The sequence below is a fragment of the Microcebus murinus genome, chromosome 4 (genome assembly GCF_040939455.1).
Source record: "Microcebus murinus isolate Inina chromosome 4, M.murinus_Inina_mat1.0, whole genome shotgun sequence".
Classification (NCBI taxonomy): domain Eukaryota; kingdom Metazoa; phylum Chordata; class Mammalia; order Primates; family Cheirogaleidae; genus Microcebus; species Microcebus murinus.
Genome location: NC_134107.1, coordinates 45,133,623 through 45,201,561, shown reverse-complemented (window position 1 = coordinate 45,201,561; position 67,939 = coordinate 45,133,623). Strand labels below are relative to the sequence as shown.

General features: G+C 39.1%; 1 protein-coding gene and 1 non-coding gene across 4 annotated transcripts; both read left to right on the top strand.

Moving 5' to 3' along the window:
- The first annotated feature begins 29,328 nt into the window (after positions 1-29,328).
- On the top strand, positions 29,329-29,435 carry LOC142870744 (U6 spliceosomal RNA). The gene has a single exon (XR_012919089.1). It is a non-coding gene; the product is annotated as a U6 spliceosomal RNA (small nuclear RNA).
- Positions 29,436-35,143: 5,708 nt separating this feature from the next.
- NUCB2 (nucleobindin 2) lies at positions 35,144-66,582 on the top strand. Of its 3 annotated transcripts, XM_012780668.3 has the most exons (15): positions 35,186-35,285; positions 38,612-38,734; positions 41,270-41,423; positions 50,514-50,657; positions 51,233-51,340; positions 54,293-54,419; positions 55,569-55,672; positions 57,257-57,442; positions 57,681-57,771; positions 58,330-58,388; positions 58,482-58,574; positions 62,471-62,560; positions 65,505-65,675; positions 65,949-66,027; positions 66,436-66,582. In XM_012780668.3, the coding sequence occupies exons 3-15, from the start codon at positions 41,418-41,420 to the stop codon at positions 66,441-66,443; spliced, it is 1,266 nt and encodes a 421-aa protein (XP_012636122.1). In that variant the 5' UTR covers positions 35,186-35,285; positions 38,612-38,734; positions 41,270-41,417; the 3' UTR covers positions 66,444-66,582. The 3 variants fall into 3 exon arrangements, with proteins under 3 accessions (XP_012636120.1, XP_012636121.1, XP_012636122.1); XM_012780667.3 differs by lacking the exon at positions 38,612-38,734 and having other exon boundaries at positions 35,150-35,285; XM_012780666.3 differs by lacking the exons at positions 38,612-38,734; positions 41,270-41,423 and having other exon boundaries at positions 35,144-35,285.
- Positions 66,583-67,939: the final 1,357 nt, after the last annotated feature.

Sequence of the window (67,939 nt, the reverse complement as noted above, 5' to 3'; positions counted from 1 at the left end):
GATAACTTTATTGATTCAAGCAGAGTTTCCCTTCTTTTCAAAATGTGCTCTTTAATGAATGGAAACCACTTTTAGATGAGCTTAGTTCATGATCTTTTGTTAGGAAGGAAAAGATAATTATTTCCCTCTATGCTGTGGATATGCTATTATTACTACTCAGCAGGCACTTGGTCCTTCTATATAATTATTGTCAGAAAGCATGCCTTGAGATCAACTCTTGGTACATTCAACTATTGTTTTTGGTAACTGTTCTCCAACATTTAATTGGTTTATTGCCAAAAAATTTATATAGCACATAAACTATGCAGTTATCTGACAAGTAAATTTCTTAACTAATTTATTAAAGTAGTCTCTTAACTACTGGGGCCTGGAATGATCTTGACTATACTTGTGTGGAAGAACTTTGGGGACTGAGACATTACCTGTCCATATATTTAAGTGGGTGCAGATCTACTTTCTGAAGAAATTGTTGACTTTAGACCCATTTCCAGATCACAGTAGGATGACTTTCTTTTTGAACTATCATAATGTTAGACTCCTCACTGCTCTGAAAGAATTTCAGTCCTGCCTCCAGCTCCACTGATTGTCAAAGCAACTCCTAATAGGTAGCAAAAATCATTTCCATTCTAGTTTCTTACCAGAGATATAACTTCAAACTCTTTCTGTACTTTATTCATCAAAAGCTCAGGTCAAAGATATAGTATTCACTGAGGATTACTTGAAGGATAAATAATCCATCTATTTCTCTAGACATTGTATTTTATTTATTTATTTTGCTTGTTTGGTTTTTTATAACAGGACTTTGTCACCCAGGCTAGAGTGTAGTGGCATCATCATAGGTCACTGCAACTTCAAACTCCTGAGCTGAAGGGATCCTTCTGCCTCAGCCTCCTTAGTAACCTGGACTACAGGTATATGCCATCATGCCTGGCTAAATTTTTAAAATGTATTTCTTTATTTTTATTTTTCATATAGATGGAGTCTTGCTATGTTTTTCAGGCTGGTCTTTAACTCCTCACCTCACGTGATCCTCCTACCTTGGCCTCCCAAATTGCTGGGATTACAGGTGTGACCCACCACACCTGGCCTCTCTAGACATTTTAAATGTTGCCCCTGATTCGTACCTGCTAGAATAAGCTGTGTAGCTGGATTGCCTCTGGTCCCTTGTAGAATTATTTTTGCTGAGTTGCATTTTGGCTTTATGCACTGAAGTTAAATATAAGAGATAGCCCTAGAAATCTTACTGCTATAGTCATTGTAGGGATATTGTTGAGGACTTTGACCCCCATGTCATAGAGTGACTCATAATTACAGAAAATTTCTCTCAGAGCTTATTACCAGGAAGCTGTATTCCTCTTAAGAACTATTTTATTTTTATTATAGGGACACTGAATTTCATCATTGTTCAGACTTCCCTATTGCTTTGTTGCTGGAAGCTTAGAATCAAATTTACAGCCCAAATCTAACTATTGTCTAGGACTGTATAATATATACTTTTATATGTCCTCATAATAGCTGGTTTTAGCTTATTTTCTTTCTCCTGTTTGTCTTTACTTCTCCCCTCCACACCAATTACTTAACCCATAAATTCCCTTCCTGTTATATTTCTATAAATTGCTTTTAAGCCTTTGAAAATATATAAGCCATATGTTTGAGCATGTATTTGCATATATGTGTTTATGTATAAAGTAATACTCAAGTATTTAGAATAACAAAAGATATTGAACTGCATGTTTCCTTAAATAGTTATTGAATATTTTTCATAAAATAAAGCTTTGCTTAGGAATTCATGTTTCTTCCCTTATACTCTACTGCTTCTAACATTTGTCCTCCAATTCATGCTGCAAACCCCTCCTGCCACTGCTTTTTCTTAAACTATTCCCTACTCCTTCTACTCCTCATCACCGAATCTTCCTCCAAGGGCCTCAGCACTTGCTGCTCTGGCAGCCTGAATGTTCTTTCCTGACAAGCTCCTTCTCATCAGCTCCTTCTTGACGGCTTCTCAGGGAAGCTTCTAACCCCATCTTCTCTAAAGCTGACTCATGTCCCCTACCTAGCCCACTTCATTGTTTTCTCTCTCAACACCATGTTTCTTTTCTTCATGGCACCACCTTCTGTCATTATTTTATTAATTCATTTGCTAGGTATCTGTCTTCCCTACTAGAGGGTGAATTCTATGAGGGCAAGTGCCATGTTGTTTGCTTCATCAAGGTCTTTTTTTTTTTTTTTTTTTTTGAGACAGAATCTCACTTTGTTGCCTGGGCTAGAGTGCCTTGGCATCAGCCTAGCTCACAGCAACCTCAAACTCCTGGGCTCAAGCGATCCTTCTGCCTCAGCCTCCCGAGTAGATGGGACAACAGGCATGTGCCACCATGCCCAGCTAATTTTTTCCATATATTTTTAGTTGTCCAATTAATTTCTTTCTATTTATAGTAGAGACGGGGTCTCGCTCTTGCACAAACTGGTCTCGAACTCCTGACCTTGAGTGATCCTCCCGACTTGGCATCCCAGAGTGCTAGGATTACAGGCGTGAGCCACTGTGCCCAGCTCATCCAGGTCTTAAGATGCATTCTAGCTGGGATTAAGGCACCTGGCCTTATCACAAACTTTCTTATCTTCCATTTGTTCTCCTAAAAACCCGTCTTTCCTTAAGAAACCTGTTTATCCTTCCCCATAAGAGTCATTTCTCTCTCTTCCCTTTCCCCTGCTGAGTTAGGTGTTTAAGCCCCAAGTTCTAGCCACCCTTTTGTGTTACTCATCACTGAGCTTTCCCACATGTATGCACATTGCATGTGTAAATAAACTCTTTTTCTTTTATTGTCTTTCATCAGTTTCATTTGCCAACCTCCAGTAACTGAAGAATAGAGGATTAAAAAAAGTTTTTCCTCCCCTATAAGTGCAATGATGACAGAATGGCAAGAAGGGGAGGTAGAAAGGGAGCTTACATTTATTGAGAACCTCTTAGATTAGGCACACAAGAACCAGTGAATGGATGTCATGGGATGGTGTATTTCAGCTCACCCCCATCTTTTTTTTTTTTTGAACAATGAGAGAGAGCCAAAACTAGAATGTGTTTCCTTGAGAGGGTCATTCATGCAACAAAATGTGTTGAGCATGTTTCATGCCAGGTATCCTAAGAACTAGGGATGGAGCATGAATAAGACATGGTCTCTGTTCTCATGGTATTGACAATTTAGTGGAGGCTGAGAGGAATCCATCTCAAAAACTGTTCTATCAGACCTAGAATCAGAGCTTCTAGCCCTGACAGAAGCCAGACTCAGGGGTGGAAAAAGGAAGTGAGTGAACATTTGTAGAGGGCTTACAGTTTGTCAGACACCATACTAAGCACCATGCACAGCATCTGTGTTCCCTTATAACCCTCAGATCTTTGAGGAACATTGTAGTACTCTTGGGTTCCCCAGGGCCTGAGTGTTGCTACATACAGAAGACGTTCAGTACTCCAATTGCTTACTGATTTAATTCAAGTGACTCAATAGTATTGAGAAGCTAGTAGCATTCCTATGCTTATAGCATAGGTAGTAAAATAAAAATTGATAATAAAAGATAAAAATAAGCCACATTATCTGCCAGAAGCTACTTACTGCAATTGTCGTCAGAGCTGGATTTACATGGAGAACTTCCTAGCCTCTAGTCCTGGACTTAGATTCCAAAGCCACACCTCTCCCTCCAAATACATGACATGACTGTAATTGTTACGTAGTCAGTCATTGTAGGAATGCTGGGATATCATAGCTACCACTATGTCATCTGTAATAAGAACCTTGATGAATGCTTTAGAAACTATTTTAAATATGCCACAAGTTTTGTTTTCCTGCCATGTCATTAATGGATTTTTAAAGCAGCATTTTACTCTAGATCCAGGAGGGGGAGCCAGGTCCTTGTCGATTAAAGGCAAACAACCCTCCTCCTCATCCAAAACATTAAAAAAAGAACAAACAAAACCCGGAGATGGGTTGGCAATAGATTACTTTATCAAAGAAAACGCCTTCTAATTTCCAAAGTATTGTTTCCACCTTCCTTTAGAGTCCCTGAGCAGCTCTTTCCTCTCTGAGATTTGGGCATAAATATGAAGTTGAAACAGGGCACAACAGAAAACTTTCACATTTTGAATCCTTTTGATGGCACAGAATGTCAGTGCTCTATTATTTATCCATTTGACAAGCATTTATTGCTACCTACCCTGCCTACTGGGCTGGGGTGGGAGGGGACCCAGCCAGAGTAGGAAAGGGCCAGACTGGGACAGGACAGCTAGGAAGAGAGAGCAGCCATCTCCAGGGAGGGAGAGACCTTTGAATAGTATCTTGAAGGGCAGCTAACATTCCCTCCATCACGGCTGAAGCGCCATTACAGACTGTGGGAATCGTGTGCAAATAACAGATGCAATGTATTTGTAGAATTATCAGTAGTACAGGAGTGTAATTGAGAGCAGGTAAGATAATTCTGGAAAAATAATCTGATGAAGTGGGGTTTATTTCAAGAATGCTAACATTATAACAGTAATAACTAGTAGTTGTGTGAAATCAATAAATATCCAGTATTTAACAAACACTTATAGCACTTGCTATATCCCAGATGCTATTATAAGCATGTTACAAGTGTTAACTAATTGAATCCTTACACAATCTGATTACTATGCCCATTTTCCAAATGAGGAAAAGTGAATTTTGCCTCTCACACAACTTGAGAGGTGTAGAGCCAGGATTGGAGTTCTGCCAGTCCAGCTCTAGGGTCTCTGCTACTGATCTAAATATTTGACCTGCATTCTCTTTAATTCTCACAACTCTGAAGTCAGTACTATCATTATAACCATTTTATATATGAGGAAAAAAACACAGATAAAGTAATTTGCCTAAGGTCACATAAATAGCAAGTGATGGAAAAAGGTTAAAATCCAAGCAGTCTGACAGAAGAGCCCATGTTTTTGTTGTTGGTTTATTTGCTTGTTTTCTGTTTTTATTTAATTTTATTTATTTATTTATTTATTTGAGACAGAGTCTCGCTTGTTGCCCAGGCTATAGTGAGTGCCGTGGCGTCAGCCTAGCTCACAGCAACCTCAAACTCCTGGGCTCAAATAATCCTTCTGCCTCAGCCTCCCGAGTAGCTGGGACTACAGGCACTCGCCACCATGCCCGGCTAATTTTATATATATATATTAGTTGGCCAATTAATTTCTTTCTATTTATAGTAGAGATGGGGAGACCCGGGGAGACGGGGTCTCGCTCTTGCTCAGGATGGTTTTGAACTCCTGACCTCCAGCAATCCGCCCGCCTCAGCCTCCCAGAGTGCTAGGATTACAGGCGTGAGCCACCGCGCCCAGCCTATTTATTTTTTTGAGATAGACTCTCACTCTGTCGCCCCAGCTAGAGTGCAGTGGTATCATCATAGCTCAGTGCAGCCTCAAACTCATGGGTTTAAGTGATCCTCCTGCCTCAGCCTCCTAAGTAGCTGGAACTACAGGCTCATGTGCCAAGCCTGGCTAATTTTTCTGGGTTATTTTAGCGATATGGTCTCGCTCTTAGTGATGCTGGTCTCGAACTCCTGGTTTTGAGTGCTCCTCCCACCTCAGTCTCCTAAAGTGCTAGGATTACAGGCATGAGCCACCGAGCCAGGCTTATTTTTAATTTTTGATAATACATTCAAAATGGTTCAAAATTCAAAAGGTCTAAGAGACTACAATGAATAGTCTCTTTCCCTCTCTGTTACCAGATACCTAGTTCTCTCCCTGAAAACTAATGTTATTGGTTTCTTATCTACCCTTCTATACACAAAAGCATATATACGTTATTTTCCCCTCCTATCACACAAACTTGTCATATACTACACACTTGTTCTGCATTTACTTTTAAATGATATATCTTCTGAATGGCTGCATACAATATTTTGCATATGAATATACCATATTTTGTTTTAACCAGTTCCTTACTATTAAGGTGTTTTCCAATCCTTTGCCATTATAAACAATGAATAGAGACTCTAGTCTAGCGTATATGTTATTTATCACATGTGTGAGCCTATCTGCAGGATAAATTCCTAGAACACATTTGCTGATCACAGATATCTAAATCTATAATTATAATAAAAGTTGTCAAATGGCTCTCATAGAGGCAGTACAGATATAGCCTCCTATGATATAAGAGAGGATCTGTTTCCCCATTCCTTCTCCATCAGTGTGTTAAGTAAAAAATTCTTATCCCGGCGCATGTGTGATTTCCCTTTATAATGAGTAAGATTGAACATCATTCCATGTGTTTAAAAATCATTTACATTTCTTTGTGAGGACCATTTGATCACAATCTTTGATCATTTTCCTACTGGGTTGTTGAGATGTATGTGTGTGAATAAGGAAATAGCTGGTTCCCTGGTTTGATCCCAGGTTTTAGCACCAAAAAAAAAAAAAAAAAAAAAAAAAGAGCTGGGCACAGTGGCACACATCTATAGTCCCAGCTACTCAGGAAGATCCTTGAGGCTAGGAGTTCAAGACTATAGTGTGATATGATCATGGCGGTGAATAGCCAGCCACTGCCCTCTTGCGTGGGCATCATAGCGAGACCCTATCTCTAAAAAAAAGTAATAAATATATGAATAAGGAGTCCAGCTCCTGGTCAAAAACCTATTTGTGACTTTTCAGGCACAACTGTAAGCAATTACAAAGGCTCTACCAGACAGGCTGCCCCGGGGCACATTGCCCCCACCAGGCGTGATGCACAGCCAGTGCAATGCATTGCAGTCTCTGAAGGGAGCTTCAGTCAAGGACTCCCCTAGCTGGCCATGGTCTTAGTTTATCTGCATTGCTAGATCAGGAGCCTTCATCAGAGGTGTCTTTCTTCAGGGGCCTCTGTGGGGCCTTCCTTATTGGTGGAGATGGGAGAGGGGGAAACCTTAAAGACACTTTCTCCACTGACTTACTCAGTACTTTTCTACTCCTAGCCCTCCCTCCCAGGGTCTAAAAAACTACAGGAGCCATTTGTTCAGGGTTCCCTTGGCAGTAAGGCAACCAGACCCCCACATGTCTGTGCTGATCTTCCTGACCCTGCATGTTCCATGCGAGATTCCATGGGGGAAAACGGAAAAGGAAGAAGGTGGCGCTTTCTCCGGCTTTAGCCTCCTGCTTATACTGACATGGTAAGTGATTAAAGTCTTGACTGGTACTTTCATTTTTGGCTTGTTACTTTTTAATTGGCTACTCAGATACCTGGTAGCTCAGCTCTGTCCAGCTCAGATGAGCCTGTGTGTGTGTGTGTGTGTGTGTAAGTCCCCCAGGACACTGCACTTTATACTGTTAAACCAGGTTTGCCGAGGTTTTTCTCAGTTTTAAAAGTGAAAGTTTGGCCGGGCGCTGTGGCTCACGCCTGTAATCCTAGCTCTTGGGAGGCCGAGGCGGGCGGATTGCTCAAGGTCAGGAGTTCAAAACCAGCCTGAGCAAGAGCGAGACCCCGTCTCTACTATAAATAGAAAGAAATTAATTGGCCAACTGATCTATATATAAAAAATTAGCCGGGCATGGTGGCGCATGCCTGTAGTCCCAGCTACTCGGGAGGCTGAGGCAGGAGGATCGCTTGAGCCCAGGAGTTTGAGGTTGCTGTGAGCTAGGCTGACGCCACGGCGCTCACTCTAGCCTGGGCAACAAAGTGAGACCCTGTCTCAAAAAAAAAAAAAAAAAAAAAAAGGCCGGGCGCGGTGGCTCACGCCTGTAATCCTAGCACTCTGGGAAGCTGAGGCGGGCGGATTGCTCAAGGTCAGGAGTTCAAAACCAGCCTGAGCGAGACCCTGTCTCTACCATAAAAATAGAAAGAAATTAATTGGCCAACTAATATATATATATATATATATAAATCAGCCGGGCATGGTGGCTTGTGCCTGTAGTCCCAGCTACTCGGGAGGCTGAGGCAGGAGGATTGCTTGAGCCCAGGAGTTTGAGGTTGCTGTGAGCTAGGTTGATGCCACGGCACTCACTCAAGCCTAGGCAAGAAAGCGAGACTCTGTCTCAAAAAAAAAAAAAAAAAAGATGTTGTGAGCAGTATTTACCACTTAGTCTTACATAGAAAAGTATGTTCTATCACTTTGGTCTATGTTATCACTTTCTGTACCTTAAAATATGCAATTGCATTGCTGAGCTCAGCCAAGGATTATTAGGCTCTGCAAGAGAGTATAATAGAAGAACATGTATTATACACAGTTTGAATTCTAGCTACTTTGGTTAATTAAAAAAAAATTTTTTTTTTTGAGACAGAGTCTCACTTCATTGCCCAGGCTAGAGTGAGTGCCGTGGCGTCAGCCTAGCTCACAGCAACCTCAAACTCCTGGGCTCAAGTGATTCTCCTGCCTCAGCCTCCCGAGTAGCTGGGGCAACAGGCATGGTGGCCACCATGCCCGGCTAATTTTTTCTGTATATTTTTATACAGAAAATTTCTTTCTATTTTTAGTAGAGACGGGGTCTTGCTCTTGCTCAGGCTGGTCTCAAACTCCTGATCTCAAACGATCCGCCCGCCTCAGCCCCCCAGAGTGCTAGGATTATAGGCGTGCGCCACCGCACCTGGCCTTTAACCATTTTTAAGTGTATAGTTTAGTGACATTATCTGTACATTCAGATTGCTGTGTACCCAATCTCTAAAAGTCTTTCTTCCTGTGTAGCTGTCGCGGGGAAAAAAAAAAATAAATAAAAGTCTTTCATCTTACAAAATGGAAACTCTCTATCCTTTAAACAACAACCCCCATTCCCACCTCCTCCCAGGCCATGACAAACCACCATCCTATTCTATTATTATAACATCACTACTCTAGGTACCTTATACCAGTGGAACCATACAGTATCTATCTTTTTGTGACTAGCTTATTTCACTTAGCATGTTCTCAAGGTTTATCATGTAGCATGTGTTAGAATTTCTTTTTTAAGTCTGAATAATATACCATTGTACATATATGCTACATTTAGTTTATCCATTTACAGGAACACTTGGTTTGCTCCCACCATTTGGTGATTGTGAATAATGCTGCTGTGCTCTGGGAAATAAATATATTTTCCCAATCTAGCTTTGTACCAATACTTCTTAATGGCTTCAGAGGTGTTATTTTGTTTCTCCAACTTTTAGGACAAATAATTTTAAATGGTGAGCAGAAGGACTAAAAGGAAGAAGTGAACAAATTAGAAGTAACTTAGAGGAGGCACTTGGACTGCTGCCTGATAGATTTGTAACACAAAAAAATGGTAAATATTATTGGTCATTACTCAAATGCTTATCAGGGGAGATACAGCATGGGCTCTGGAGGCCAACTAAGGTTTGAAACCTGGCTTTGGTGTTTACTAGCTATGTGACCTTGGGTGAGTGGCCTAGATTCTCTGTGTCTCACTTGCCTCATCTATAAAATAGGGATAATAAAAATACCTACTTCATAGAACTCCTGTGATAATTAAATGAGATAGTATGAGTAGAGTATGCTGAATGGCATCTGGCACATACATAGTAAATGCTTAAAAAATGGTAGTTATTATTCCAGATGAAGGCACTTTCACCTATATTTTCTAATACAAAGGCCCACAAGGCATTTTTTTTCATTGTTTCAACTGAGAAATTTCAAACATAGAGAAAAGTAGAGAGGATAGTGTATTGAATCCCTGTGTACTCATCACTCAGCTTCAGCAAATATCAATACATAGTCTTGTTTCCACTGTATGCCCTCCCACATTCCCCCTAAACTTGGATTATTTCAAGCAAATTTTGGCCATCATATCATTTTATTTAGCGCTTATATCTAAAAATTAAAACTCTTTAAGAGTTTATTAACCCATTGTAATAGGAAGATTAACTGAGGCTCATTGAAGTTACATTCCCAAAGTGACCTAGTTGGTCGGTTTATTAACCAAAATTCAAATACAAGACAATCTGTCTTCCTTTACATGGCCATTTACTGAGTAATATAAATATCCATGGTCTGAAGGTTAGGCAGCAAAACTCTAAATTGTAAGAAAAAATCTTAGCATTTTAAATTTTAAAAAGAAGTCAGAATAGAATAAAAGCGTAGTCATTCAACACTGAGCAGTAATAGGCCCACAGATTAAGTTCCTTTGAATTTATTTATTTTTTCTGGCTGAAAGGATTTATCTTGATCTTTGAAGACATGAAGCATGAAGTATGAAAGCAGGGCACCAGGCACCAATTGTTCAGATTTTGTGCACGGTGAATAACTGAGAAAAATAGTCTCCCCCTCCTCCCCCACTAGCTTCCAGCACTGAAACAAATGCCTTAGTACTTGTTTGTGGTTTGTCACACTTTCAAAAGGAAATACTATATTCCTAGCAAAGTGATTATTTAAAGGAAGAGTATGCAGGCAGAAACTACACATGGGAAATTAAATTAAATTGCCAGGCACCATGAGAGCTTTCAACTAATATTAATCGATGATGATGAAATGATAGTAATCATAATGATAAGGTTGACACATGACATGTGAACCATATGCAGGGGCAGGAAAACAAGTCAATCACATGTCTATAAATATTAAATAATACCTTGCAAAGCAGGTTTGGAGCTTGCCTTCAGGAAAGGCCAAAGAGGTGGTGCGTATATTGCAGGACCTAAAGCCATAGGCTTTGGAGCTAGTTCAATTCTAACCTTCTACTACCAAATGTGTAACATTAAATAAATTACTTATCATCTCTGAGCCTCAGTTTTCTCATTTGTAAAATGAGGATAATAGTACCTATTGCATAGTGTTGTTGTGAGAATTAAATAAGGTCATGTGACTGGTCTATTGTGGGTTTTTTGTTTGTTTGTTTTGTTTTATTTTTTAAGACAGGATCTTGCCCTGTTGCCCAGGCTAGAATCCAGTGGCCTCATCATAGCTCACTGCAACCTCAAACTCCTGGGCTCAAGTGATCCTCTTGCCTCAGCCTCCTGAGCAGCTGAGACTACAGTTATGCAACACTAGACCTGGCTAATTTTTCTATTTTTTGTAGAGCTTTGGGGTCTCGATTGTGCTCAGGCTTGGTCTATTATTATAACATATTATTTCGGTGTTACTGCGAGATGCCCCACAACCTTGAGAAAATAAGAGGGATAAGATTGCTTTTCAGAAGTAGATAAAGGAGACTAAAGAGTTGCCAGGCTGGTAATGCTCTAACACCAGAGGTTGCATTAAAGTATCTAGAGAAATACTGGGTCATTTAGGAGTGGCATAAACATTCCATTTTACTTGGTAACCTGAGGAGGATCTAGCCTCCGGGGTAAGTCAATAGAGAGAAATGAGAGCATCCAGTCTTCAAGTATGTAAACTTATGACAGTGATGTCTCTCTGTTGATAGCTAGATTAGCATTTGGCATTTAGCTTCTGTGCATTGTGGGTAGCCCAAACCTGTCTCTCAGGCCCTGGTCACTCACACTTTCAAAGGAAAGGGTAGATCAAGCCAGACTTACTGTAGGCAGTGTTATGGGCAAAATTGTGTCCCCAGTCCCCCTGCCAACACCCCAAATTCCTATATTGAAGTCGCAACCCACAGTACCAGAAAATGTGACTGTATTTGGAGATAGAGCCTTTAAAAAGGTGATTAAGTTAAAATGAGGCTGTTTGGGGGCCCTAATCTAATCTGACTGGTATCCTTATAAGAAGAGGAGATTAGAACACACACAGAGACACCAGAACATACACACAGAGAAAGGGCCATGTGAGGACACAGCAAGAAGACAGCCATCTACAATGCAAGGAGAAAGGCCTCAGAAGAAACCAAACCTGCTGACACATTGATCTTGGGCTTCCAGTCTCCAGAATTATGGGCAAATAAATTTGTTGTGTAGGTCACTCTGTGGAATTTTGTGATGGCAACCCTAGAAGACTAATATAGGTAGTGTCCACAAAAATCGCCTAGGGTGGGTATAGGTGTAAATTAAAATTTAGATTAGATTAAAATATAGATTCATGAGGTGGCTCACTCCCATAATCCCAGCACCTTGGGAGGCCCAGCTGGGTGGATTGTTAGAGGCCAGGAGTTTGAGGCCAGCCTGAGCAACATAGTAAGACTCTGTTTCTACAGAGAAAATGAAAAAATTAGCCAGGCATGGTGGCGTGAGCCTATAGTCCCAGTTACTCAGAACACCGAGGCAGGAGGATCCCTTGAGCCCAGGATTTTGAGGCTGCAGTGAGCTATGATTGTACCACTGCACTGTAGCCTGAGTGACAGAGCCTGACCTTGTCTCTTAACAAAAAAAAAAAAAGGAAAAAAGTAGATTCAGATTCATTAGGTCTAGGTTGGGGCCTGAAATTCTGAATTTCTGACTAGCTCTCTGCTGGTCCCTAGGTTATACTTTGAGCAACAAAGCTGCAACAACCACCATCACTTCCAGTTATACTTTTTAATTTCAACAAAGATTCCTCAATAATATTATCATCCTCTCTCTTTTGTGGGAGTCATAAATTTCCAATTCAGAACATACTGCTTGCTGTCCAAGCACTCTATATCTAGGGGTGTTTGTCCCTCCATACCTAGGTGTGGATCAGGATAGGGGCGTAATGGATATCCAAATCTCCCTCTCTAGTCCAGGGCAAGTCTAGCAGGGACACCGGCCAAATGATTGCTTACACCAGGTGTTCTGCCTGAAGGAGACAGAAGCTGAGAGAGAGAGAGAGAGAGAGAGAGAGAGAGAGAGAGAGAGAGAGAGAGAGAGAGGGAGAGAGAGAGAGAGAGAGAGAGAGAGGGAGAGAGAGAGAGAGAAGGGGGTGGCCATAGGTCCTCAGGAAGCCCAAAGGCAAAGCAGGGGAAGCTGAATCAAAACTGGCTGGTGAGGCCCAGTGAGGTGGCTCAGACCTGTAATGCCAGGGCTTTGGGAGGCCGAGGTGGGAGGATTGCTTGAGCCCAGAAGCTCGAGACCAGCCTGGGCAACATATAGAGACCACCATCTCTACACAGAAAAAAAATAATAAAAATTAGCCTAGCATGCCTGTAGTCCTAATTACTTAGGAGGCTAAGGGAAGAGGATTGCTTGGGCCCAAGAATTTGAGGTTGCAGTGAGTTATGATCATGCCACTCTGTCTCTAAAAACAAAAACAAGTGGAAACAACCCAAGTGCCCATCAATACATGAGTAGATTAATAAAATGAGGTATATGTATACCATGAAGTACTATTTAGCTATAAGAAACAATGGTGATAATAGCACCTCTTGTATTTTCCTGGATAGGGCTGGAACCCACTACTAAATGAAGTATCCCAAGAATGGAAAAATAAGCACCACGTGTACTCACCAGCAAATTGGTATTAGCTGATCAACACCCAAGTGGACATATAAGAGTAACATTCAATGGGTATCGGGCAGATGGGAGGAGGGAGAAGGGGGTACATAATGAGTGCCATGTGCACCATCTGGAGGATAGACACGCTTGAAGCTCTGACTCGGGCGGTGGGGGGAGGAGGGAAGGGGAGGGGAAGGCAGTACACATAACCTAAACATTTGTACCCCCTTAATATGCTGAAATAAAAAACAAACAAAAACACATCACAACAAAAGATGGATGAAAAAACAAAACAAAACTGGTTGATAAACTCTCACTGGTCAAGAGCTGGGTGAGTGAGAAGAAAGCCTGAGAAGATGGCGGGTGATTGCTTTGGAGTCGGGTAACAGGTAACCTCAGCTTATTTGGTTTAGGGAGACTGTCTCATAGACCCTGAACTGGCAGCTAACCTAATGGTATCATCACTCCTGTTACAGGCAGGCTAAATTTGAATTAGAGGACACTTACAAGCCATATTCAGACTTGGACTTGCTGAGATACGGGACCAGCAATGCAGAGCTTTTGAGGGTATCTTATTTTTGAAAATTTTTATTTGCCCATCTGAAAAATAAGAGAAATAAATTAAAATCAGTGAATTATGTGACAATTATAGACGAGATTGAAATTAATCTACAATCTTTAGATGAATGGTGTTATACAAGAATAAGTTACAATGTGTCAGAGGACATTAATTACCACTATGTTAATAACCTATCAATTATAAAAAAAAAAAAAACCCTCAAGTCCTAAAAACTTGCCCCTTTCTTTCACAAAGAAAATCCTGTTAAAATTCCTAAGTCTAAATAAATGCATTTAAATATCCCCTTTTTCTGCATAAGAGTCTTGTTGAATTATAAAATTAGAAAATTTTCATCTTTCAGAAAGTTTTACTCAAATTTTTTGTATCTCGCAAATAATGTTTAAAGCTGTTTAAAATTTTAATTATTACAACCCAAAGCTTAAGATAAAATCTTGTAATCCATCAAAGCAAATCACAACAAATGTGAGGGCTTTATTTTCTTCAAAGGGAACTGTGTAAAGGAAGAAAACTGTTTATTAAGCTAAACATAATATTGTTTGCTGCTACATAATAACCAACAGGCACACAATAGCTGGGGGTATAGCAAACAGCAAAGCATAATTTTTCATCACATGGTCTTGACTTTGATCTCAGCTAGATGTCTGACCTGGGTAAACCACTTAATCAATATTAGCCTCTATTTTCTCCTTTGTAAAATGAGAGATTGAACTAGTTGGTGTCTAGTACTAACGTTCTGTGATTCAATAAAAACCTGCTTTTGATTGTGAGAGCATCAGAAAGTATCTACCAACAAAAAGAGCATGAAGGGCTGGGCGAGGTGGCTCATGCCTATAATCCTAACATTCTGGAAGGCCAAGGAGGGAGGATTGCTCGAGGTCAGGAGTTCGAAACCAGCTTGAGCAAGAGCGAGACCCCATCTTTACTATAAATAGAAAGAAATTCGCTAGGCAACTAATATATATAGAAAAAATTAGCCGGGCATGGTGGCGCATGCCTATATTCCCAGCTATTCAGGAGGCTGAGGCAGCAGGATTGCTTGAGCCCAGGAGTTTGAGGTTGCTGTGAGCTAGGCTAACGCCACGGCACTCACTCTAGCCTGGGCAACAAAGTGAGACTCTGTATAAATAAATAAATAAATAAATAAATAAATATAAATAAATAAATAAATAATGAAAAAGTAAGTGGGGACCCAGAGGTGAAGCAACTCAGTCCTGGTGTCACAGAGCAGAGCTAGGATTAACCTTTGGGATGTCTGACTTCTAGCTACGGACACTTTCCTCAATGTCATGTGGCTTAAAATTCTTTCCAGAGATGAGCTTCCCTGCTATTTAATATAAATATGAAAATGCACTCGAATAAACCACATAAGACATTGCGCTAACATAACTTCCTCTAAGGAAATGATTATTTTTCTGGGTGGCTTAATATAAGTCATAACTAACTGCTTGTGGTCAGAGATGTGGATATAATTATGCTAGGGAACCACATGAAAGCAGGTCAAGTTCTCTTACACAGCAAAAATCGCTAGTGTCAAGATCACACAGTACTAATCCCCTTGGTGTGGGAGTGGCCTGAGGGCAGAGACCATGCCTGGCCCATCTCTGTGGTCAGCAAGGCAGGCATTTGCTACCTAGGAGATCTTCCAATTAGTGCAGGGCCTGGGGATAGGACTGAGGCAAAGGAGCAGCATTAGGGAGGGAACTGAAAGCCAGTGCATCTCTGTAGGATGAGGCAGGCCGAGGAAGATCTTATTACGGTAATACCTAAACATAAATCAGTCCTCTGCATAGGTACATGAGTAGAGATGTCAGATATCCTCATCAAAGGTTTCATACCACTAAGAGATGTGAAAGGGAGTGGTGGTGAAAAAATACAAACCCCATCTGGGCTTTGTAAATATATCTTGTCCCTCCTCGCCCTTCTTCCTTTGAGAAAGGCTTCAAGATATGTATATATTTAACATTAGTGTATCTGAATATATTACTTGAAAATGAAAAAGCTACATGGTAAAATCATTTATATTAAAAATCCCCATGATTTATACGTTTATATAATGTTCATATAACACTTAATAGTGCCAGGCACTGTTGTAAGTACTTCCAAATAAATATTAAGTCATTTAATCCTCATAACAACTCTATGAGATAAATACTATTATCCCTATTTTACAAATGGGGAAACTGAGGCACAGAGAGATAAGTAAGTAACTTGCCCAAGGTCATACAGCTAGTAAGTGGCAAAGGCCAGGCAGTTTGCTCCCAAGTCCAGGAGCTCCCAGTTTGCTCCTAAGCAAGGCTCACCAGGGCATCCTCCAGGGTAGTCCTCAATGCCTGCGAGTCTCAGGAACCCTGTGGAAGTCCATGTGTGCTCTTATCTTGCCTCTTTCCTTGCCATATTACTGTGGTGAACACTAGGAATAGTGCAAATACCAAAAGGGAGGTGAGGAAGGTACCAGGCATTGCTGTTAAGTGTGCTCAACCCAAGATAATTGGAGAATCCCTATGTTTCAGTGACTCACAGTGGCAGAAAAGTTCAGGGAAGAAGGAAGAGGTTGAGTACCCTATTAGGGAAGCCCAGGGAGGAGACAGTGCCAAGGGGAAACTGCCAAACAGCAACAAATGCTGCCAAGATGCCAAGAAGGGTAAGGATTGTACAAAGGATGGATTTGATAAAGTGAGGGGTTACTAAGAGGTTATGGCCCAAAGTGCTGAGGAGGGCTTTGAGTTAGGTCAATCAAGGAAGACTTCCTGCAAAGGACTCATTTTGAATTCAGCCTTGACAAATATAAAGAATATGAATTGATGCAAGAGTGAGAGGCTGTGGAAGACTGAGAGAACTTGGCATATAAGTGTAAGATATTACTGCAGAGGAAGGTGCATGGGACAACAGGAAAAACAATGGAGCTGGTGAGGTTGGGAAGGGAGGCGGAAGCTATTAGAAAACATATTGTGTTTCTAATTCCAGGGATGAAATAACTACAGTTGTCCCCCCTTATCTGAGGGGGATGCGTTCCACAACCCCCAATGGATGCCTGAAACTGCAGATAGTGCTGAGCCCTAAATTTACAGTCCTGTGTCACTTAACAATGGGTATGCGTCCTGAGAAACACGTCTTTAGGCGATTTCATCATTGTGTGAACATCACAGGGTGTACCTGCACAAACCTAGATGATCTATCCTCCACTCCTAGGCTGTATAGTATACCAACCTGTGCAGCATGTTACTGTATTGAATACTGTAGGCCATTGTCACATAATGGTAAATATTTGTGTATCTGAATATAGAAAAGGTACAGTAAAATACAGCATATAAGATAAAAAGTAGTACGCCTGTAAAGGCACTTACTATGAATGGAGCTTGCAGAACAGGAAGTTGCTCTGGGTGAGTCTGTGAGTGAATGGTGAGTAAATGTAAAGGCCTAGGACTCTACTGTACACTACTATAGATTTTATAAACACTGTACACTTAGGCTACACTAAATTTATGAAAAATTTTTTCTTTAATAAAAAATTAGGCTGGGTGCAGTGGCTCACGCCTATAATCCTAGCACTCTGGGAGGCCGAGGCAGGAGGATAGCTCAAGATCAGGAGTTCAAGACCAGCCTGAGCAAGAGCAAGACCCCTTCTTTACTAAAAATAGAAAGAAATTAATTGACCAACTAAAACTATATAGAAAAAATTAACTGGGCATGGTGGTGCATGCCTGTAGTCCCAGCTACTTGTGAGGCTGAGGCAGAAAGATGGCTTGAGCCCGGAAGTTTGAGGTTGCTGTGAGCAAGGCTGACGCATGGCACTCTAGCCTGGGCAACAGAGTGAGACTCTGTCTCAAAATAAATAAATAAATAAATAATAATAAATTAACCTTGGCTTGTTATAATGTTTTTACTTTATAAACTTTTAAATTTAATTTTTTTTTTTTTTTTTTTTTGAGAAAGGGTCTTGCTCTTTTGCCTAGGTTGGAGTGCAGTGGTGTGATCACAGTTCACTGCAATCTCTAGCTCCCTGGCTCAAGTGATCCTCCTGGCTCAGCCTCTGGAGTAGCTAGGACTAAAGGCACAGTTTAAAGGTGCACGTTAAAAGCGCACAACACCACACCTGACTACTTTTAAAAGTTTTTGTAGAGACAGGGTCTTTCTATGTTTCCCAGACTGGTCTCGAACTCCTGTCCTTTAGCAATTTTCCAGCCTCAGCCTCCCAAAGTGCTAGGATTATAGGTGTGAGCCACCATGCCCAGCCCTTATGGCAACTTTTAAACTTATTTTTTTAATAATTTTTTATTTTGTTAGTTTCTTTAGAAGTTTTATTTTTCTTATTTTCCAGGGGAAGCTTATGGTAAACTCTTACATAATATCATGTCCCATCATGACCCCATCCCATACCTAGTAGGTTTCTATACTTGTACTTGGACACACTGAAATACTGTCTTTTTTTTTTAACATATGTACCGAAAATCTAAAAAGCCATTTCTTTTCATTCTTTTTAAAACAGTTATTTAAAACAGTTATTCCAGTGACTTTCCAGCTTAAAATTTGGAGACAAATTTTCCTTAAGAGGATATCAAGTACCAGAATCTTCAAATGTTGATAAGCTGTTACATAAGTCCCACCAATTCACAATTTATTATCATATATACTACATACTCAAATTTTCAATCTTTCACAGCACATTAACAAAGTTATTAGGAAAACAGGACTACCATGACCAAAGATGTTACAGAATATATGCAATTCTGACAGAGACAGCCATGATCAAGGAGTGGTTTTCTTTAGGAAACAAGTCTACTAAAAAACAACATGGGAATAGAAGTAATTTAGAATGGTCAAGACATTAAATGCAGGCCTGGGACTCCATATTGCCATTTAGTATGCTTTATATTATAGGATATAATAAAAAGTAACCCCCATCTATGGAATGTTAAGTTGATACCCAAGACAGTCAAAGCCTCCCATAATTCAATATCCTACACTATTTTCTGGTTGTACCAAAAAATAAACAACCAGCGAATGATTTCACCTCTTAAAAAAAAGCATTTACACTTAAAAAAAATGGGATGAGCTAGGATTCCCTCCTTCTTAAAAATGTTTCTAGAGCTACTAAAAAACTTGCACTTATAAAATAGTTGATAAAAATATTCCTCTGGGTTGTACAAGAAGGGAGACAGAAACCACTGATTAGACATGGTATATGTCTTGACTTCTTTCTCTCCTGCTTCATCAGAGGCTGGACTCTCCTCAGTTTTAGTTTCTCCATTTTCTGCAGGTAAATCTTTAGTTTCTTAGTTAGCCATTTCGGCCTGTTTTCCCTTTGCTCCTCTTTTCCCTTTTGGTTGCACTTTTTTTGTCTGAAGATTTATCCTTTGCTGCTGTCTTTTTGGGCTTCGTTTCCACTTCCGTAGGAGCAGGTTTAGCTGACAGCCGTGCAGATCTCTTGGGCTTTTCCTTCACTGCGCCTTCGGTCGAGCTGACCTTCCTCTTGGGCATCTTGGCGGTGGGGAGGGCGAGTGTGCCGGCTGAAGCTGGGCTGTCTGGCAGCTGCCATCGCTCCCACCAGAGCTGCTGAGCTGCTGAGACCCACGGCAGGGTGGTGGGAGAACCGGAGGGAACCGGATTGGGAGCCCGGCTCCTGCTCCCCCCCTGAAATACTGTCTTTAAATAACTCACAATCTTGAATTCTACCAAAGGAGATGGATAAATTAAAAAAAAAAAAAAACAACCTACAGCAGTGTGATAAATTCTGTAATAAAAGTGTCTTCAAAGTTCTTTGGGAGCCTAATGGAAGTTATTTCTTAATGCTCTGAGGGTGTGGTTAGGGCAAGTAATTTCTCCTCCGTTATTTGAAGAATAACTAGGAGTTTAGTGAAAGAGAAGGCCGTTTTAAGAAAAGAAGCAGTCTGGGCCAAGGCATGTGGGCAGTAAGGATGATAAGATGCTTCAAGGACAAATAGTTGGTGATGTTACATCCTTTGGAGACATCATGGTTTATACCATTTGAGAATAATAAGATTTATTCTAAACCTGTCCCAAGGATATTTGACACCAAGGATATTTGGCAACAAATATATAATAAAAATTATGCCAATATTGGTAAATTTTCTTGGAAAGTATTTTAATTGTAAAGTTTCATTGATTCATAAATTTAATTCCTTAATGAATGCATGTACTTCAGGGCTGGGCTCGGTGGCTCACGCCTATAATCCTAGCACTCTGGGAAGCAGAGGTGGGTGGATCATTTGAGTTCAGGAGTTTGAGACCAGCCTGAGCAAGAGCGAGACCCTGTCTCTACTAAAAATATAAAGAAGGCCAGGCACGGTGGCTTATGCCCGTAATCCTAGCGCTCTGGGAGGCCAAGGCGGGTGAATTGCTCGAAGTCCGGAGTTCAAAACCAGCCTGAGCAAGAGCGAGACCCTGTCTCTACTATAAATAGAAAGAAATTAATTGGCCAACTAATATATATAGAAAAAAATAGCTGGGCATGGTGGCACATACCTGTAGTCCCAGCTACTCGGGAGGCTGAGGCAGCAGGACTGCTTGAGCCCAGGAGTTTGAGGTTGCTGTGAGCTAGGCTGACGCCACCGTACTCACTCTAGCCTAGGCAACAAAGTGAGACCCTGTCTCAAAAAAAAAAAAAAAAAATGCGTGTACTGCAAAGCTCTTGAACATATTGAAGGGGCAGCAAAACACCTCCATCCTCTTAGGCTGGGTCTGAGCATTATTAATAAATTGACATAAGACAGATTAACAGGAGAAAAGCATTCAAATGTATTTAATACAAATTTTATATAGAGTGAGAGCTCTCATAAGGAAATGAAGACCCAAAGAAGCAGTTGGAGTCAATCACTTATATACTGAATTGGACAAAGTGTAGTAAACTGTGAAAATGTAGTAAGGAAAATGTGCTTGGAGTGGAGTATTTAATTGGGTAGAGAAGTGACTAGAAGGAAATGGGTTTAACAACATTTTTTTGTACAGAATTCTTTTCCTATCCTTAATAATGAGAATGTCATTTTATAGGGAGGACATCTTTCACATGGGAATTTCACCTCTTGCTTTTAAGAAATAAAATGAACGTCAGAGTGGTCTTCTTTCACCTGCTATTTCTTTTAAGTGCCTTTAACTCAAAATAGTCAATATGACAGGGCAGAATATTTTGGGGTGGCACAGTCTTAATTCCTCAACATAACAGGGGCAAAATACTCTCAGAGGTCAGTGTGACAGGATCAGAGTACTCTTGGGGTTAAAATAGCAGGATATAAATATCCTGCTGCTTCTGTCCTTGTCATAATGAGTTTCCCAAGGGCTATGTAGGTCATAGGGTTACCTTCTTATGTCATAGGGTTACCTTCCCCTCCCATGACATATTTCCCAACATTGCCTCACCTCTTTGTTATATGGAATTCCCCAAACCAGAGTCACAAACTGAAATGCACACAGTACTAGGGGGATAATATGAGTAAAGCTGACTAAGTGATAAACTAAGAGTAGACCTGCCTTGTCCAAAGAAGGAAGCTGTTGCTTTGCTCATGGCAGCTGTTGCCAGGTAGGAATGTAGGCCAAAGGTGATCAGAACTCCAATATATTCAAGAGAAGCCAGAAATCCTGGCTTTTGTTATAGAAATTCTAAATTTGGCAACTAATTGGAAGGAAAAAACCCATAAAACCTAGTGTGCAGGCCAAGAAAAACATGTTTTTGGGCCAAATGCTACCTCTGGACTGTTGTGGACAACAGTCTGAGATCTTTGTTCTAAAAAATTCACACTGTTCTGTTATCATACTTGAAGGAATGTATGACTGTTCTATCCCCTTATGATATCACTGATCACAGACTTCCAAAATGTGGATCCAACCCTCCTCCTGTTGTGCACCACCCACTGATGATTTCAGAGTTTGATTATCCATCCCTTTAGGACATCAAATTTTACCCCTCTCTTTGTGATGTCATGAACTCTACTAACAGTCTTTCCTTCCACTCTTGAAGATTGCTTGGCTACACCCTTTATGACATCATGAATTGCCCTAACACCTTAGAATAACAATTCATTCCTCCATTCCGTTGCAAGCGCTTGCACATCTCTTTGTATCATCCGCCTGTGACATCATGTGTTAACCTCATCCCAGGACTGCAGTCTGTGATGGAGAATGAAAACATACAATCTTTATGACATCACAAAAAGATAAGGTTGTTTGGGTGAGTTCATGATGTCATAAAAAATGTATTAATTAATAGAACTTTTAAAAAGAATCATAGCTGGGCATAGTGGGACATGCCCATAATCCCAGCTACTTAGATGGGAGTATTGCTTGAGCACATGAATTTGAAGCTGCCGTGTGCTATGATTGTACCTATCAAAAGCTACTACACTGCAACATGGGCAACATAATGAGACCCCATTCCCTACCCCCCCCAAAAAAAGGAATCATAAAAGTTAGAGAAAGATGTTTATTTTTATTTATTCTCCTGCCTCAGCCTCTTGAGTAATGGGCTACAGGTATGTGCACCATGCCTGGTTAATTTTTCTGTTTTTAGTAGAGACAGTGTCTTACTCTTGCTCAGGCTGGTCTCGAACTCCTGAGCTCAAGATATCCTCCCAGAGTGCTAGGATTATAGGAGTGAGCCACTGTGCCTGGCCTTATTCTCACTAAATTCTTATAGTCCATTGAAATATATGCTTCAGGATTCCTAATGTTTTGTTTCTAGTTTATTTATTTTTTTTTAATCTTTTTTGGTTTGGGGGTTTTCGGTGGAGGTTTTTTTTTTTTTTTGTAAGATTGCTAAGAGGTAATAGGATTATTGTTCCTAGGATAATATAAATCTCTTTGGTAGGAATAGTTTAATTTTTAAAGTAAGGGACTCTTGAAATTATGGCTATTGTAACATGGATCTAGATGTTGTGTTTTACTGTTATTAATATTTATCTCTTGTATGTTGGTTGCTATAATATCAGCAGGCAGAAGATAAAATATCTGTTCTTTTTCTAAAGGAAAAAAAACCCCCAAAATCAAATCCTTTTGCCAAATCACTATGAGTACCTAAGATAATTAGGTGATTTTTTTCATTCATTCATTCAACACATATGCAGTGATTGCCTACTATATGCGTCAGACACTGTGCTGGGTTCTGGGAAATGAACAAACCAAGTATGGTCTATACCCTCAAGAATTTTATCGTCTAGTGAGAGAGACAGACAAAAAACAATTAAGGAAAAAAGTACACACACACACACATACCCATACACTATTAGAGAGAGAGTAATGGGAGAGAGGGGTGGGAAATTACTCTTTTTTTCCTTTTCTTTTTCTTGCCTCATCTTCCTTGCAAAGGGAAATTACTTTAGATTAAGTGGTCAGAGTGGGTATTCTGAGGCAGTGGCACTTGACTTCCAATGATTGAGAAGAATCCAGCTATGCAAAGTATAGGGGAAATAGTGGTTTACTGAAGTGAGCACAGCTTGGGCAAAGGCTGTGTGTGTGGGGGGGTGGCTTTAAAGAACAGAAAAACCAACATGGCTAAAGTATAGTGATTGAGAATGAGCAAAGTGAGAAATGAGACTGGACAGAAAGATAGGAGACATCATGCAGCGCCTTGGCATACACAGGAAGGGGTTTAGATTACAAACTATTGTTTTCAAGTAGAGTAGTGCTATGTTTTAAAGGATTGCCCCAATCCCTCTACACACTGGTGTGTAGAGAACAGATCCTAAGGGGGCCAAAGTGGGAGGACACTAAATTAGAAGCTATTTGCAGAATTTCATTGAGAAACGATGATGACTTAGACTGGGTTGGGGTGGGAGGAAGAGAGAGAGAAAAAGAGAGACAGAGAGAGAGAGAGAAAAGAGAGAGTAAGAGAGGGAAGGAGGAAGGGACGGAGAGAGCCAGTAAGAAAGAGAGGGGGTGGGGAGGGATATATCATGTATATTGGAGATGGAATCAACAGAACTTGCTGGTGGATTAGATATGTGATATGAAGGAAAACAGAATCAGAGATGACTCGTAGAGTTTTAGTTTGAGCAACTGGGTGCATAGTCTTTACTGAAATAAGGATAGAGAGAGTGCTGAGCCCAGGTGCAGTGGCTCACGCCTGTAATCATAGCACTCTGGGAGGCCAAGGCGGGAGGATTGCTTGAGCTTAGGATTTTGAGACCAGCCTGAGCAAGAGTGAGACCCTGTCTCTACTAAAAATAGAAAAATTAGCTAGGTGTCATGTTGGGTGCGCCTGTAGTTCCAGCTACTTGGGAGGCAGAGGCAGGAAGATCACTTGAGCACAGGAGTTTGAGGTTGCAGTGAGCTACGATGATGCCACTGCACTCTATCCTGGCAATAGAGTGAGACTCTGTCTCAGGGAAAAAAGAGAGAGAGAGAGAGTGAGCGAGCTGAGTAGGTTGTCTGGGAAGCAGATGCGAAGACAGAGTTAGGTTTATCAGGGAAAAAGGAAAAGGGGCAGAAGCAGATTGTGCAGAGGGAGTTCAAAGGTAATGATGTAACCCCCAGTGGGGGAGCTCCAGGCAAAAACTGCCAGTGAGAGGGGCTCTGTGTCCGACTAGACCTGTGTACTACCATCTTGCTTACTCATTGGCTGGCAACTTGCCTGAGAACAGTATGACTTAAGCTGCAGGCCAAGAAGAGTATGACTTTGGCTCTAAAGCCGAAGTGGGCCCTAAAGCAGGCAACAACTGGAGACTGTCAGCTAAGCACACTCCTCACAGCCAGGCAGCCAGTCCTTTCTTGAAGGGGGGAATCTAAGCAGCACACCCTCTTGTGCAAAAAGGCAGGAAAAGATCAAGAATTTAGTCTTAGACAAAATCGGGGGTGAGGGTGGGCGGGAGGGAGGTTAAGATAGTTAATTAGATGATTCATTCATCAAATACTGAACTTCCACAATAGGCCATCCAAATGGAAATGCAGATAGTTTGAGGCAGTCTAAACTTCCCAAGAGATGTTTGGATCAGAGACATTTGAGAATTAGCATATACTGTACATGGATCTATGTATGTAGATGGCCATGGTCTGGTTGGCATCACCAAATGACAGACAAGATGGTTAAGAACCATCTTGGAGAAGTATCACTTCTCTAGATATTGTTTGAAAGCAATTTAGGTTGTCATACTGACTGAGGGCACAAAGGGCCCACTACTGGCATTTAGTGGGTAAGGTCTAGAAATGTAAAACATCTTGCAATGAATGGGAAATCCTGCCCAGTGAAGAAGTGTCTCACACAAAAACACCAAGTGCCCCTGTGAAAAAATTGACTGTAGACAGAGAAGAGGTCCCAGAACCAACCCTTGGGACATTCTATCTTTTAGAAGTTGGGTGATGGAGAAGAAGCTGGCAAAGGAGGCTAAAAAGAATTATCTGGAATGGTAGAAAGAAAACTAGAAAAAGTGGTGTCAGATGCCAAGAGAGGAAAGTATTTCAAGGAGAGAGAAGTCAGTAGCAAACAATGCTGCTGAACAGCTGAGTCAGGTGAGGTCAGAAAATTGTCCATTCAAAGGTGACCTCAATAAGAGCAATCTCAGAGAAGTGGGGAAGGTGGAAGACAGTCTGGCAAAACTTGAGAGTAAAAGAGAGTAGGGAAAGGAACTTTTTCAACAAATTGGAACAATAAACAGGAAAACCAAGTTGGAGGGTGATTTGGGGTAAAGGAAGAGATTTTATTTCCAACATTACATTATGAGTTTTAAAGATACAGAAAAGTAGAAAGATGTTTGCAGTAAAATGACTAACTTTTCTGATTAACATTTTACTCTACTTGTTTCATCACATCTCTTCATCCATAAGGAAGGGGATTTTTAAGAGTTAGAAGACTATCCTTTAGAATGTTTGTATGCCTGGTGTGTGACTGTATAGCCAAGGGAAGATTAATCATGTGGGAAAGAAAGGGAATGGCCAAATGAAGAAATGAAGTCCTTGAGAGGTGTACAGGTAAAGAGACTGCCTTTCGTTGTTACAGAAGGAAAGAAAGAAGAAATGGGTAGAGAATCATGTGTGTCTGTGGATTTGATATTGGGAAGATGTGGCAAACACTGTGCTATTGCCTAACAGCTAGACTCACTTGTTCCTTCTAAATAGAACCCAAAATTTGGTGTGGGGGTAGCACTGTGCCCAGTCCCAAGAGATCAATCATAATTGGTCTAACTCAAGCATGACTCCTGCTTTACTCTTTGCCAGACACTAACTTTCCTATCATATCTTGTAGCTAAGAGAATGGTCATATAACCCTGTGGTCCCCAACCCCTGGGGTGCAGACCGGTACCAGCTGTGGCCTGTTAGGAACAGGGCTGCACAGCAGGAGGCGAGCAAAGCTTCATCTGTATGTATAGCTGCTCCCTATCATTCGCATCACTGCCTGAGTTCCGCCTCCTGTCAGATAAAGGGCAGCATGGCATGTGAGGGATCTAGGTTGCATGCTCCTTATGAAAATCTAATGCTTGATGATCTGATGTGGAGCTGAGGTGGTGGGGAACAGCTGCAAATACAGATTATCGTTAGCAGAGAGGTTTGACTGCACAGAGCCCATAATAAATCAATTGCTTGCAGACTCATATTGGCAAGAGACAATGTAATAATAACAGAAACAAAATGCATAATAAATGTAATGCATTTGAATCATCCCCAAACCATCCTCCCCACCCCCAGTCCATGAAAAAATGGTCTTCTGTGAAACCGGTCCCTGGTGCCAAAAACATTGGGGACCGCTGAAACCTATTTCTAGTCAATGGAACTTAGGGGCCAGTGAAGGTGGAGGTATTGGGGTCATGTGAAAGTTTTTCCTTTGCTGAAAAAAGGGGTGGAAATTTCTCACATAAAAGGTCTTTTTCTGCCTCTTCCCTGCCTCATAGCCTACCCCATGTGTTCCCTATTTTTGAGTGATTCATGATGTCAGGAAGCACGACAGCTGTCTTCCAGCCTGAGGCAGTAAGCCTGAAGATGAAAAGCCAGAGCTAAAGAATGTAAAGAGGCTGTGAGGATCCTGCTTAGCAGCTGAGCCAACGCCAACAATACCTATCTCCAAGCTTATTTTTATCATAGAAAAATAAACTCCAGCTTACTGAAGCCCCTGTAGTCAGGTTTTATGTCACTTTAGCTGAATGTAGATGCAGAATATGAGGAAAGCACGATGGTTTTTATTTCATTTCTGTTGAGCACCTCTCCCCAGCTTGATTCTGGTTATGGATTCTGTTCTCCAGGCCACAGGAGTGAATACCTGACCTAAACAGGACTTAGATTCTTACTATTGAGAATTTGAAACTTAATTAGGAATGCCAAAAGACAGAGGAAACAACCTAAAGACAACTTGGAGAAAGAAAGCCCAAGCTCTCTTGCCCCTGGGATTTTTTTTTTTTTTTTTCCTTCAGGAGCTATTTCAAGTTATACCTCTGGGATTCTTATAGTACTCAAAGTCTGTCCATTACTCTTTCAATAAATCCGCTTTATTTATTTTTATTTTATTTATTTTGAGACACAGTCTCACTCTGTTGCCCAAGCTAGAGTGCCATAGCATCAGCCTATCTCACAGCAACCTCAAACTCCTGGGCTCAAACAATCCTACTGAATAGCTGGGACTACAACAGGCACGTGCAACATGCCCGGCTAATTTTTTCTATATGTTTTTAATTGTCCAGCTAATTTCTTTCTGTTTTTTTTTTGTTTTTTTTTTTAGTAGAGATGAGATCTCGCTCTTGCTCAGGCAGGTCTTGAATTCCTGAGCTCAAATGATCCTCCCACCTCTGCCTCCCAGAGTGCTAGCATTACAGGCATGAGCCACCATACCTGGCCACCCCTTTTCTTTAAGTTAGCTAGAATTGAGTTCTGTTGATTTAAACCAGTGGTTCTCAACTAGGGGAGATTTTACTCTTCAATGGATATCTGACAATGTCTGGAGAAATTTTTGGTTGACACAACTGGCAGTGGGTATTAGTAGCATCTAGTGGGGGTAGAGACCAGGGATGCTAGTAATGTCCTATAAGGCACAGAAAAATCCCCCACAACACAGACTTATTTAAAATGTCAATAGTGCTGCTATTGAGAAACTCTGCTTTAAAACAAGAGTTACTTAACTGATATAAGGAGGTTCTCAACAAAGCTGACTCAGAGTCACCTGCTGAAAATGAGTGGGAAGGAATGATGGGAGGTTTGAAGAGCAAGGAGAGGTGTAGAATGGTCATTGAGGGTGTGGGAGAGAGAACGTGACAGAAAAACACTGGGAGATTGCTGGAAAGTGGTTAGTTAGGGTATGTCTGAGTTTGGTGACCATTAATTTAGAGACAGGGGTCTAATGATTTTTCTCCTGTAACGTAATCTAATGATTTTTCTCCTGCATTGGTAGACAAGGAGAAGGTATATTTGTTGAGTTCATCCAAGGCAGGGTTTTTGTCAAGTGAGAGCAACAGAGACAAAGGAAGGAAAGGGAGTTGATGTTTGTATGGGAGTGATTTTACTGATGAACCAGAGGAATTAAGCTGGATAATGAGGGAAGAAATGCTAAGAGATAATTGATAGGATCAAGTTGATCCAGGAACCAGAAGTATTGGTATACACCAGAGCTTGTCAGAAATACAGAATTTCAGGCTTCCTCCCAGACCTACTGAATCAGAATTTGCATTTTAATCAGATCCTCAAAGGATTTGTACACACATTAAAGATTTAGGAAGTCGGCATTGTGGCTCATGCCTATAATCCTAGCATTTGGGGAGGCCCAGGCAAGGCCAGAGGATTGCTTGAGGTCAGTAGTTCTGCAAGGTGGGAGACCTGAACAAAGAGTGAGACTCCATCTCTACAAAAAATAAAAATATTAAGGCTGAATAATATTACAAAAATAAATTAAAAAGAAAAAAAGAAAAGAAAAATAGCTGGGAGTAGTGGTGCATGCTACCACTATACTAGGGAGGCTGAGGCAAGAAGATCACTTGAGCCCAGGAGTTTGAGACTGCAGTGAGCTATGATGATGCCACTGTACTTTAGCCTGGGTGACAGACAGAGACCCTGTCTCAGAAAAATTTAAAAAAGAAAAAAAATGATCAAGAATCATTGGATTAGAGGATTTGATGAAGGTGAAGAAAATTCTTCAGTAGTTTTTTAAATTCTTAGTAGTTTTTTTCTGTAAAGGACCAGGGGTCATACAGTCTCTGCCACAGCTATTCAACTTTGCCACTGTAACATGAAAGCAGCCAGAGACAATACACAAATACACAATGTGTATAGCTGCTGAGTGTGGCTGTGTTCCAATAAAACTATCTACAAAAACAGGCAGTGGGTTGATTCAGCTGAGGGCTATTGTTTGCTGACCCCTTATCTAGACCTTAATAAACCAGTAAGTCTTGGCTCCCACATAGAGTTTACCCTTGAGTTTTCTCCATTCTCCTTAGTATCTCTTGGGAGTAAGTACTCTGCCTCCCTCTTCCTTTTTCTGAACATAATGAAGAACTTGCCTTTGTAGCTAATTGGCCAGTTGATGTTTTGTGGGATACTAGAAGAGGAAGTAAGGAGACAAAATGAAGTATTAAAAAAACAGAATCTATGCTTGATTTGGCAGCACCTATACTAAAATTGGAATGATACAGAGAAGATTAGCATGGTCCCTGATCAAGGATGACACATAAATTTGTGAAGCATTCCATAAAAAACAAAAGCAAAAAAGCCCAGAGTCTCCTTGATGCCATTTTCCCTCCTTGGAGTACCAGGAGCTATGGGGCAGGGTTCACATCAGCTGGTCCTCTGGGGTTGTTTGCCTTTTATTTCCTCCTGGACTCTAGCAAACTCATTTTGAGTTTCCTTTGAGCCAAAGGAAATCAAGGAATTTCCTAGGAATCAAGGAAATCAAAGAATCAATTACACCAAATTGAGCAATAGTGCCTTGAAGGCAGTGGCAGCAGTAATCAGACAGGGTTTCAAAGCTAATAGGGCTGAGGTGGGGGATGAGAGTGGAGGGGAAGGGAAATAAATTCTATTGAGCATCTCCTTTTCAGCACTTTACAAATAGCATTTGAACCCTTGTAGTGAGTTTAGATAGAGAAATTGAAACCAATACTTTATTAGACATTAACATACCACTTTATACTAGGCACCCTTTAACTGCTTTACAAATATAAACTCATTTAATCCTCATGACAACTACATGCCATGTGAACTACTATTACCTCCATTTTACAGATGGGAAAGCTATGCTGTGGAAAGAGATTAAGTAATTTGCTGGAGGATATTAGCTAATATGGGTAGAGCTGTTTTTTTTTTAAATCCAGGTAAACTGGATTGGTTATGCTTGTAACCACTATACATAACCTCTCAGAAAGATTCACACATTCCGCACTTGTTGAACAACTACTTTGCCAGAAAATGCACCAGGCCTACAGTTAGGTAACTTACTTCAGACCAGGCATGTGTATTACACAGTAGAGTCAGGATTGGAGCCCAATTCTGACTCCAAAGCCTGTGTACATCGTACAAGGGACTATACTTGTGTGTGTGTGTGTGTGTGTGTGTGTGTGTGTGAGAGAGAGAGAGAGAGAGAGAGAGAGAGACAGGGTCTTGCTGTGTCACCTAGACTGGAGTGCACTAATGTGGTCAGCTCACTGCAACCTCCAACTCCCAGGTTCAAGTGATCCTCCTGACTCAGCCTCCTGAGTTAGTAGCACTATAGGCACACACCACCATGCTGGGCTATTTTTTTTTTTTTTTTTTGTAGAGATGGGGTCTTAACTATGCTGCCCTGGCTACTGTGGAACTTCTAGGCTCGAGGGATCCTCCCACCTTGGCCTCTCAAAGTACTGGGTTTATAGGCATTAACCACTGCACCCAGCCAGGACTATGTTTTTTAGCTCTTCTCCCCATCAAGAGATTCCCCATCAGTGCTAAACCCCCAAGTTTTGGGTTTTACTTACCAAGTAAAGTGACATTTCTTTACACATCCCTCAGATGATAGCATGTTTCCAGGGCTCACCATCAACATTACTGTTTTTCTATACCACAAAACAATCCTTATTAGTATAAGAGCGGCTGTTCTCTGCTTTATATGCACATGGCATTCTGAAATATTTTCCTCAATTCTTTCTCCTGTCTACCTAAAGGAAAAAAAAAAAAGGAGGCAAATTTAGGAGCATAAAATGGAAGAACAAATCTTAGAGGAGCTGATTTGAGGAGATTTTAAGCTTTCTAAAAGGCCAATGAAGTTTTACATTTTTCCCAGCAAAAATCACCCAAACAAGATAGGAGGCGAACAGGGGGATCAAACATATTTTAAAAAGGGTTTTTCAGTCAATAAAAATAAAAGTAGGTCTTCCATTCAGTTTGTCTGGATGGAAACCTTTTCCAATTGTGTGTGTATATTAATTATTTAGGCATTTCAAAGGACCCCCAGTTTGGCCATTGCTGCATAAGACCATCCTGGGTTAGGCAGGTCCACTTTCCCTGATATTTACAAGAGGATGCCCCATAAATGCACGTAAATCCAGCTGGTGTTTCTAAGAGAATGCTCAGATTTTGAAGCTTGATTTCCTATAATTTAGGAACTTTTCAAAAGTGACCAAGGCGGGGAATGTGTTTAGGGTCAAAGTGTGCTGCTTATGAGCGTGATTCCTCTAGGTGTCACCCAAGAGTCATGAATAGCTCTTTTTTTTTTAAGTGTCTCACACTGTCTCTAACTGCCAAGTGGCAGCAGAGTGCTCAGGGTATGGGGGACCAGATTCACATATTGTACCCATCCAAGAGAATGTCCTTCTGATGAGGAATGCCTTATGAGTCTGCTTCACGTCCTGGGCCATAGCCCGGACACCTCTGCAAAGTCTCTAGTCACCTGGAATACTCCAATAGGTCAGAGGGAGCAAACTGCCTCTTTTCCTTGGGACAAGAGAACTCACCCTCATATAGTTTTCAGTTTGGAACTAATAGAAATTGATCACAAATGAAAAGCAAAGTATGAATATCAAACAGTAGAAAACAATTGCAATCTTAAAAGCATTCTAAGAAAAAGGAAACCACTGGTGTCAAACTGCCAGTCCCTTGAAACAAAACTACTGCTGTGAGACAGAGGTGAAAAAGCAAAAGTTCTGGCCGGGCGCGGTGGCTCACGCCTGTAATCCTAGCTCTCTGGGAGGCCGAGGCGGGTGGATTGCTCGAGGTCGGGAGTTCGAAACCAGCCTGAGCAAGAGCGAGATCCCATCTCTACTATAAATAGAAAGAAACTAATTGGCCAACTAATATATATAGAAAAAATTAGCCGGGCATGGTGGCTCATGCCTGTAGTCCCAGCTACTTGGGAGGCTGAGGCAGAAGGATTGCTTGAGCCCAGGAGTTTGAGGTTGCTATGAGCTAGGCTGACGCCATGGCACTCACTCTAGCCTAGGCAACAAAGCGAGACTCTGTCTCAAAAAAAAAAAAGCAAAAGTTCTATGCAGTACTCTGGGCCTGACCTTGACCTGAACCTCCAGTCTGAGGCAGAGGCAGAAAAACCTTAACCCAAGCCTTCAGCTGTGAGGTATAGGCAGAAATTTTTAAAAAGGCAGTTTTTTTCCTTGTAACTCAAATCTCTTACCCACAGAGTAAAGACAAAAAAGCCTCCATTCTCAAAAGTTTTGAAAGAACAGTCCAAATAAAGTCTAGACCTTTAACCAAAGAGTAGGATAAGGTCTAGATTTCAGTAGCAATCATCTATAACACCTGATGGGGCTTCCAAAGACAAACACAATGGGATCAGGATGGTACCAAGCACCACTTTTAGAAAAACACCAGGGCGAGTCACTCTGAATCCTGCAGGCTTATGCCAGATATGTCTACCTAAAGGAAAGAAAAAAGAAAACTGAGGCAAATTCATAAATAGAGAGTTTATTTGGGCCAAGTTTGAGAACTGCAACCCAGGAGCATAGATTCAAGTACCCTTGAAAATATGCTTTGATTAGCAGCATTTACAAGTGGTTTTTTCTTTTTTGTTTTTAGAGACATGATCTATGTTGCCCAGGCTAGAGTACAGTGGCTGTTCACAGGCATGGTCTCACTACTGATCAGCATAGAAGTTTTGACCTGCTCTCTTTCTGACCTGCGCTGGTTCACATCTCCTTAGGCAAATTGGCGCCCCCCCCATACCCTGGAGGTCACCATATTGATGCTGAATTTAGTGTAGACACCTGCTCAGCATAGCATACTATAGCCCAGAATTCAAGCGATCCTCCAGCCTTAGCTTCCTGAGTAGCTGGGACTACAGGTGCATGCCACCACACCTAGCATGAGTGAGTTTTTAAAGGAAAAGAAGAGGCAGTTCCTAAGTTGTTTACCAAAAATTTACATAAAAATAACATAAGCTACTGATTGGCTATACATTGTTCCTTGTATCATAAATTCCAGGAGTGTGAAGCTAATGGGTGACGAAACTATACAGGAAAAAAAAAGTGCCTTTAAACAACAGCCCCTGGGCATGTCTAGGGGTGGAATGGAGCCAGGGAGGCGTGACTGAAGTCCCACTCTCCTATCTCTCTGGCCAGATAAATTTTGCATACCTCTCTTAGCTCAGACTGCTCTGAGCTATTTTTCTTTCTCCTAATCTTGCATCTTGTTTAATCATTGTTTGCTCTATCCTAGTCTTTTCTTTTTCCTGTACTTCTGAATATTGCTGAGAATGCCCTCATTACCAAACTAGTGTTCATTATCCTTTTTCTTTCATTATATTGTTGGAGTAATTCAATCTTCCCATTTTTCAGGTTTTATTCATCTCCTTGGATTGCTATGAGTAATCCAGATATATTATTACCAGGTCTTTCAGGGTCTACCCTTAAAGGATCTATCCCAAATTTTAGTGCCTAATTCAGGCACTGTGTATTTGTCTGTACTAGATAATAGGTAATGAAAATGCACAAGACAGTTCCTGCCTTCAATGTGCTTACAGTCTAGTGTTTTCTACAACATTGGAAGGTGGTATCATATCCTGGTCTGATACTACTAATGATTACTAATGATACATAACCAATACCTAGGTAATAATAATATTTAACATGTTTTTCAAATTGAAATTTGGTTTTCCTACACCATAACCTCTGGAATATCCTTTCTTTCTCTAGTGCCTTTACTCTTCAATCTATCCCTGAATATGACTATTTTCCTTACATTTGGCTTTGCTATTACCCCCTCAATGGTGGCAGAGCCACAATGTTCTTGGACTTCAATGATAAGGTAGGTAGGTTGAGATTTTGATTTAAAGAAAATGGACAAGTGTTCTCTTCTCCTGAACCTCAAAAAGGAGCTTAAACTTGAGGTACTAGTCTAAGTATGTGGATGAATGGTGTTAGCAAAGATAACTGGGCTTGAAATCCAAAGACCTGAATTATAGTCACAGCTCAGCCACAAATCTGAGAATGGCTAACATTTGAACTTACAATGTACCAGTCATTTTTCTATTAATTTGTTATGCTGTAAGTGGGAGGCTACTATTATTATCTTAATTTTATAGACAAGGAAACGGGGGCACAGAACACTTAAATAACTTGCCCCAGTCATGGAGTTAGGGGCAAGTACAATCCAGTTTTGCAACAGAGGCAGTCTGGATCCACGTTGGTGCACTTAGTCACTAAAAGCTTTCATTGCTCACATACTATGCAGCAGTCTGTACCGTTTTTTGGGGGAATGTTATCCCATCCAATCGTTACTAACTCCTTAGATAGCTATAAAACCAATTTCTCAGCTGAAAAAAACGAATTGGCAGATTCAAGCTTTTAAAACAGCTTTGGGGTTCCAAAAGCGTCTGTAACACTCAAGCCACCCCTGTGCACCTTTGAGCCTGTTTCCTCATCTTTAAAATAAGGGATTGGAGTAGATGTCTCAGTTCCATGAGGGAGGATGTCTGTAGATGGGCGTGAGAGAAGGTGGGGTAAATACAGTCAAGGGACAGTCACGGGGGGGCCCCCGGCATAACGGGGGTAGGGTGCGGTTACAAATACGAGTAAGATTCCCGCCAAAGTGGAAGTCCAAGGTACTAGACTCGAGCTAGGCCTGTGGGCGACAATGTGCCTGACAGCCCTTCTCTGACCTGGTGGGCGCTGCAAGGCGCGGGCCAGCGGTCAGGAAGGAGGCGATCCCTGGGGTTCTGCCGGGTCTCAGAACGGCGCCTCACCCGCCCAAATCCCGTTCCACAGGCTTCCCCAGGAGAGCTAGGGAAGGAAGAGGCGCGGCCTCCCCCGCCCGCGTCGCGGAGCGCCACGTCCATACTGGCTCAGCCGCCTCCAGGCTCGCTCGCGTCGGCGTTCCACGCGGCCCTCCTCCCGGCTCCCGGGCGCGGCCTCGTCCCCACCCCCACCAATCGGAGCCCTCCGCGATCCCGATCCGGACCAATCAGCGGGGACCAGGGGGTGGGGGCTGTCGCCATGGCAGCAAAGAGGCGGGCTCGCGCGGTCGGCGGAGGGACTGAGCAAAGCAGCGGGCCCGGGGTTGGGAAGACCTGTCTGTGCGCTGTGGGCATTCGGCAGGCGGAGCCTCGCGCGCCGAGACCTGGCAAGGTAAGGCCGGCGGCCTCGAGGTGGGTGCGTCTGAGCGCGGCGAGAGGCTGGGGCAGATCCTGAGATAAGGTCTTCGCCTGCCCTGCCGGGGCAGCGAGGGTGGCGGGGGCCGCGCAGTGGGCGGGCACCGGTGGGGAGGGGGCTCCCAGCTCCAGCCTGAGGCACGGGGTTCCCTGTTGGGCTCCACTCGCCGCAGGGCACCCAAGCTTTCTTCTGGGCCGGTGAGGGTGGCTGGCACTTGGCGGGGAGCAGGCGCGGGTAGGTGCAGGACCCAGACCAGGGCGAGGTCCAGCCCGGTCTTGGCAGGTCGATGGGCGAGGGAGGTGCCCGCTGGTGAGGAGGGTATACCCAACAATTCCCGGCTGACGCTCCCCCGCGCCGCGGAGCGAAGCTAGGCCCGTGCATCCTGCTCTGCTGCCAGCCCTGTTAAGCCAGCAACCTCTGACACTGAGGAGAAAGTTCGTGTCAGTCATGGTATCCTTTTTCCTTAAGTGACCGATGAGGTGTGAGATGAGCCCTTTAGGTTTTAGGGGGTGAGAAGGAGTACTTCCTCATTGCACCTGCTAAGTGGTAACTCAGTGAGCAAATGTGGTTATTGTGGTTGGTGCTGGCAACGGTCTTAGATGGCAATTATTTTACAAAATCAGAGAGAGAGAGGGAGAGGATATAAGGGAATGAGAATGAGCATGAAAACATGAGCCATTATTCTGATTGTTGGGAAAGAGAACCTCTTGAAATTCTGTGTCCACTAAACTTGATGTATGTTTTACACAGTTGAATAAGTGCTGTGATCCAAGCCTTTTATTAAGGCTTCCTTAAATCCACGGATGAATATAAGCACTAAAAGATCTTACCTTGGCTTAGAAAAGGGTGGGGGGGAGTTTAAATGCAGATATTTCTAATAGTCAATTTTGTTTGAAGGAGATTGTGGACTTTCCTTATAGGAAAGTTTAAATAATTGATTGCTTTTAAGGAACGTTCTTGTTTTATAAAACTTGAACAAGTTCAACAAATGTTTAACAAATGTTTCAACAAATGTTTCTCAGTTAATAGGGTAAAAAATTAAAATAAAATCATAGAAATTTAGAACTAGAAATGAAACCTCAATATTACTTTCATTATTAGGGTAAACATGGAAACTTTCTGTTTCTCATCTTGGTCTTCAAACTCCTCATGATCTGGTTTAACTTTCTATTCTGAGTCAAAACATCATTTCTGTCTTCTTCTTGTGTTTACTCATGCTATTCTCTGTCTATCCTAATTTTACCCACCTTCTAAGGGTATAGTCAGTGTTGTGTTTATCTTTCTTTTGCTCTCCAAGGTATTTTACTGTTCGTATCACACATACTGTATATACCCTTTCAGCATACTTTTTTATTTTATTTATTTTATTATTATTATTATTATTATTTTTGAGACAGAGTCTCATTCTGTTCCCCGAGATAGAATGCCATGGCGTCAGCCTAGCTCACAGCAACCTCAAACTCCTGGGCTGAAGCGATCCGCCTGCCTCAGCCTCCTGAGTAGCTGGTACTACAGGCATGCACCACCATGCCCAGCTAATTTTTATATATATATATTTTTTTAGTTGTCCAACTAATTTCTTTCTATTTTTTTAGTAGGCTGGGGTCTCACTCTTGCTCAGGCTGGTCTCCTACTCCTGAGCTCAAATGATCCACCCTCCTCGGCCTCCCAGAGTGCTAGGATGACAGGCGTGAGCCATGGTGCCCGGCCTCAGCATACTTTTTGCTAAGTTGGTTTATGCTCTGTAAATATCAGTTGAAATGAAAAGCACAATTAAGGCAGTTAAGGTACTGTTCAAAATACTAGTAATTAATTATAGGTACTAATATAGAGTATCAATAACATGATCAATTTTAGCGTGTTTTTCTTTTAGCATATGTTGTGAATCTCTGTAGACGTACCAAACTAATTTTGCAGTAGTTAGAATAATATTGAGGTGTTTTCCACTTTCTAAGGCCCCTTTTGATGGCTGGGGTATATAAAATACCCTTTCAAGTAGCTGCAAGAATCAAGTGCAGGACTTTAAATGTGATGAAAACAATCCTTAAACTAGATAATCTTTTAAGTATTGTGAACAATTGAGTTAACTAGATTTGATATTATAGATAAGCATTTTCTATAATTAAAGATCTAGAAAGGGAAAATTTGCTATTTTAATGTTTAATACATGAAATTCATTTATAGACTTTAAAAAAGCAAGCTCCTAACAATTATAAATAACTTATTCAAGGAAAAACCTCAATCACTTTAACAACTTTCAATTTAAAAATTAAAAAAACTATGATGTGAAAAGTATATTCACTTAGAGTTTCATGGCCAGATTCCAATCCTAGGTCTGCCAAATGGTCTTGGCAAAGTCAGTTAACTTCCTTCTGCATTTATAACCTTTTATAAAAGTAGGGGATGAGTGAGATTACAGTAGTCCTTTCTTATCCTCTCGGGATACGTCCCAAGATACCCAGTGGATGCCTGAAGCTGGGGAGAGTATGGAACCCTATATATACTATGTTTTTTGCTATACTTACATACATACATACTTATGATAAAGTTTAATTTATAAATTAGGCACAGGAAGAGATTAGCAACAATAACTAATAAAATAGAATTGTAAGAGTATACTGTAATTAAAATTGTGTGAATGTGATCTCTCTCTCAAAATATCTTATTGTACTATACCATGGGTTACTAAAACCACAGAAAACAAAATCACAGATAAGGGGGGTACTGCTGTAATTCTAAGATAATTTCTGATCTCAGAATTCTCTGATTCTGAAATTCAAAATCAATCTAATGGAAATTGAGATAGTAGTTGCATGGTTTTATTTTTGGCAGAGCTTTCTGACATTGTGTTATAGTTATTCAAAGTTCAGTATATGTAAATAATAAAGACATTGTAATTTTATTGGATGATAGAGATGAGTAACAATATCTGTTTTTAATAAGCTTATTATCAAGGATACTGCAACCCCTTGTTAAGATCAAAACAAAGGAGATATTACAGTTTCCTTGATTGGTGTCCTTTTCTACAGATGTGGACATCAGAGACACTAAGATCATAGGATGTCTTAATCAGGGAAGGTTAGGAATCCAGCTCAGCTGGTCATATATCTGATATTTTATTTGAACCTTACTATTCTGTTGACCTTCATTTTCAAAGGGAAAAAATGGAGGTGAGCACCAGGTTACCTGTTACCCTTGTCACTACTGTCAATGAGAAACTCAGAAGCCATTTATTTTTCTTCCCTCACCCCTTACCCCTGTAAGAATTATTAAAAAATCTTTTTTTGTTTTATTTTTTTCAGGGACAGGGTCTCGTTCTGCTGCCCAGGATAGGGTGCAGTACTTGATCATAACTCACTGCAGCCTTGAACTCCTGGGCTTAAGTGGTCCTTTTGCCTTAGCTTCCTGAGTAGCTGGAACTACAGGTATGGGCCACCATGCCTGGCTAATTTTTTGTTATTATTTTTTGTAGAGACAAGGTCTTGTTATGTTGCCCAGGTTGGTCTCAAACTCCTGGCCTCAAAGGATCCTCCTGCCTCAACCTCCCACAGTGGTGAGATTATAGGCCAGAGCCACCTCTCCCGACCCCCTGTAAGAAGTATGACATTGGCTGGGAGTGGTGGCTCACGCCTGTAATCCCAGCACTCTGGGAGGCCGAGACAAGAGGATCCTTTGAGCTCAGGAGTTCGAGACCAGCCTGAGCAAGAGCGAGACCCTGTCTCTGCTAAAAATAGAAAGAAATTACTTGGACAGATAAAAATATATAGAAAAATTAGCCGGTCGTGGTGACACATGCCTGTAGTCCCAGCTACTCGGGAGGCTGAGGAAGAAGGATTGCTTGAGCCCAGGAGTTTGAGGTTGCTGTGAGCTAGGCTGACGCCAAGGCACTCTAGCCTGGGCAACAAAGTGAGACTCTGTCTCAAAAAAAAAATAAATAAATAAAAAAGAATTATGACATTGACAGTAAGAAGAAGCAACCCAAGTTTCCTTGCTCCAGGCAGTATCTTGGAGAAAGAAACCTGAGTCTCTTGCTACAGCTCTGTAATAATGGCTGAGAGGAGGAGATTGTATTCCCTTCATGTTGGATATATTCCTTTTATTGGTCTATAGGTGTATCAGGGCTTCGGCTATGGCAGTGTTCAGAGGAGAGCTCAAATGTGGCCTCTCAAAAGGGACTTTTATTTCTTTCTTTATTTTTTTATTTTTATATTTGAAGTGGAGAGAGTGGAGAGCAGGGTCCAATTTCCTTTTTTTTGAAGCAGAGTCTTGCTCTGTCACGCTGGGTAGAGTGAAGTGGGGTTATTCTAGTTGTAGCTCACTACAACCTCAAACTTCTGGGCTTAAGTGATCCTCCTGACTCAGCCATCCGAGTAGCTGGGACTACAGGCACATACCACCACGCCTGGCTAATTTTTTCTATTTTTAGTAGAAATGGGGTCTCACTCTTGCTTAGGCTGGTCTGGAACTCCTGAGCTCAATCAATCCTCCTTTTTTGACCTCCCAGGGTGCTAGGATTACACGTGTGAGCCACCTCGCCCAGCCTCAATTGTGACTTTTAAAGGTTGTATGTTAAATTAATCTTGCTTTTTAAGTTCTATAACTTTGAGTGTTTATTATATAGTAATTTTTCATATTTCAAATCATGAATTTCATATTTCTCCATATATTTTAAGACAAGAAAAGGCATTACTATTTATTGAGCACTTACTCTTATTATGCACTGTGCTAGTTACTTTGTACTCATTCTTATTTTCATGCTGTTAAGAAACCTATAGAGATATATTAGTTCAATTTTATAGGTAGGAAGATCAGGACTCAGAGGGGCAGGTAGCTTGCCAGTAAATGGGAAAAATTAGGATTCAATCTGCTGTTTGTTTATTTGTTATAGTGCTGTGTTAAGAAAAGTCATGGCCAGGCGCAGTGGCTCATACCTGTAATCCTAGCACTCTAGGAGGCCGAGGCAGGCGGGTGGATTGCTCAAGGTCAGGAGTTCGAAACCAGCCTGAGCAAGACCCCGTCTCTACTAAAAATAGAAAGAAACTAATTGACCAACTAAAAAAATATATATATATACCAAAAAAAAAAAAAAATTAGGTGGCCATGGTGGCGCATGCCTGTAGTCCCAGTGATTTGGGAGGCTGAGGCAGTAGGATTGCTTGCTCCCAGGAGATTGAGGCTGCTGTGAGCTAGGCTGACACCACGGCACTCACTCTAGCCTGAGCAACAAAGTGAGACTCTGTCTCAAAAAAAAAAAAAGAAAAGTCATATACCTTTCTCAAATATAATATGTACATAATTACTCTCCTACGTAGATGATTTTATGTTAAATGTACCATATAAGAAAGAAATATGTGTTCTTAAAACTCAGAAATATTTCATTTACTTGTTTTCTTTACAGACTACTTAGAAATAATTGATTATGTTTGCCAATGAGTTTGCATTTGAGCTAACTGCCTTGTAGTTTGCAGTTAATGTAGTACAGTTTCAAAAAAGAATTTGAAATGTTTCATCTCATTACTGACCTCAGTGACAGAGTAGGACCAAAGTTAATTTTTAAAAAGTGGTGGTAAAGAAAGACTCCAGTTAAGTACTTAGCAGGAAATGTTACCCTATATCTTGAAGACTTATTGCTGAGAAAAATAAGCTTTCGATCTGAGTTCCTCCTAAGTTATTTCAGAGGAGAGCAATGTGGTAAAACTTAAGCAAAATAAATCAGTATCTTTGTTTATGCTGGTCTTTGATTCTGTTTATTTCATGTATTTGTCTCCTCTCCCTCCTGGAATATGATATAATTTAGTCTCCTTCCACATTCTAAAAATTTGGTACTTTTTCTTTTCACATTATATGGCAAATGCACACAGTATTATATGCCATTAACAGTATAATAAGGCTAACTAAATTTATGCTTATATTTAATCTGTCTTTTTATTTCTCTCTCTCTCTTTTTTTTTTACATTTAGAACCTGTTAAAAGTCAGTTTTTAGTGAAAAATATTGGGCTAGAAGCCAAAACCCACTTCTTCGCTAATTTGATATTGTGCAAGTCATTTTAGCTCTCTGGATTTCAGTTGCTTCATCTGTAAAAAGGAAATACAAATTCTTTACTGGCATGAAGGTAAGTGCTCAGTTAAGAATTGCATTTGCTTGCAAAAAACCCATCACTGATAATACCACTAACAAAACACAAAAAAGGAAAAACCAAAAACAGACATGTTGCTGGCTTAAACACACTATATATATTTTCCCCCCCACTCCCCACAATATTTATTTTTTTATATAAAATAATTCTTGAAGTAGACAGTCTAGGATATGTATAGTGGCTTCATAAAGTCAGAGACCTAAGCTTCTTTCATTTCTTTGATTTGCTATTCGTAAGCAGTGGCACTGGTTCTCATAGTCCAAAATAGCTGTCAGAGCTCTGGCCATCACAGCCAAGTTCCAGGTAGCAAGGCAAAGGCAAAGAAGGATGCATCATCTTTCTTTAAGGAGACTTCCTGAACCAAAGCTCAGGCTACAAGGAAGCAGGGAAATGTAGCTGGATGTATGGCTGCCCTCAATAAAATTGGGCTTTTGTTACTGAGGAGGAAGGGAAGATTTGGATATTGGTAGGCGAATAGAAGTCTCTGTCACAGTATGAATCTTTTTTCTCTTTCATCTCTGAAATATGTAAACTATGATAACCATTCATATAAGCTTCAGTTATTTGCCGTGGCAAGGCTTTAAGTCTGACTACAGAAGGAAATAACCCGCATTTAATAAATTGTGTTTCTGTTTTTATTTATAGCCCTTAATTCATTATAGAAGCTTTTCTGTCTTGTTTGGGGATTTGTTCTGGTTATGTTTTTAAATTATCCATAAATGCTTTATAGATGTTTGTTGTGCAATTTATGGTTGTGTTAAAAAGAGCTAACATTTATTGAGCCACTTGCTGTAAGCAAGGCATTAAAATGACAGAGATAAGTTATCCTAAGGGTATCACCTAACTAATTATCAGGAAGTAAATTTATGTTGAAAGTACGTATAATCCATCTAGAGATACATTTAAGTTTAGTATGATCACATGATGCACACTTTTGCCTTCCTTGCTAGTTAAAAGTAGGTGTTTTTCTTTTTTTAACCACTTAACTGTTACTTGTCTTGAAATTCCTCATACTGTTAGTTCTTGCTTATTTCCTTCCAGACTTTTGTTTGTAAATATTATGTAAGTATACCCTATACTTGTCATGTTTAATGGTTAAGTTGTCACTGTTTATGTTAAAAAAGTGAATTGAAATAAACAGCTACAGGAAAAGGAAACTAAAATTTAGGGGATGGAAATTGGAGTGAGAAAGAATCTAAAGATTCAGTCAATCTTTTAGTCTTACCTCCCTTTTAAGGAGCAAGTTACAATTCTATTTCTACAAAGCAGATGTTTATTTTTGCAAGTTTTTACATTTTTCCTTATGTCATGTAGACACAAAGTACAGTAATTCTTTTGTTATTAGTGCTTTGATTTCCTTTTTTTCCAATCTAGAACCATTGGCCCCAAATAAAATAATCAGGAACATACGACTATAAAAAGAGCATAGTTTTTTGGTTTTTTTTTTTTTTTTTTTTTGAGACAGAGTCTCACTCCATTGCCCTGAGTAGAGTGCCGTGGCGTCAGCCTAGCTCACAGCAACCTCAAACTCCTGGGCTCCAGTGATCCTCCTGCCTCAGCCTGCCAAGTAGCTGGGACTACATACAGGTTTGTGTACCACCACGCCTGGCTATTTTTTTCTTTTTAATTTTTAGTAGAGACAGGGTCTCACTCTTGCTCAGACTGGTCTCGAATTCCTGAGCTCAAGGGATTCTCCCACCTCAGCCTCCCAGAGTGCCAGGATTAAAGGTGTGAGCCACCCTGCCCAGGCCCTAGTTTTGTTTTTAAGAGACATTTAACATTGTAAGTCACCTGACTGGAAATGTCTATTTGCTGAATACCACTTTAATGCCTTTTAATTTTTTTTTTTTTTTTTTGAGACAGAGTTGCCCAGGCTAGAGTGAGTGCCATGGCATCAGCCTAGCTCACAGCAACCTCAAACTCCCGGGCTTAAGCAATCCTACTGCCTCAGCTTCCTGAGAGTAGCTGGGACTACAGGCATGCACCACCATGCCCAGCTAATTTTTTCTATATATATTAGTTTGCCAATTAATTTCTTTCTATTTTTAGTAGAGATGGGGTCTCGTTCTTGCTCAGGCTGGTTTTGAACTCCTGACCTTGAGCAATCCTCCCGCCTCAGAGGAGTGCTGAGATTACAGAGTGCTAGGATTACAGGCATGAGCCACCACACCCAGCCTAAATTTTTTTTTTTTTTTTTTTTTTTGAGACAGAGTCTTGCTTTGTTGCACAGGCTAGAGTGAGTGCCGTGGCATCAGCCTAGCTCACAGCAACCTCAAACTCCTGGGCTCAAGCAATCCTCCTGCCTCAGCCTCCCGAGTAGCTGGGACTACAGGCATGCGCTGCCATGCCCTGCTAATTTTTTTCTGTATATATTAGTTGGCCAATTAATTTCTTTCTATTTATAGTAGAGACGGGTCTCACTCTTGCTCAGGCTGGTTTTGAACTCCTGACCTCGAGCAATCCGCCCGCCTCGGCCTCCCAGAGTGCTAGGATTACAGGCGTGAGCCACCACGCCCAGCCCTAAATTTTTTTAATTAACAGAAAAGGATCATGCTATGCATTATTTTGTAAGCAGCTTTTTTCAGGTTGCAATTGCTTATTTAATAGCCTACATTCCTCACTAGATTGAAGCTGTAGGAGGGTAGTGTCCATCTCTATCTCACTTACCTTTGTCTTCCAGCATAATATCTGGTACCTAGTGGGTACTTAATACATAAATATTTGTTCAATAAATAAATAAATACAACAAATTAAAGAAAACATACTTCAGCCTTAAATTGAAAAGGAAGAGGAACAAAAGAAGAGGGTTGAGGGAGGGAGAAGATACATGGGAACAGAGACCATTTGCAAGGCAAGAGAGAAGACAGACTAGTTTCAGTTTTCTGTGCTCTTTTCACACCTCTTACCTGTGATCATTATTTTTAACCATTTTTGGGATATCGTGCCCCACAATCAAAACAGGAAAACATCATACATGTGTATACAAACATGCACAAACCTAATCTGTGTAACTACTGACATGAACCAATAGCTAAGAAATCTGCCTCTGTGTATGAGTGGGAATTTTGATTTGGTGGAGCCAGGGGAAGAAAGATAAGTTTCCTTTTAGGATTTGGTAATTTAGGGAAATTGTTTTCTATCCACTGAATACTAGGAGAAACTTAAGAACTCTGCTTGCTTTGTAATTTTGCCTGAGACTCCAATGCCTTTGGGGTCAGTGTGTTCCATGCTGTCTTGAGATGACCGTGATTTAGAATTTAACATCATCCTACTTTAGAGAGTAAATTATTAGCCTGTCCTGGTTGTTTGGATCACTCTCCTGTTTCAGTGTTTCCTCTTTAGTTCTGTACATTTTCTTACAAAAGAAGAAGGTAGTAAAAAAAAGAAGATGGCCATTCTTACTGACCTGATAGTGGAAGGAAAGTAGGTTGGTTCCTCCCTTCTTCCCATTGCCTCTCCTTATAACTCACCTCTCCCTCTCTGGTATGGATATTTGTAGAGTTTCCAGTTCATGAAAATGTGTAAACCTCTGACATATTTGACATTATCTTGGTATTTAAAGAGATTTTTGTGTTATTACTTTTCTACCTAATGTTCTAGAACACTTTGCATTTCTTTTGTTACGAGAACATTTGACATTTTTTGAGGCCTTATTAAGGAGTAAATGTTTAAGTTGATTGTCCTAGTTATGTCTAGAATAAACACTAACAAATTAGAAACCAGTAGTGGGTAGAAAGTATATTAAAAACATTCTTCATTAATCAAAAACAAATAAATGAAGAAAGCAAGAAAGAGGAAATAAATATTAAAGAGGCAGGATAAATAGCCCTAGAGAAGGGAGTAGATTTAAAACTCAAAATATAGTATTTCGTTGACTTTAAGAGTCCATTGACATTAAAACACACCATTATATGCCATGTAGAAAAAATGCTGCCAGTTAAACTATGGCATTGTGTTTTATCACAGTTCTGTTTTATGTTTACTGAAAGTGTTTTTAGATTAATTTAGACATATTGTCGACTTTTCTCACATGTTTTTTGTGCACACATAAATTAAGAGTGAAAAAAATTGATTAAGGTATCCCTAAGTCCTCTTCATGTTCATAGTCTGAGTCTTTGAAAACATTCTTGAACTGTCAACATCTGTGTTTTCCCATATAACATTGTTCTCTCTACCAAGGAGAGGGAGAGAGAACAAGATCCTTTGCCTGAGATTTTCTTCCAAGCTTTCTACACTCATTTGGCAAACTTTGATGCTGATGCTTTCTTCTGGATTTTATCAGAAAATGACAATAAAAAGTTTTCAGATGTATATTCTTTCCCCAGACTTTCCTTGTTGACTAAAAAGCTTTGGACAGTTGGCCAGACATGGCATCAGGAATAACACCAAATTGTATTACTTTTCAGGTAACTTGCTCTTTATTTAGATACACCTTCTCAGAATGCATCAAGAACTAAATTAAGGCCAGGTGGGGTGGTTCACGTCTGTAATCCTAGCACTCTGGGAGGCTGAGGCGGGTGGATCGCTCGAGGTCAGGAGTTGGAAACCAGCCTGAGCAAGAGCGAGACCCCGTCTCTACTAAAAATAGAGAGAAATTAATTGGCCAACTAAAAATATATAGAAAAAATTAACTGGCATGGTGGTGCATGCCTGTAGTCCCAGCTACTTGGGAGGCTGAGGCAGAAGGATCGCTTGAGCCCAGGAGTTTGAGGTTGCTGTGAGCTAGGCTGATGCTAGCCTGGGTAAGAGAGTAAGACTCTAGCCTGGGTAAGAGAGTAAGACTCTGTCTCAAAAAAAAAGAAAAGAACTAAACTAACACAGTTGGCAGGTTATGTAGGGCCCCTCAACATTCAAACCAGGTTTAGCTACTCTTTCTTTAGCTCAGCTATCATCCATGTCTCCACCACTTTGGCTGCTTTTTTTTTTCTTTTTTTTTTGAGACAGTCTCGCTTTGTTGCCCAGGCTAGAGTGAGTGCCATGGCGTCAGCCTAGCTCACAGCAACCTCAAACTCCTGGGCTCAAGCAATCCTTCTGCCTCAGCCTCCCGAGTAGCTGGGACTACAGGCATGTATTACCATGCCTGGCTAATTTCTTTATATATATTAGTTGGCCAATTAATTTATTCCTGTTTATAGTAGAGACAGGGTCTTGCTCTTGCTCAGGCTGGTTTTGAACTCCTGACCTCGAGCAATCCGCCTGCCTCGGCCTCCCAGAGTCCTAGGATTACAGGCATGAGCCACTGCGCAGGGCCTTGGCTGCTTTTCTAAATGCATACATTAACATATTTGGGAGATCATTTTTGTAGTTTAAAATTTAGTATGGCAGCAAAATTTTGTCCATAGTCATTTATGATGGTGTTGCTGTGATATGCTATTTTCTGGTCCATTCTCTTATATCAATCTCTTTAGCACATTTGATATCAATGTACCATTTTGAGCCAACATCAGGATTTTGTTAGCATTGCCTGTTGACTAAGCTCAGCTTATTTTTTCCTTAAATTACATGTGGCTAGAATTTACGCAGCTTCTGTTCAGTTTTAGCAGGAAGTTTCTTACTCTCTTTTTTTATTGGTCATGTGTCATTGTGCATAGTAGGAAGTTTCTGACAAATCGATTTTTGCCTTAATGATGCACAAGTCCATCAATTCAGTATCATGTTCCTTGAAATTTTTTGTTTATTGGAGGCATCGTCAGTTTCTTTCTTTTTTTTGTGACAGAGCCTCACTGTGTTGCCCGGGCTAGAGTACCATGGCATCAGCCTAGCTCACAGCAACCTCAAACTCCTGGGCTCAAGTAGTCCTTCTGCCTCAGCCTCCCAAGTAGCTGGGACTACAGTCATGTGCCACCATGCCCTGCTAATTTTTTCTACATATCTTCAGTTGTCCAGCTATTTTCTTTCTATTTTTAGTAGAGATGAGGTCTCACTCTTGCTCAGGCTGGTCTCAAACTCCTGACCTCAAGCAGTCCTCCTGCCTGGCTTCCCAGAGTTCTAGGATTATAAGCGTGAGCCACTGTGCCCTGCCTTGGTAGTTGATTTTATTGTTAATCTTTGTATCTCAGTGCCTAGAAGTGCTACTTGTTCTACCAATATAATTTTAAACTGGCTGAATAAGCAATATTTAGTTTTAAGGCATTTATAAATCATATAACTTAATTATTTTAAACAGTTGGTGGTGTGAGTACAAGCAATTTTATTAGTATTCCTGATTAGGTAACAAAATATGTATACTCAAAAGAATAAATAGGTAATAGAGCTTAAGTGCTTAAAGAATAAATGCTTTAACTTATGAGGTGAAGTTAAATTCTGTTATTAAAAAATTCCCTCTGGGGGATGGTCATGCTAGAGACTCAGACTTGTGGGGGGAGGAGGGGAAAAGGGCATTTATTGAAACCTTAAAATCTGTACCCCCATAATATGCTGAAATTAAAAAAAATAGATTAAAGAAATTCCTTTATTTTTATAAATGAGAAAGCTGAAGTGGGAAAAGTTAATTAACCTGTGATCATGTAGCAAGTGAATGGTACAGCTGGAATTAGAATACAGACCTAAATTTCATTCTGTCTTACTCTAAGGTACAAAACCCATTTTCTATTCCTTAAGAATCCAGATTTACTTTTGAGATAAACATTTTCTTTTTCTCTCACTGTAGGTGAGGCTGGTAAAGAATAGAGCAAGGAGAGGCAATATGTTCTGGGGCAGTGGTTCTCAAATGGTTAGCATGTGTCAGAATCGCTTATAGGCTTGTTATAACATAGCTTGTGGGGGCCCCTGTCCCCAGAGTCTCTGATTTAAAAGATGGAGTAGGCCTTGGCAATACGTATTTCTAACAAATTCCCAGGTGATACTAATGCTGCTGGCCCAGGGATCACACTTTGAGAATCTTTGCTTAAAAGCAGACATCTTTGGAGTCAGTCAGTCCCAGGTCTAAATCCTGCCTCTATGACTTACTGCTGTGTGACCTAAATCAAGCTTTTTCGGTGATATGTTTCAGTTTCCTGTATTTTAAAATGAGGAGATTAATATTAATTTCAGAAGGTCATTGTAAAACTTAAATGATTTAATTATAAAAAAATGTTTAGCAATACTGCTTGGTACATAGTAAACACTCAATAGATGGTTTCTATTGTTATTTATAATAAGTCTAGGGATCAATGAAATCTTTATGAACCATAAATTCAGTGTTTTGGAGTAGGTTCCCATAAACTTTTTGTGACATTTTCACTTTGTAGTGTTGTTAGGACACACATACCCATTCGTGTATATAAACACATTCCTCCCTTGACTTGCCCTCTTATTTATGGTAGACTTGGCAGAAGAGTGAGACAGCAGCAGAAGTGACCAGAACACATGGGAGAATATGGAGAGATTAGAACATTCATATATTATTGGTGGAAGTGTAAAATGGTACAGCTGCTTTGGAAAAGATTGGCAGTTCCTCAAAAAGTTAAACATAGAGTTATCAAACTGATCCAGCCTCTCAAAAAGTTAAACATAGAGTTATCAAACTGATCCAGCCGTTCTACACCCAGGGTATATAAGTAAAAGAATTGAAAAGAATTTGGAGATAACCTCAAACAGCTAGAAATAGAAATACCATTTGACCCTGCAATAGCATCTACCCCAAAGAACATAAGACATTCTATTATAAAGACATCTGTACCCGAATGTTTATAGCAGCACAATTCACTATTGCAAGATCATGGAAACAACCCAAGTGCCCGTCAATTCATGAGTGGATGATTAAGATGTGGTATATGCTCACAATGGAATATTACTCAATCCTAAGAAATGACTGTGAGCTAGCACCGTTTATGCTATCCTGGATTAAGCTTAAGCCCGTTATCCAAAGCGACGCGACACAAGACATGGAAAATGGGCCCCACATCTACTCACCATCAAATTGGTACTGACTGATTATAACTATGGTTTTCAAATGGCGGCAATGCTCACCAGGGATTGGGGGGGGCGCCAATTTTAGGGAGGTGGCGAGCACTTTGGAGGGGAAGGGCGTAACTCTAACCCTTCTTAGGGAGAGCCAAAGATATACAATGTAACCAAAATGTCAAAAAAAACCCCAAACAACTTTTTATCAGGTGGTGGGCAGGCGGGAGAGGGGAGGAGGAAAGGGGCGTATGCTTTCATAACGTGTGTGGTGCCACCGGGGGATTGGACACATAGGGGGAGGAAGGGGGGGCAGGGGCAATATTTGTAACCCTAACAATATTTGTACCTCCATAATATGATGAAATAAAAGGAAAAAAAAAAGAATTGGAAACATGTTAACACAATAACATGAACACAAATGTTTAGTGCATCATTATTCAAAACTGCCTGAAACAATATTGCATGACCAGCAGTCTAGCTCTTCCTCTTACTTCAATACCACTACATCTCACTTGATATTTTGTTGACCTATTTATTTGAAAAATCTTTAACAAATGACTATTGGCTATGATAAAATAATTAAACAAGGTTAAGAGAATATTTGTAGTTCGTTATTTGTCTTTTTAATCAATAATAATTTATTGATTAAACCTAATTTATTTTCAAAATTAGGTTGAAACTAAATTAAATATATACAGAAATAGTTTTGACTCCCCAATATTTTATTTTTTTTTTATTTTTTTATTTTTTTCTTTTTTTTAAAAACTCCTGGAATTGATATCCCCAATATTTTAATTGAGAAAAAATATATAGTTTTTTGTTACCTTCTCATTTCCTAATATTGGACTATTTATTTTTTAAAATTTTGGGTCTCTCATTACCATCTTTATTTAAAGCTTTTGTAATTAACCAAATGTTTTCTTATATGTAAACAGTTTAAAATTTTTTTTCCTGTCTTTTTAATTTTGCCTGAAATGTATTTCTCTTCTGATTTTTTTTTAGCGATCTATTTTAAACATTTTTTTGGATAAGTTATAATTTATTTTTCCCCCTTTCCTAGAAATTTTTTGTTGTATTAATCCTCTTGAGATTGAATATGTTACTAATGTGACATTGGGAATGCATGTATACAGTTTTAAAACATCTTTTCAGGACTTTACTGTAATTATTACTTCATTTCAGATGAGGTGGAGGACCATCCTACTACAATATTGTATTCTCTTGGTTACATGTCTACTTACTGCTCTTCAAGCTGTGCCTATAGATATAGACAAGACAAAAGTACAGAATATTCACCCTGTGGAAAGCGCAAAGATAGAACCACCAGTAAGTGAAAAGAAGTGAAATGGGAGGAATTATAACTAAATGAAATGGAATGAGGTGAAATTATAACTACATGAAGTGAAATGGAAGGAATTATAACTAAAATATTACTAATATATATTACTTATAAAACTGCACATTTAGGGACTATTTCTGAAATAGCAAAGAGTATTGGACAAGCATATGCTGTTTAAGATTAGATAATGTTTATTTAATATAGCTAGTATATTAGTACACAGAAGAATTAATCATAATGCATTACCAACATAGGGCTAAACAGCCAAGAAAACACTGTATTATATTCAAAGGAGAGAAGATGACAATGGGGAGAACAAATTAATATCATTGGTTAAATCTTCATTGTCTAAAGCAAACAGAAAATCTACCTTTACGTAACAATAAAGCATAGTATTGGTTATGATACAAAACTATTTGAAAAATACATTTTTACTTTGTCGAAATTATCAAAGTGGATATTTCTCAATGCTGTTTTGCTAGAAATTGTTCAGGATTGAGATCTTTAGATTCAGACAAGGAAAAACTTTCAGAAGCATTACTGTTTGTTTCTTAATTTGAAGGATACTGGACTTTATTATGATGAATATCTCAAGCAAGTGATTGATGTGCTGGAAACAGACCAACATTTCAGAGAAAAGCTCCAGAAAGCAGATGTAGAGGAAATAAAGGTAAATGTCATTAAATAATTACATAGCAAACATTTGAACATGTCAGGCACTGAGCTAAGTACTAGGGATGCAAAGATGAAACTTATTGCCAGCACTTAAGAAACCCTCAGTGGGAAATCATATCCAGAAGTAGATTATTAGGATGGATAAATGATGAATATATAATATATTATAGACATATAGAGGACAGATATAATCTGTGAAGCAGTGGGGACAGGTGGGAAATCATCCTTCCTGATAGAGATTATGCCAGAGCTTAAAGATGTAACTGAGAAAAGGAGAGGGACTAGGAGGCATCCCACACAAAGGTGCAAGGGTACAGAGATAAGAGGTATATAGGAAACGGAAAGTAGTAACTGTTGCTGGAACCCAGACTGGGAAGTGGAAGGCATGAATGCCCAAAAGATGAGGTTGGAAGAATCCTTGGCTAGGTAACAAAGGGCCTTATGTATCATATTAAGGGGCTTGGATTATCATCTGAGGACAGCAGGGAGCCATTCAAAGGTTTAGAATAGGTTAGGTTCTGGTGTTTTAATCAGGTCCAGATTAACAGAATAGATAATGGGCTGTATCTTATGTCAGCAGGGAAACGTAACCATTTGCCTCTGTCCTAAGGACCCTATTAGATATAACCCTAGCTGTTGATAGCTCTTTAGTACTCATAATAAATAAAGGAGTTATAAAGATCTGACAGAGATTCTTTTAAAGCTGTTTCTTGAAGGGAAATGAATCAGTTTACTGGGTTTATTATAGACTCTGAGCAAACAAAAAAAAATCCAGTTAATTTTAAACTTTAGGTTATGCCTCCTAGAACAGTTTTGTTTGCTTATGTTACCTTTTGTTTATTTGTTTGCTTTTGACTTTCCTAAAAAATTATCTTGAATTTTTCTAGAGAACCGTGTTTGAAGGAATCATTGAACATCACACATCCTTTTTATTTTAGTCTCTATCCCTAGTGTGTGCTTCTTTGAAGGACTGACTCCCATCAGGTTGTGGTATCTGTTGGAGCTTTTGTATGGCTTTGAGTTCACAGCTCTCCTTTTGGAAACTGTGAACTGCTTTGGGGAAAAGGTAGCAGTGTTATGCCAGTAATTCCCCTGAATTTGAGGGCAATTTGTCTTTGAGGACAATCTTGTTCTTCCTCTGAAAGATTAATTTGACTTGAGGAACTAATTTCCTAGGGTGAATGATATTTAATGTAGAACTTTCAATGTCTCCTATCTAGCTGAAATTAGGATTAAGAACATTATTTGGGGGTAATATAGAAAATGTGGGCCATGGGAGGTGCTATATAGAGATATTCAGGGAAAAGAAGACATTAGCTTCCTGGCTTGGTGCACGGATTTATTTTATAACTGTTTCTCCATAAAACAAAAAACAAAACAAGATAAACCCATACACACACCAAAACAAAACCAAAATGAAGTTAAACAATTATCCAATGAAAAAGAAACAAGAATAAAAATAGACAGTAAAACCCAAACCCAACCAAATTCATCACAAATAGCCAAGCAAAGATTCTTGTCTGAGAGGAAAAAAAAAAAAGTTAGAATTTACCCTTTCTTATTTAGCCAAGCATTTTGATAGGAGAATTATACTCCATTTCTTCACTTCCCAAACATTCCCAAACTGGAGAGAGTATGGCTTTGCCCTCACTGCTCCACTCAGTATACTCTCACGGAGAGTGCCAGTGACTTCTTAATTGCCAAGCCTAGTGAACACTGTAGCATCTTTTATTCTTCATCTTACTGGGCTCCTTTTTTTATCTCAAAAATTCTCAGATTTTAGGGTTTGTTAAAACATATTTCTGGTCTCCACCTCTAGAATTTCTGATTTAGTAAGTCTAGGGCCTGCATTTCTAAAGTTCTCAGGAGAACTGGAACTGATGCTTCCAGTTGGGGACTGCATTTTGACAACTGTTGTTTTATCTGACTGTTCCCTCCTTGAAATATACCGCTTTTTGCTTCTATAACAGTATATTCTCCTAGTTCTTCTACTAATCACTCATCTATGAAAAAATAATCAAAGGAGACAACCTAAAAAAGATGAATTTTGAAAAGCTATTCATATATGGAATGACTAATGTTAAAATAGGCCAAATTACTTATTTTAAATAGCAACTGTGTTGAGATACAATTCATATACCATAAAATTCACCCTCTTAAATCATATAATTTAATGGTTTTTAACATATCCAGAGTCATGCGATCACTACTATCTAGTTTTAGAACACTTTCATTATACCCAAAGGGTGTTCCAAAGGGAACTCTGTACCCATTAAGCAGTCAATCCCAATTACCTTTCTCTCCTCAGCCACAAGAAATCTACTTTCTATCTTTATAGGTTTCCCTGTTCTGGACATTGTGTATAAATGGAATCATACAGTATGTGGTCATTTGTGACTGGCTTCTTTAACTTAGCACGATGTTTTAAAGGTTTATTTGTGTTGTAGCATGTGTCAGGATTTCACTCTTTTTTATGGCTAAATATTAATATTCCATTGTATAGATACACTATTTTTCAAAGCGGCTGTACCATTTTATAATTAAACTTTTTAAGCTTCTCCTTTGTGCTTTAATTGTGCTTTTCTTTCTTTTCCTTTTTTAATTTTAACTTTTATTTTTTTTAAGAGATAGGTATCTCCCCATGTTGCCTAGGCTGGTCTTGAACTCTTGGGCTCAAGAGATCCTCCTGCCTCGGCCTCCCAAAGTGCTGGGATTACTGGCATGAGCCACTGTGTCCAGCCTGCTTTTCTAAATTATATTCTTTTTAGACACCTTGATTTTAAAATTACAAATTGAATTGCTTTTGAAAGAAATATTTTTTAATGTTAAATTTATCTAAAGTAGTCAAAAGTACTTATCACTAATTTATTATAACCATATTTTTTATATATTACATCTGGTCTAAAAATGAAATATAATAGATAAAACTAACTTATTTTGCTAACAGAGTGGGAGGCTAAGCAAAGAGCTGGACTTTGTAAGTCATCATGTGAGGACAAAACTTGATGAACTAAAAAGACAAGAAGTAGGAAGGTTGCGAATATTAATTAAAGCTAAATCAGATGCCTTTCAAGGTAAGTGCTAAAGAAAAGGTAGGAAAATTTTAATATTTGGTTGTGGAGGTCAGTTTACATTAGTACATGCCCCGTTCTTCTAGTCAAAATGTTATGTTAGTATTGATTTATCTTCTCTTAATTTTTAAAATTTAATTTTTTGAATTGGTAATACATATCATTCAAAAATCAAAATGATTACCCTTAAATAACTATAGCAATGAGAAAGAAGTATAAAAATTAATGAATTAAGCAACTGATTTAAAAGAGGAATAATAACATCTGATGAAGCCAAAAAGAAGTAGAGAAAGAAAATATAGAATAATTTCCATACATGGAACAGAAAAATTTTCAGAGAGCTAGCCCCACAAAAAGCACCAGATTCAGATAGTTTCTTCAGAGAATTCTATCAGACCATTAAAGAGCAGATTGTCAATTCTGTATAAACTCTATTATAGAGTATAGAAAAACAAGGAAGGCTTCCACATTCTTATAATTTATTGATGTGAAAATCAAAATTATTGCATCTCAAAAGAATATGATCACATACCAAGTGGATTTGTTTCAGGAATAAAAGATTGACGTAACATTAGGAAGTCTAATACTATAAATCATTCCATTCCCGATCAAAGGACATTACCTTTGCCTAATATGTGTAATATTCTAAAAGGAAAAAAAAGAACCCTTAATCTAAAACTTTGAATTTTCTCTCTTTTTTTTTTGAGACAGAGTCTCACTCTGTTGCCTGGGCTAGAGTGCTATGACATCAGCCTAGCTCACAGCAACCTCAAACTCGTGGGCTCAAGCAGTCCTCCTGCCTCAGCCTGCCAAGTAGCTGGGACTACAGGCGTGCACCACTGGTCTCGGCTAATTTTTTCTATTTTAGTAGAGATAGGATCTAGTTCTTGCTCCGGCTGATCTCAAACTCCTGACCTCAAGTGATCCTCCTGCCTTGGCCTCCCAGAGTGCTAGGATTACAGGTGTGAGCCACCGCGCCTGGCCTTTGAATTTTCTTATAAAATTCTTTAGGAATAAATATGAATGCTTTTTCTTTTTTTTTTTTTGGACCACAAACCACCTGAGAATGAATGCTTTTTCTTATATATCATTTGTATTAATGTTTCTACCTTCTAATAATTGATCATTTACAGTATTCTCATTTTCTTTCAGATATAGGCATGGACCACCAAGCTCTTCTTAAACAATTTGATCACCTAAACCACCTGAATCCTGACAAATTTGAATCCACAGATTTAGATATGCTAATCAAAGCGGTAAGAATAATTCCAAAGAGTGCTCTCTTTTTTGTGCCTTTGAGGTTTTGTAATTTGACAAGTAAACTCAATGAAATGGAAATGTAACTTTTATATATACTCTAGAATATCTTTAAAGGGAGATAGCTTAACTGTTATTAGTATGGATGTTAATATGGACATACACATTTACAATCTCTCATACACAATTCCAAAATCCAAAAATCTGTAAAAACTGAAACCTGGCTTAAATTAACTAAAGTAAATTAATTTAATTAATTATAGTAATGCTATTTATAGTTTTTATTTAACATACTTAGTATGTGTACTTATATATTTTGCTAATGCAGTACTAATCTGCTTGGTTACAGACATTGCAGGGATGTTCCATAATAATGGAATATGTCCCATATTTTCTTTCTAAAAATCTAGAAAATTCTGAAACACAAATGGCCTCAGGGATTTTAGATGAGTTTGTGGACCTGTCATATTATGTATAATATGAAAGGAGTTACCAAACTAGATATTTTTACCTGGCTGTTACTAGATTTAGTTAAATGGTTAGAAATCATCCTAGTTTTTATCAGCCATGCTGGCTTATGCCTCCTAGCACTTTGGGAGGCCAAGGTGGGAGAATTGCTTGAGGCCAGGAGTTCAGGACCAGCCTGGGCAATAGAGCGCGACCCCATCTCTACAAAAAGAATAAAAAAGTTAGATGGGCATGGTAGTGGTTCACGCCTACAGACCTCCTAGCTACTTGGGAGGATGAGGCAGGAGGGTTGCTTGAGCCGGAGAGTTGGAGGTTACAGTGAGCTAAGCTTATGCCACTACACTCTAGTGTAGGTGATATAGCGAGACCCTGTCTCAAGAAAAACTAAAAAGAAATCATTCTAGATTTTTATACTGTACAGATTTGATACAGACCCTTCCTTTTTTAAAAAATCAATTTATATGTGCATTAGTCCGTTTTGTGTTGCTATCAAGGAAATACCTGAGGCTGAGTAATTTATAAAGAAAAAAGATTTATTCTGCTCACATTTCTGCAGACTGTACAAGAAGCATTGTGCCAACATCTGCTTCTGGTGAGGGCTTCAGGGAGCTTCTAGTCAAGATGGAAGGCAAAGGGGGAGCAGGCATGTCACATGGCGAGAGCAGGAGCAAGAGAGGGTGGAGGTGGTGCTAGGCTCTTAAACAACTAGCTCTCTCGTGAACTATTAATAATAAAGCGAGAACTCAGTATTTTGGGGAGGGCACCAACCCATTCATAAGGGATTTGCCCTCATGACCTAAAGACCTCCAACCAGGCCCCACATTCAACACTCGGGATCAAATTTCAACATGAGATTTGGAGAGCCCAAACATCCAAACCATATCAATATGTTATTTGCTTATGGGGAATTTTGTAAAATTGAAGCTGGCTTTGAACTTCTGGTTTCTTTGAATACCTAAATCTCTGGTAATGATAGAATTAAAAAAGAAAAGTCCAATATTTTTTTGCCGTCCTATGCTACCTTTTTTTAGAGAGTATGCTGTATTCTGGAATGGCTTTATTTATATTTTCAAACACATCTTTTTATTTAATTTAAATGCAACGTTGCATTCTAGGCAACAAGTGATCTGGAAGACTATGACAAGACTCGACATGAAGAATTTAAAAAATATGAAATGATGAAGGAACATGAAAGGAGAGAATATTTAAAAACACTGAATGAAGAAAAGAGAAAAGAAGAAGAATCTAAATTTGAAGAAATGAAGAAAAAACATGAAAATCACCCCAAAGTGAATCATCCAGTAAGAATTGTGACTATATCCTGAAGAAAGGCAGATATAAAAAAAAAAAAAAAAGAATTGTGACTATAAATCCATATTTAGATGAAGATACTTCTTTTTATCAGATTCCAGAATTTTATCATGTTATTAGTACTTAAATCTTGATTCTTAAATTTGCAAAGTTTCTCAAATGTATATTTTGAGTCTGTACACATAGATTATATTTTGTTTTGAGCAGTTTTTAAAAATTGGTTCACAGGGAAGCAAAGATCAACTAAAAGAGGTATGGGAAGAGACTGATGGATTGGATCCTGATGACTTTGACCCCAAGACATTTTTCAAATTACATGGTAACAGATCTGACACAGATACTAATATTTATATCTGCTTTTTGAAAAATTATATTTGCTTTCCTTTTAATTGGTTTCTACCAAGGTGTGCTTTTGAATTCTATTGATAGTAAATGTTAGAGTTTTTCTAGAGTGATTTGATAGTCTTTATTGCTGATCTGCAGTATGAAATTGTTTAGGTCAGTAGTTGAGTCTTTATAAAAGTTTTTACTGTCGAGTCATTATATGACTTACTGCAAAGTTCTCTGTGAACTGAAGGTAATTCTGTGACTAGCTAGGTTATATCTGATAGGCTTTATACTATAATATAGCATATTGCTTTACTTTATATTTTTACTAAAAATGGATTATGTTTGCCTAAAATTATTACAAATTATAAATAAATATAGAATTCAGTTGGGCTGATCTGAAGCTTCATAAGAAAGAAGAAACCATTTTCTGCAGCCTATTGATGCTGCTTGTCAGACTACTTTTGCAAACCATTTGTAAATAATTATATTTTAATTATTTCCTAAGGTATTAAAATCAATTTTTGCATTTGTAACTTTTAAACTTCAGATGTCAATAGTGATGGATTCCTGGATGAACAAGAATTAGAAGCTCTATTTACTAAAGAGGTAAATTAGCTTATTTAATACTCAGTGTTGTTCTATTTTTTTCTTTATTTTAACTTCTTTTCTTTCATGTTGGTTTTAAAATTTTCTTTTTAGTTGGAGAAAGTATATGACCCCAAAAATGAAGAGGATGATATGATAGAAATGGAAGAAGAAAGGCTTAGAATGAGGGAACATGTAATGAGTGAGGTATGTTTTAAAGATTTATGTTAAATATCTGCTGAAAAACTGTTAAAAAAAAAAAAAAAAGATTTATGTTATTTTCTATGGATTATTTAATTCTTGCAATAAATCTTACCATAAGATGGAAAATAAATACACAGAATAGCTATTTAATTGGTTTTTGCATTTTTGATCCAGAATATTATACTAGATTCCCTTAGTATAAATAAAGTAATTTACAACTACTTTAAAATATTCTAAAAGATTTAAGATGCTGCTGCATAGCACTATAAAATTTTTTTTGGTGCTGAAAAATAATAAAGTCCAATATTTGATATTTTAAAACCTATGTTGCATTTACTAAGAAAACCCCAAACCCCCAATACTTTAATGGCTTATAACAACAAATATTTATTTCTTGTTCACATTATATAAGCTTTGAAAGTTGACTACAGCTAGATATGGCAGGGCTAGGCTGGCTTGGGCTGGCTTGACCAGGGATGGACTTGGCTCTGCATGTCTTCTCATTCTTAGGCTGCAGATGCAGTGTCTATCTGGGTCCTATCAGGGATACAAGAGACCCCAAGCCAAACCATTTAATAGTATTTCAGAGTTCTGCTCAACTGTGACAAGCATCATGTCCATTTATATTCCATTGGCTTAAGCTTGTCCATATCAAGCCCCAAGTCAGGGAAGAGGGGGCATATACCTCCCACAGAATGGTTCAGCAAAGTCATGTGGCACTGGGTGGGGATGTATAATCCTATTACAGGAGGGCACAATAGTTGGAAATAATAATCCAAACTACTGCAGAGTCCTAAAATTTTAATTTCTGTTCTTTTCAAAGCAACTGACCATTTTTTCAATTTGGCTTGTTCAACTAGTTTTATTTTTCCTCTGATTTAGGTGTCCAGATAAACAATGATGCATGTTACCTGTTAAATGGGAGGCAGGATAATAGATAAGGTCCTTTGCAAATAGAATGATGATTACCTAAGTACATGATTTGTGCTAACTTCTGCTAAGCACATAGCCCCGTTGTATTGTGCTATATTGAAGCAAGGGAATGTGGCTGGAGATTAACATGGAAGCATGCTAACTGGTCTCACTTTAGTCTTAGGGGCACAAATCACTAGCAGGCCCTCTGCTTGGGGATTTAACTGTATTTCCTGCTCTACTATATTCACTTCCCCATTCCCAGAGTCTAACAGTTATACATATTGTCCCCTCTCTTTTTTTTTTTTTAATATTTTAAATTTTTTCTTTTTTTTTTTTCTTCTCTGAATCCTCTGCTTTTTAATCAGAAGCTGTCCCCTCTCCTTAAACCTTTAAAACACTTCTCTTTCTTCCCTCTGCCATGGCCTTACCTTTCATTTTACTGAGAAAATAGAAGCAATCAAGAGAATGACTTCATTTTCACACTAACCATATCCACCAACCAATCTGCATCTGTATGCATTTATTTTGCCTGGCCTTCTATTAACATTTATGTTGCCATTCCCACTGAAGGCCTTCTCCACTGTGCGTTAGGTCCCATTTAGCACGTCCTATTCAAGGATTCCGTTCCTGCTCTCATCCCCCCTTTCTCTTGCATCTGTGTTTACCACTGTCCTGGATATTTCCATTTAGAGGCAAACATGATCTAATATCGTCTACCTTAAAAACAAAACCAGATCTCTAGTTACTGCCTCATTCCTCTGCTCCTCTTCACAGCAAAACTGTTCTTTAGAGTTAGCTATTTTTCCTCTTCCTGTTATTCTTCAGCTTTCATTTTCTTGATCCATGCTGAACATGCTGTGGCCTCCACCATTCCATTGAAATTCCTCCTGTAAAGATGACCTCTATCTTGTCAAATCCAGTGTCATCATCCTTAGTTGACTTAGCAGCGTTTGATGCGGTTTATGCCTCCCTCTTTCTTGAAATGCTTTCTTCACTTGGCTTTTGGGAAACTACACCTCCTTAGTTTCCTCAGACCTCAGCACTCTTTCTTCTTACTCACCTTTGCTGGCTGTTCCTCCTCTTCCCACGTTCTACATGTTGTAGTGCCCTGAGCCTATCTTTTGACCATACTCTCCTTTCTATCTTTATTCTTTCCTTAGGTGATACTATGGAGTCCTATGGAGCATATCTTTTTTTTTTTTTTTTTGACAGAATCTCACTCTGTTGCCCGAGCTAGAGTGCCATGGCCGTAGTGTCAGCCTAGCTTACAGCAACCTCAAACTCTTGGGCTCAAGTGATCCTTCTGCCTCAGCCTCCTGAGTAGCTGGGACTACAGGCATGCGCCACCATGCCCGGCTAATTTTTTCTATATATTTTTAGTTGGCCAATTAATTTCTTTCTATTTTTAGTAGAGATGAGGTCTTGCTCTTGCTTAGGCTAGTCTTGAACTCTTGACCTTGAGCGATCTGCCTGCCTCAGCCTCCCAGAGTGCTAGGATTACAGGCGTGAGCTGCGCCCAGCCTGGAGCATGTTTTTATACATGTTTAATATGCTGGTGAGTTGAAAATTTTTATCTCCAGCTCTCCCCACCTTTCCCTGAGCTCCAGGCTTGTATCTGTTTGACAGTTCCCTGCATATTTAATGTATGTCTTCTCCAAGTACAGACTTGTTTCTCCTGCTCAGCCTTCTTTCAGCAAGTGAATCAAAATTCATCTAGTTGCTCAGGCTAAGTCATCCTTAACTTCTGCTTGCCTCACATCCTATATCTAGTCTGTGAGATCTTATATTTGATCTGTCTTTCAAACAGATCCTGAATTTGATCACTGCTCCCCACTTCCACTTCTGCCAACAAGGTCCAAGAACATCTACTAACTGGCATCTCTGCTTCTGTTCCTTACCCCTCTGCAGTTACTTCTCCATATAGCAGAGAGTAAGCACTTAAAAGCACAAATCAGGCCATAGTACTCTCTCGCTCAGAATATTTCAGTGGCTTGCCATTTTACCTAGACTATGGTCTCAAATCCCTCCTTTATCCAAAAGGTCATGACATGAGAGTCCTATGACTGTCACTCTACTGTGGACACACTGGCTTCTTGGTGTTTGTCTCTCATCAAGCTTATTCCCACTTTAGGGCATTTGAACTTAATGTTTCTTCTTCCTAAAATGCTCCTTCTCTAGATCATCACATGTTTTGTCTTCTGCCAGGTCTCTGCTCAAATGTCCATTCTTTAGAGAGACCTCCATGACCACCCTATTTAAATTATTTGCCTTTTTCTGTAGTCCTTGCTCTGCCCCTTCTCCCTCTAAGCAAAACACTAATATAGACATCATATGCAAGGTAACTGAAATCCACTGTTTTGCTTCAGTGATTTCATTTGAATATTTGAGCTGTTAATGGTCTGTTGACTGCTGGCATCCCAGATATCATATAAATTTCTTTGGCCATTATATAGTACACCTGTGTAACTGAATTTGCTACAGTCTGTAAGAGCCATTAAAGAGTATTTGGAGAGGTTGTCAGCTTTAGTTTTGATTTAGTTAATTGTTTTTAAGAAAAAATGTTGAGAGCCTTTTTATTTAAACTCCTTTACTCTTGGCCAAGATAGTCCTCCTTCTGGAATGGTTATTTTTCTTATCCAAGCACTTGGCTTCAAGAGGGATTATATGTATTGGGATGAGGGAAGAAGGCAATACCAGCCTAACCAGTAGATCAGCTGACTCAGACTTGTTGATCTTTAGGATATTAGGTATAGTACACATTTTCAAATTTGAATTATATAGAAGACGAAGATAATCTATTTTCTGATTCTAGTATAATGTTGAATCTTCTGTTTTTAGGGTTTTTTATCCAGTTCCTATGGATGTTAGGTTAGTCCTAATTGCTGTATGCTTATGTGGTAGCATCTATTACAAGACAGTTGCTAGTGTCTAAATAATGTGAGAAAGATTATTTTATACTACACATACATTTTTCTTTTAATCAGGTTGATACTAACAAAGACCGATTGGTGACTCTGGAAGAGTTTTTGAGAGCTACAGAAAAAAAAGAATTCTTGGAGCCAGATAGCTGGGAGGTAATAGAACCAACCCCAAATGGGATATCTGGTTCAAAAAATTTTATGTCAGTATATTCTACCTAATTATGTTTGCATGTATAGTCTTACTGTCTTTTTTTTTTATATGAAATGATGAACTTGATTTCTCAGAAAGCTTGTAGCATTTGATTTCTTATCTGTAATCACACTGCATATAATTAGAAGTCTTTTAAAAATTGTGCTTTTTTCTAAGTATAAAGTAATATTCATTATTGAAAATTAGAAATACAGATACATTTATTTATTCATTCATTCATTCATTCATTTTTAGAGATGGGGTCTCCCTCTGTTGCCCAGGCTGGAGCACAGTGGCATGATCATAGCTCACTGCAGCCTTGAACTTCTGGGCTCAAGTGATCCTCGCACCACAGCTTCCTGAGTAGCTAGGACTATAGGTGCGTGCCACCATGCCCCGCTAATTTTTAATTTTTTTGTAGCAATGCATGTCTTTCTATGTTGCCCATAGTAGTCTCAAACTCCTGGGCCCAAGCAGTCCTCCCACCTTGGCCTTCCAAAGTGCTAGGATTATAGTTGTGAGCCTGTCTTTTATTTAATAATATTTCACAATCATTTCCAATGTCATTCTTCAAAAAACATTATTTAACGCTTGTAGCCCCATAATACACTAATAAAAATAAATAAATTAAAAAAAAGAAAATGTAGATATATGTAACCTTAACACTTGTACCCCCATAATATGCTAAAATAAAAACAAACAAACAAACAAAAAAAATTATTTAAAAAATGACTACTAAACATGCAGTTGTGTGGTTGTAGCACAATTTATATAATCATTCCTCTAGATTTAGATATTTTCGGTAAATTCCAGTATTTTAATGTAATAAATAACACTGTGATGACTATCCATTTGTTCATATATTTTTGGGTAATCTATAATGATTTCCCTGGGATTAGTTTCCAGGAATAGAATTATTCTCAAGATTTACGAACGTTTTTTTGGTTTCTTAGTATATCGTGCCAAATTACTCCAGAAAAGTATACCAATTTATATCACAGCCAACTGTACATAAATGATGGCATTTATAACTTTAAATGAATAGTTGAGAGGTATCAACCAAAATAGATTAAATAAAGATCATCTTTTTCTATATTAAAAATAAAAAGATTGCCATTTAAATTTTTAATTGTCCAGAAAGTAGTTTGAGATAGGGTGACCAACTATTCTAGTTTACTTGAAACTGAGGGGTTTCCAGGATGTGGAACTTTTCATTGCTAAAACCAAACATTTCTGGGCAAATTGGGAAAGTTGGTCACTTTAGATTGAGATCAGAGAGGTCAGCCTCTTTTTGTATTGAGTTTTGTCTAACATGTGAAATATTTCTGGAGTTTGGAGAAGAAGAAGAATGCTAAGATTACTTGAATGTATATTCCCTTTAGTGCATCTGATAAACTAGAAGATCAATAGATAATTAATACTTTTATTTATTTATTTATTTTTGAGACAGGGTCTCACTCTGTTGCCTGGGCTAGAGTGCAGTGACATCATCATAGCTCACAGCAACTTCAAACTCCTGGGCTCCAAGCAATCCTCCCATCTTAGCCTCTTGAGTAGCTGGGACTACAGGGGCACAACACCATGCCTGGCTAATTTTAAATTTTTATGTTATAGAGACAGGGTCTCGCTATATTACTCAGGCTGGTCTTGAACTTCTGGCCTTAATCTGTCCTCCTGCCTCAGCCTCTCAAACTGCTAGGATTATAGGTGTGAACCACCTTACTGGGCCAATATTCATTTGTGTGTGTGTGTGTGTGTGTGCGTGTGTATATATATGTGTGTATATATATATGTATATATCTATCAATATATATTAAAACTCATGAGTTCACACTGATGACTCTAAATTCAATCCAACACCTTTGATTTCAACACAGAATTCAGTCTTTTGCTCTTTTCATATTTCATGTGAAACCTAAGTCCCTTTTCCACAAAAATATTGTGCTTGCTTGCTCAATCCTAGAATGTACGAGTTTTAGAATTGCTGATCCATACTTCTGCAAAATAAAAGTTTAATGTTTGTTTAGATTTTTTGTTGTTTTTAACCTGGGCTTTAACCTGAGGATATGTAGTCCAAATATTGTGATTGAAAGTTACCTGGTTTACCTTTCTTTCCCTCCCCCTTCTTTTTTTTTAAATTGTGTTACAATTTCCTTTTTTGTTTGTTTGAGACAGAATCTCACTCCATCGCCCTGGGTAGGGTGCAGTGGTGTCATCTTAGCTCACTGCAGCCTCAAACTCTTGGGCTCAAGCCATCCTCCTGCTTCACCTCCCTAGTAGCTGGGACTACAGGTGCTTGCCACATCTGTCTAATTTTTCTATTTTTAATAGAGGGGAGTCTCCTTCTTGCTCAGACTGGTCTCAAACTCCTGAGCTCAAGCAATCCTCCCATGTCGGCCTCTCAGAGTGCTAGGATTACAGCCACTGTGCCCGCCCTCCCTGCCCCTTTTGTGGGTTATATTATTCATTTAAAACAAAAGTACTATTTATTTGCTTCTGTTTTTTGTATTGAAGTTTTGGTATTTTCTTGTCCTCGTGGATTTTTTAAATGTTCCTTTTTTGAGTATGTGAAACATTGACATATTTTCAAAACTGAATCTATTTCAAAAAAGTGTTTAATTTGTCTTCCACATTTTCTTTCTCTTTTCTATTCAGTTCTCACTCTTGGCCTTTAGTAACCAGTCTCATTAGTCTCTGGGCTTTCCTTCTTGTTTTTTCTTTTGTTCAAATGAATACATAAACATATTTTTTTTTATTTCCCCTTCTTTCTTACCCGAAGATATAATGCAGTAATACTACTAAATACTATAATACTCTTTTGTACTTTGCTAATCGTAGAATTTTAAAGCTGAATCAGACTTTATTGTTGCTTTTTGAGATTATTCTTTCCTCATTTTTTTTGTTTAGACATTGGATCAGCAACAGTTCTTCACAGAGGAAGAGCTAAAAGAGTATGAAAATATTATTGCTTTACAAGAAAGTGAACTTAAGAAGAGGGCAGATGAGCTTCAGAAACAAAAAGAAGAGCTACAACGTCAGCATGACCAACTTGAGGCTCAGAAGCTGGAATATCATCAGGTGGTATTTTGTAAAAGGATTATGACATTAAAAAGGATTTTAGGTGCTTTGTTGAAAGCCTGCGTTTTTGTAATATTTCAATGTATTATTAACTATAGTATTTTTAATTTTAGTATTTTTTAATCTGCTTTGTGACATGTTAATCAAAATTTTAGAGTTTGAATATCTTTTTTTAGAAAACAATTTTGTTAGTTTATTGTACTTTGTCAAAGGTCATACATATGATAGAAAGCCAAATAATACTTTTAAAACTTTCTTTTTTTCCTTCACTAGGTCATACAGCAGATGGAACAAAAAAAATTACAAGGAATTCCTCCATCAGGGCCAACAGGGGAATTGAAGTTTGAGCCACGTATGTAATTTTGTTTGTTTGTTTATTTAGAGAAATAAACCATTGCATAAATTAAAATCCACATTCATTACAAATATAATTTCAAGTCATTAAGTTTGTGGTTCTTTTTTATATATTTGTAGAAATAGAGCAATGTGCATTACAGAAAAATGAAAATGCCTCCAGAAGTTTTATGTATCAGCAAATTTTAAATAGTGTATAATTTGATAACCTTATTTATAGTGAAATGATTTATTTCAACATTATTCATAATTCTAATCAATTATATTGCTCTTACCAGAGAGCATGTTTTTTAAATTATAATCTATGATTAGCTAAGCATATCTTAAAAAATATATCTGTACATAAAAGAACCTTCAGAATAAAGAAAGATACCTTTAAAATGAGAGCATATTTTTTTTTCAACAGACATTTAAAGTCCGAACTCCGCAAGAACTTGGAAGAAAACTGTTAATTCAACATCTATTTTGTCTTTCTAGCTCCCTTCCTTTTTCTCTTCTTAATAAATATTTTAAAGCATATTTGGAATAAAGGAAGATACTTTTAAAACAAGAACACATTTTTTTGGACAAATATATTTAAGATTGAAGTCTACCAGAACCAGAAAGAAAACAAACCCACTATTTGCTCTAACATTCATACCTCCCTTCTTTTTCCTTTTTCTCTGTTAGTGATTTAATTAAGTGGCTTTATGCCATAATTTAATGAAACTATCAGTAACGAAGTGAGAAAGCTCTGTCTATTGCTTTTAAAATAAATTGCTCTCACTCATGAAGACAGATATTCTTTTATGGGTGGTTATCATGCCCTTTCTCAATAAATATCTCTTTGATATTAACAATTCTTCTGAAAAGGCCAAAGTATTTTCTAGTGTTTTCTGATAACTTTTTCCTGCTTTTAGCAACCTTAACTGCTAGAAATTCTTCAACTGAATAGCTTTTGCTACCACTTTTTGTCATTTTTCATTCTTTTTTTTAACTCTATCATTTGAGATTAGGTTTTGCTACCTATAATAGAAAAACCAAAGATAGCAGTAGTTTAAGTAAGAATTTTTCCCTCTTACATAAAAGAAATCTAGAAGTAGGTAGTGTCTTGATTTTTCCTGCTCTGCTATCCTTATAGCATGATTTTTATCCCCACATTACCTCACTCTCACTCATACTGTCCAAGATTGCTGCTGGGGGCAGAGGGAAAGGCCAAGAATAAGGGCTGTCACCACTTGAGTCAGCTTCCTTCCAACAGGCAATTTTCCAAAATAACTAGCAGCACTTACACTTACATCTCATGGGCAGAACTTAGTCACATGGGTGGCCACACAGCTGTCAGGGAGGCTGAGAAATCCATGTGGCAATGTGTCTAGCTAAAAGTTAGGATTCTTTTACTAAGGACGAAAGGAAGAGGGAATGTGTGGTAGGCAACTTTTAGTCTTAACCACAGTCAGCCTTGTTGGCTACCTAAATCCCTATGTACATTCTTCTTCTGAGACATAAGAGAATTCACCAACAATCCAATCCATTATTGCATATTAGCTTAAAGACCATGATATCTGGTGACAGTCTCCTCCATCACATTAGGATGTGGCTTCTTAAGTTCTGGTCATCTACACACTAAAGACAAGTTTTCAGCCCCAAGAACACCAAATGCATCACGCATAGGTGCAAGAAAACTGCAATAAAATTGGCCTTTTTAGAGAGGGGAGAATTGAAAACAGCTGTCACCGATCCATAGCAATTAAAAAGTTGTTCTTAGCAAAAATAGTAAAGTCCTTCTGCTGTAGTCCATGAATATATTCCTTGGTTTGCCCATCAGGTGACCCTGGATTCACCTTTCTAAGAGGAACTCCCTTATCTAATGTCCTCAGGGTCCCTCGGTTTTTGGAAAGTTTTTAATGTGGGTTAATTTTTAAGGACAA

Excerpts from the sequence above, each read along its gene's own strand:
- NUCB2 (XM_012780666.3), top strand. The coding sequence starts at position 35,154 with ATGGCAGCAAAGAGGCGGGCTCGCGCGGTCGGCGGAGGGACTGAGCAA. Across the intron at positions 55,673-57,256 it reads TAGATATGCTAATCAAAGCG|GCAACAAGTGATCTGGAAGA; the intron begins GTAAGAATAATT and ends GTTGCATTCTAG. Across the intron at positions 65,676-65,948 it reads AGAAGCTGGAATATCATCAG|GTCATACAGCAGATGGAACA; the intron begins GTGGTATTTTGT and ends TTCCTTCACTAG.